A 72089-nucleotide genomic window follows, 5' to 3' on the forward strand; every position below is an offset into this window, starting at 1 on the left:
AAATATCTTCACATAAAAACTGAACAGAAGCATTCTCAGAAACTTCTTTGTGTTGAGTGCATTCAACTCACAGACTTGAACTTACCTATAGAAAGAGCAGTTTTGAAACACTCCTTTTGTAGAATCTGCAAGGGTTTATTTGGAGCACTTTGGGGCCTATGTTGGAAAAGGAAATATCTTCCTATAGAAACTAGACGGAAGCATTCTCAGAAACTTCTTTGTGATGAGTGCATTCAACTCACAGACTTGAAGCTTCCTTTTGAAAGAGCAGTTTGGAAACTCTCTTCTTATAGAATCTACAAGTGGATATTTGGAGCGCTTTGAGGCCTATGCTGGGAAATGAAATCTCTTCACCTAAAAACTAGACAGAAGCATTCTGAGAAACATCTGTGTGATGAGTACATTCAACTCACAGACTTGAACGTTCCCTTTGATAGAACAGTTTTGAAACATTAAGTTTGTAGAATCTGCAAGTGTTTATTCGGAGCGCTTTGAGGCCTACGCTGGAAAAGGAAATATCTTCACATAAAAACTAGAGAGAAGGATTCTCAGAAACTTCTTTGTGATGACTTCATTCAACTCACAGAGTTGAACCTACCAATTGATAGAGAAGTTTGGAAACACTCTTTTTGTAGAATCTGCAAGTGGATATTTGGAGCCGTTTGAGGCCTATGCTGGAAAAGGAAATATCTTCACAAAAAAACTGAACAGAAGCATTCTCAGAAACTTCTTTGTGTTGAGTGCATTCAACTCACAGACTTGAACTTCCCTATAGAAAGAGCAGTTTTGAAACACTCTTTTGGTAAAATCTGCAAGTGGTTATTTGGAGCACTTCGAGGCCTGTGCTGGGTTTTGGAATATCTTCACCTAAAAACTACAGAGAAGCATTCTCAGAAAGTTCTTCATGATGCATTCATTCAACTCACAGAGTTGAACCTTCCTTTTGATAGAACAGTTTTGAAACACTCTTTTTGTAGAATCTGCAAGAGGATATTTGGAGCGTTTGGAGGCCTATGCTGGAAAAGGAAACATCTTCAAATAAAAACTAGACAGAAGCATTCTCAGAAACTTCTGTGTGATGAGTGCATTCAACTCACAGACTTGAACGTTCCTCTTGAAAGAGCAGTTTCGAAACACTCCTTTTGTAGAATCTGCAAGTGTTTATTTGGAGCGCTTTGAGGCCTATGTTGGAAAAGGAAATATCTTCACATAAAAACTAGACAGAAGCATTCTCAGAAACTTCTTTGTGATGAGTGCATTCTACTCACAGTGTTGAAGCTTGCTTTTGATAGAGCAGTTTTGAAACACTCTTTTTGTAGAATCTGCAAGTGGATATTTGGAGTGCTTTGAGGCCTCTGCTGGAAAAGGAAATGTCTTCACATAAAAACTAGACACAAGCATTCCAGGAAACTTGGGTATGATAAGTGCATTCAACTCACAGACTTGAACGTTCCTTTTGATAGAACTCTTTTGAAACACTCCTTTTGTAGAATTTGCAAGTGTTTATTTGGAGCGCTTTGAGGCCTATGCTGGAAAAATAAACATCTTCACGTAAGAACTAGACAGAAGCATTCTCAGAAACTTCTTTCGGATGAGTGCATTCAACACACAGACTTGAACTTTGCTTTTGAAAGAGCAGCTTTGAAACACTCTTTTCGTAGATTCTGCAAGTGGATATTTGGAGCGCTTTGAGGCCTATGATGGGAAATGAAATCTCTTCACCTAAAAACTAGACAGAAGCATTCTGAGAAACATCTGTGTGATGAGTACATTCAACTCACAGACTTGAACGTTCCCTTTGATAGAACAGTTTTGAAACATTAAGTTTGTAGAATCTGCAAGTGTTTATTCGGAGCGCTTTGAGGCCTACGCTGGAAAAGGAAATATCTTCACATAAAAACTAGAGAGAAGGATTCTCAGAAACTTCTTTGTGATGACTTCATTCAACTCACAGAGTTGAACCTACCAATTGATAGAGAAGTTTGGAAACACTCTTTTTGTAGAATCTGCAAGTGGATATTTGGAGCCGTTTGAGGCCTATGCTGGAAAAGGAAATATCTTCCTATAGAAACTAGACGGAAGCATTCTCAGAAACTTCTTTGTGTTGAGTGCATTCAACTCACAGACTTGAACTTCCCTATAGAAAGAGCAGTTTTGAAACACTCTTTTGGTAAAATCTGCAAGTGGTTATTTGGAGCACTTCGAGGCCTGTGCTGGGTTTTGGAATATCTTCACCTAAAAACTACAGAGAAGCATTCTCAGAAAGTTCTTCATGATGCATTCATTCAACTCACAGAGTTGAACCTTCCTTTTGATAGAACAGTTTTGAAACACTCTTTTTGTAGAATCTGCAAGAGGATATTTGGAGCGTTTGGAGGCCTATGCTGGAAAAGGAAACATCTTCACATAAAAACTAGACAGAAGCATTCTCAGAAACTTCTGTGTGATGAGTGCATTCAACTCACAGACTTGAACGTTCCTCTTGAAAGAGCAGTTTCGAAACACTCCTTTTGTAGAATCTGCAAGTGTTTATTTGGAGCGCTTTGAGGCCTATGTTGGAAAAGGAAATATCTTCACATAAAAACTAGACAGAAGCATTCTCAGAAACTTCTTTGTGATGAGTGCATTCTACTCACAGTGTTGAAGCTTGCTTTTGATAGAGCAGTTTTGAAACACTCTTTTTGTAGAATCTGCAAGTGGATATTTGGAGTGCTTTGAGGCCTCTGCTGGAAAAGGAAATGTCTTCACATAAAAACTAGACACAAGCATTCCAGGAAACTTCGGTATGATAAGTGCATTCAACTCACAGACTTGAACGTTCCTTTTGATAGAACTCTTTTGAAACACTCCTTTTGTAGAATTTGCAAGTGTTTATTTGGAGCGCTTTGAGGCCTAAGCTGGAAAAATAAATATCTTCACGTAAGAACTAGACAGAAGCATTCTCAGAAACTTCTTTCGGATGAGTGCATTCAACACACAGACTTGAACTTTGCTTTTGAAAGAGCAGCTTTGAAACACTCTTTTCGTAGATTCTGCAAGTGGATATTTGGAGCGCTTTGAGGCCTATGATGGGAAATGAAATCTCTTCACCTAAAAACTAGACAGAAGCATTCTGAGAAACATCTGTGTGATGAGTACATTCAACTCACAGACTTGAACGTTCCCTTTGATAGAACAGTTTTGAAACATTAAGTTTGTAGAATCTGCAAGTGTTTATTCGGAGCGCTTTGAGGCCTACGCTGGAAAAGGAAATATCTTCACATAAAAACTAGAGAGAAGGATTCTCAGAAACTTCTTTGTGATGACTTCATTCAACTCACAGAGTTGAACCTACCAATTGATAGAGAAGTTTGGAAACACTCTTTTTGTAGAATCTGCAAGTGGATATTTGGAGCCGTTTGAGGCCTATGCTGGAAAAGGAAATATCTTCCTATAGAAACTAGACGGAAGCATTCTCAGAAACTTCTTTGTGTTGAGTGCATTCAACTCACAGACTTGAACTTCCCTATAGAAAGAGCAGTTTTGAAACACTCTTTTGGTAAAATCTGCAAGTGGTTATTTGGAGCACTTCGAGGCCTGTGCTGGGTTTTGGAATATCTTCACCTAAAAACTACAGAGAAGCATTCTCAGAAAGTTCTTCATGATGCATTCATTCAACTCACAGAGTTGAACCTTCCTTTTGATAGAACAGTTTTGAAACACTCTTTTTGTAGAATCTGCAAGAGGATATTTGGAGCGTTTTGAGGCCTATTCTGGAAAAGGAAACATCTTCACATAAAAAGTAGACAGAAGCATTCTCAGAAACTTCTGTGTGATGAGTGCATTCAACTCACAGACTTGAACGTTCCTCTTGAAAGAGCAGTTTCGAAACACTCCTTTTGTAGAATCTGCAAGTGTTTATTTGGAGCGCTTTGAGGCCTATGTTGGAAAAGGAAATATCTTCACATAAAAACTAGACAGAAGCATTCTCAGAAACTTCTTTGTGATGAGTGCATTCTACTCACAGTGTTGAAGCTTGCTTTTGATAGAGCAGTTTTGAAACACTCTTTTTGTAGAATCTGCAAGTGGATATTTGGAGTGTTTTGAGGCCTCTGCTGGAAAAGGAAATGTCTTCACATAAAAACTAGACACAAGCATTCCAGGAAACTTCGGTATGATAAGTGCATTCAACTCACAGACTTGAACGTGCCTTTTGATAGAACTCTTTTGAAACACTCCTTTTGTAGAATTTGCAAGTGTTTATTTGGAGCGCTTTGAGGCCTAAGCTGGAAAAGGAAATAGCTTCACGTAAGAACTAGACAGAAGCATTCTCAGAAACTTCTTTCGGATGAGTGCATTCAACACACAGACTTGAACCTTGCTTTTGAAAGAGCAGCTTTGAAACACTCTTTTCGTAGATTCTGCAAGTGGATATTTGGAGCGCTTTGAGGCCTATGCTGGGAAATGAAATCTCTTCAACTAAAAACTAGACAGAAGCATTCTGAGAAACATCTGTGTGATGAGTACATTCAACTCACAGACTTGAACGTTCCCTTTGATAGAACAGTTTTGAAACACTCCTTTTGTAGAATCTGCATGTGTTTATTTGGAGCGCTTTGAGGCCTACGTTGGAAAAGGAAATATCTTCACATAAAAACTAGAGAGAAGGATTCTCAGAAACTTCTTTGTGATGAGTTCATTCAACTCACAGAGTTGAACCTACCAATTGATAGAGAAGTTTGGAAACACTCTTTTTGTAGAATCTGCAAGTGGATATTTGGAGCCGTTTGAGGCCTATGCTGGAAAAGGAAATATCTTCACATAAAAACTGAACAGAAGCATTCTCAGAAACTTCTTTGTGTTGAGTGCATTCAACTCACAGACTTGAACTTACCTATAGAAAGAGCAGTTTTGAAACACTCCTTTTGTAGAATCTGCAAGGGTTTATTTGGAGCACTTTGGGGCCTATGTTGGAAAAGGAAATATCTTCATATAGAAACTAGACGGAAGCATTCTCAGAAACTTCTTTGTGATGAGTGCATTCAACTCACAGACTTGAAGCTTCCTTTTGAAAGAGCAGTTTGGAAACACTCTTCTTGTAGAATCTGCAAGTGGATATTTGGAGCGCTTTGAGGCCTATGCTGGGAAATGAAATCTCTTCACCTAAAAACTAGACAGAAGCATTCTGAGAAACATCTGTGTGATGAGTACATTCAACTCACAGACTTGAACGTTCCCTTTGATAGAACAGTTTTGAAACATTAAGTTTGTAGAATCTGCAAGTGTTTATTCGGAGCGCTTTGAGGCCTACGCTGGAAAAGGAAATATCTTCACATAAAAACTAGAGAGAAGGATTCTCAGAAACTTCTTTGTGATGACTTCATTCAACTCACAGAGTTGAACCTACCAATTGATAGAGAAGTTTGGAAACACTCTTTTTGTAGAATCTGCAAGTGGATATTTGGAGCCGTTTGAGGCCTATGCTGGAAAAGGAAATATCTTCACAAAAAAACTGAACAGAAGCATTCTCAGAAACTTCTTTGTGTTGAGTGCATTCAACTCACAGACTTGAACTTCCCTATAGAAAGAGCAGTTTTGAAACACTCTTTTGGTAAAATCTGCAAGTGGTTATTTGGAGCACTTCGAGGCCTGTGCTGGGTTTTGGAATATCTTCACCTAAAAACTACAGAGAAGCATTCTCAGAAAGTTCTTCATGATGCATTCATTCAACTCACAGAGTTGAACCTTCCTTTTGATAGAACAGTTTTGAAACACTCTTTTTGTAGAATCTGCAAGAGGATATTTGGAGCGTTTGGAGGCCTATGCTGGAAAAGGAAACATCTTCACATAAAAACTAGACAGAAGCATTCTCAGAAACTTCTGTGTGATGAGTGCATTCAACTCACAGACTTGAACGTTCCTCTTGAAAGAGCAGTTTCGAAACACTCCTTTTGTAGAATCTGCAAGTGTTTATTTGGAGCGCTTTGAGGCCTATGTTGGAAAAGGAAATATCTTCACATAAAAACTAGACAGAAGCATTCTCAGAAACTTCTTTGTGATGAGTGCATTCTACTCACAGTGTTGAAGCTTGCTTTTGATAGAGCAGTTTTGAAACACTCTTTTTGTAGAATCTGCAAGTGGATATTTGGAGTGTTTTGAGGCCTCTGCTGGGAAAGGAAATGTCTTCACATAAAAACTAGACACAAGGATTCCAGGAAACTTCGGTATGATAAGTGCATTCAACTCACAGACTTGAACGTTCCTTTTGATAGAACTCTTTTGAAACACTCCTTTTGTAGAATTTGCAAGTGTTTATTTGGAGCGCTTTGAGGCCTAAGCTGGAAAAATAAATATCTTCACGTAAGAACTAGACAGAAGCATTCTCAGAAACTTCTTTCGGATGAGTGCATTCAACACACAGACTTGAACTTTGCTTTTGAAAGAGCAGCTTTGAAACACTCTTTTCGTAGATTCTGCAAGTGGATATTTGGAGCGCTTTGAGGCCTATGCTGGGAAATGAAATCTCTTCACCTAAAAACTAGACAGAAGCATTCTGAGAAACATCTGTGTGATGAGTACATTCAACTCACAGACTTGAACGTTCCCTTTGATAGAACAGTTTTGAAACACTCCTTTTGTAGAATCTGCATGTGTTTATTTGGAGTGCTTTGAGGCCTACGCTGGAAAAGGAAATATCTTCACATAAAAACTAGAGAGAAGGATTCTCAGAAACTTCTTTGTGATGAGTTCATTCAACTCACAGAGTTGAACCTACCAATTGATAGAGAAGTTTGGAAACACTCTTTTTGTAGAATCTGCAAGTGGATATTTGGAGCCGTTTGAGGCCTATGCTGGAAAAGGAAATATCTTCACATAAAAACTGAACAGAAGCATTCTCAGAAACTTCTTTGTGTTGAGTGCATTCAACTCACAGACTTGAACTTACCTATAGAAAGAGCAGTTTTGAAACACTCCTTTTGTAGAATCTGCAAGGGTTTATTTGGAGCACTTTGGGGCCTATGTTGGAAAAGGAAATATCTTCCTATAGAAACTAGACGGAAGCATTCTCAGAAACTTCTTTGTGATGAGTGCATTCAACTCACAGACTTGAAGCTTCCTTTTGAAAGAGCAGTTTGGAAACTCTCTTCTTATAGAATCTACAAGTGGATATTTGGAGCGCTTTGAGGCCTATGCTGGGAAATGAAATCTCTTCACCTAAAAACTAGACAGAAGCATTCTGAGAAACATCTGTGTGATGAGTACATTCAACTCACAGACTTGAACGTTCCCTTTGATAGAACAGTTTTGAAACATTAAGTTTGTAGAATCTGCAAGTGTTTATTCGGAGCGCTTTGAGGCCTACGCTGGAAAAGGAAATATCTTCACATAAAAACTAGAGAGAAGGATTCTCAGAAACTTCTTTGTGATGACTTCATTCAACTCACAGAGTTGAACCTACCAATTGATAGAGAAGTTTGGAAACACTCTTTTTGTAGAATCTGCAAGTGGATATTTGGAGCCGTTTGAGGCCTATGCTGGAAAAGGAAACATCTTCACATAAAAAGTAGACAGAAGCATTCTCAGAAACTTCTGTGTGATGAGTGCATTCAACTCACAGACTTGAACGTTCCTCTTGAAAGAGCAGTTTCGAAACACTCCTTTTGTAGAATCTGCAAGTGTTTATTTGGAGCGCTTTGAGGCCTATGTTGGAAAAGGAAATATCTTCACATAAAAACTAGACAGAAGCATTCTCAGAAACTTCTTTGTGATGAGTGCATTCTACTCACAGTGTTGAAGCTTGCTTTTGATAGAGCAGTTTTGAAACACTCTTTTTGTAGAATCTGCAAGTGGATATTTGGAGTGCTTTGAGGCCTCTGCTGGAAAAGGAAATGTCTTCACATAAAAACTAGACACAAGCATTCCAGGAAACTTCGGTATGATAAGTGCATTCAACTCACAGACTTGAACGTTCCTTTTGATAGAACTCTTTTGAAACACTCCTTTTGTAGAATTTGCAAGTGTTTATTTGGAGCGCTTTGAGGCCTAAGCTGGAAAAATAAATATCTTCACGTAAGAACTAGACAGAAGCATTCTCAGAAACTTCTTTCGGATGAGTGCATTCAACACACAGACTTGAACTTTGCTTTTGAAAGAGCAGCTTTGAAACACTCTTTTCGTAGATTCTGCAAGTGGATATTTGGAGCGCTTTGAGGCCTATGATGGGAAATGAAATCTCTTCACCTAAAAACTAGACAGAAGCATTCTGAGAAACATCTGTGTGATGAGTACATTCAACTCACAGACTTGAACGTTCCCTTTGATAGAACAGTTTTGAAACATTAAGTTTGTAGAATCTGCAAGTGTTTATTCGGAGCGCTTTGAGGCCTACGCTGGAAAAGGAAATATCTTCACATAAAAACTAGAGAGAAGGATTCTCAGAAACTTCTTTGTGATGACTTCATTCAACTCACAGAGTTGAACCTACCAATTGATAGAGAAGTTTGGAAACACTCTTTTTGTAGAATCTGCAAGTGGATATTTGGAGCCGTTTGAGGCCTATGCTGGAAAAGGAAATATCTTCACAAAAAAACTGAACAGAAGCATTCTCAGAAACTTCTTTGTGTTGAGTGCATTCAACTCACAGACTTGAACTTCCCTATAGAAAGAGCAGTTTTGAAACACTCTTTTGGTAAAATCTGCAAGTGGTTATTTGGAGCACTTCGAGGCCTGTGCTGGGTTTTGGAATATCTTCACCTAAAAACTACAGAGAAGCATTCTCAGAAAGTTCTTCATGATGCATTCATTCAACTCACAGAGTTGAACCTTCCTTTTGATAGAACAGTTTTGAAACACTCTTTTTGTAGAATCTGCAAGAGGATATTTGGAGCGTTTGGAGGCCTATGCTGGAAAAGGAAACATCTTCACATAAAAACTAGACAGAAGCATTCTCAGAAACTTCTGTGTGATGAGTGCATTCAACTCACAGACTTGAACGTTCCTCTTGAAAGAGCAGTTTCGAAACACTCCTTTTGTAGAATCTGCAAGTGTTTATTTGGAGCGCTTTGAGGCCTATGTTGGAAAAGGAAATATCTTCACATAAAAACTAGACAGAAGCATTCTCAGAAACTTCTTTGTGATGAGTGCATTCTACTCACAGTGTTGAAGCTTGCTTTTGATAGAGCAGTTTTGAAACACTCTTTTTGTAGAATCTGCAAGTGGATATTTGGAGTGTTTTGAGGCCTCTGCTGGGAAAGGAAATGTCTTCACATAAAAACTAGACACAAGGATTCCAGGAAACTTCGGTATGATAAGTGCATTCAACTCACAGACTTGAACGTTCCTTTTGATAGAACTCTTTTGAAACACTCCTTTTGTAGAATTTGCAAGTGTTTATTTGGAGCGCTTTGAGGCCTAAGCTGGAAAAATAAATATCTTCACGTAAGAACTAGACAGAAGCATTCTCAGAAACTTCTTTCGGATGAGTGCATTCAACACACAGACTTGAACTTTGCTTTTGAAAGAGCAGCTTTGAAACACTCTTTTCGTAGATTCTGCAAGTGGATATTTGGAGCGCTTTGAGGCCTATGCTGGGAAATGAAATCTCTTCACCTAAAAACTAGACAGAAGCATTCTGAGAAACATCTGTGTGATGAGTACATTCAACTCACAGACTTGAACGTTCCCTTTGATAGAACAGTTTTGAAACACTCCTTTTGTAGAATCTGCATGTGTTTATTTGGAGTGCTTTGAGGCCTACGCTGGAAAAGGAAATATCTTCACATAAAAACTAGAGAGAAGGATTCTCAGAAACTTCTTTGTGATGAGTTCATTCAACTCACAGAGTTGAACCTACCAATTGATAGAGAAGTTTGGAAACACTCTTTTTGTAGAATCTGCAAGTGGATATTTGGAGCCGTTTGAGGCCTATGCTGGAAAAGGAAATATCTTCACATAAAAACTGAACAGAAGCATTCTCAGAAACTTCTTTGTGTTGAGTGCATTCAACTCACAGACTTGAACTTACCTATAGAAAGAGCAGTTTTGAAACACTCCTTTTGTAGAATCTGCAAGGGTTTATTTGGAGCACTTTGGGGCCTATGTTGGAAAAGGAAATATCTTCCTATAGAAACTAGACGGAAGCATTCTCAGAAACTTCTTTGTGATGAGTGCATTCAACTCACAGACTTGAAGCCTCCTTTTGAAAGAGCAGTTTGGAAACTCTCTTCTTATAGAATCTACAAGTGGATATTTGGAGCGCTTTGAGGCCTATGCTGGGAAATGAAATCTCTTCACCTAAAAACTAGACAGAAGCATTCTGAGAAACATCTGTGTGATGAGTACATTCAACTCACAGACTTGAACGTTCCCTTTGATAGAACAGTTTTGAAACATTAAGTTTGTAGAATCTGCAAGTGTTTATTCGGAGCGCTTTGAGGCCTACGCTGGAAAAGGAAATATCTTCACATAAAAACTAGAGAGAAGGATTCTCAGAAACTTCTTTGTGATGACTTCATTCAACTCACAGAGTTGAACCTACCAATTGATAGAGAAGTTTGGAAACACTCTTTTTGTAGAATCTGCAAGTGGATATTTGGAGCCGTTTGAGGCCTATGCTGGAAAAGGAAACATCTTCACATAAAAAGTAGACAGAAGCATTCTCAGAAACTTCTGTGTGATGAGTGCATTCAACTCACAGACTTGAACGTTCCTCTTGAAAGAGCAGTTTCGAAACACTCCTTTTGTAGAATCTGCAAGTGTTTATTTGGAGCGCTTTGAGGCCTATGTTGGAAAAGGAAATATCTTCACATAAAAACTAGACAGAAGCATTCTCAGAAACTTCTTTGTGATGAGTGCATTCTACTCACAGTGTTGAAGCTTGCTTTTGATAGAGCAGTTTTGAAACACTCTTTTTGTAGAATCTGCAAGTGGATATTTGGAGTGCTTTGAGGCCTCTGCTGGAAAAGGAAATGTCTTCACATAAAAACTAGACACAAGCATTCCAGGAAACTTCGGTATGATAAGTGCATTCAACTCACAGACTTGAACGTTCCTTTTGATAGAACTCTTTTGAAACACTCCTTTTGTAGAATTTGCAAGTGTTTATTTGGAGCGCTTTGAGGCCTAAGCTGGAAAAATAAATATCTTCACGTAAGAACTAGACAGAAGCATTCTCAGAAACTTCTTTCGGATGAGTGCATTCAACACACAGACTTGAACTTTGCTTTTGAAAGAGCAGCTTTGAAACACTCTTTTCGTAGATTCTGCAAGTGGATATTTGGAGCGCTTTGAGGCCTATGATGGGAAATGAAATCTCTTCACCTAAAAACTAGACAGAAGCATTCTGAGAAACATCTGTGTGATGAGTACATTCAACTCACAGACTTGAACGTTCCCTTTGATAGAACAGTTTTGAAACATTAAGTTTGTAGAATCTGCAAGTGTTTATTCGGAGCGCTTTGAGGCCTACGCTGGAAAAGGAAATATCTTCACATAAAAACTAGAGAGAAGGATTCTCAGAAACTTCTTTGTGATGACTTCATTCAACTCACAGAGTTGAACCTACCAATTGATAGAGAAGTTTGGAAACACTCTTTTTGTAGAATCTGCAAGTGGATATTTGGAGCCGTTTGAGGCCTATGCTGGAAAAGGAAATATCTTCCTATAGAAACTAGACGGAAGCATTCTCAGAAACTTCTTTGTGTTGAGTGCATTCAACTCACAGACTTGAACTTCCCTATAGAAAGAGCAGTTTTGAAACACTCTTTTGGTAAAATCTGCAAGTGGTTATTTGGAGCACTTCGAGGCCTGTGCTGGGTTTTGGAATATCTTCACCTAAAAACTACAGAGAAGCATTCTCAGAAAGTTCTTCATGATGCATTCATTCAACTCACAGAGTTGAACCTTCCTTTTGATAGAACAGTTTTGAAACACTCTTTTTGTAGAATCTGCAAGAGGATATTTGGAGCGTTTTGAGGCCTATTCTGGAAAAGGAAACATCTTCACATAAAAAGTAGACAGAAGCATTCTCAGAAACTTCTGTGTGATGAGTGCATTCAACTCACAGACTTGAACGTTCCTCTTGAAAGAGCAGTTTCGAAACACTCCTTTTGTAGAATCTGCAAGTGTTTATTTGGAGCGCTTTGAGGCCTATGTTGGAAAAGGAAATATCTTCACATAAAAACTAGACAGAAGCATTCTCAGAAACTTCTTTGTGATGAGTGCATTCTACTCACAGTGTTGAAGCTTGCTTTTGATAGAGCAGTTTTGAAACACTCTTTTTGTAGAATCTGCAAGTGGATATTTGGAGTGTTTTGAGGCCTCTGCTGGAAAAGGAAATGTCTTCACATAAAAACTAGACACAAGCATTCCAGGAAACTTCGGTATGATAAGTGCATTCAACTCACAGACTTGAACGTGCCTTTTGATAGAACTCTTTTGAAACACTCCTTTTGTAGAATTTGCAAGTGTTTATTTGGAGCGCTTTGAGGCCTAAGCTGGAAAAGGAAATAGCTTCACGTAAGAACTAGACAGAAGCATTCTCAGAAACTTCTTTCGGATGAGTGCATTCAACACACAGACTTGAACCTTGCTTTTGAAAGAGCAGCTTTGAAACACTCTTTTCGTAGATTCTGCAAGTGGATATTTGGAGCGCTTTGAGGCCTATGCTGGGAAATGAAATCTCTTCAACTAAAAACTAGACAGAAGCATTCTGAGAAACATCTGTGTGATGAGTACATTCAACTCACAGACTTGAACGTTCCCTTTGATAGAACAGTTTTGAAACACTCCTTTTGTAGAATCTGCATGTGTTTATTTGGAGCGCTTTGAGGCCTACGTTGGAAAAGGAAATATCTTCACATAAAAACTAGAGAGAAGGATTCTCAGAAACTTCTTTGTGATGAGTTCATTCAACTCACAGAGTTGAACCTACCAATTGATAGAGAAGTTTGGAAACACTCTTTTTGTAGAATCTGCAAGTGGATATTTGGAGCCGTTTGAGGCCTATGCTGGAAAAGGAAATATCTTCACATAAAAACTGAACAGAAGCATTCTCAGAAACTTCTTTGTGTTGAGTGCATTCAACTCACAGACTTGAACTTACCTATAGAAAGAGCAGTTTTGAAACACTCCTTTTGTAGAATCTGCAAGGGTTTATTTGGAGCACTTTGGGGCCTATGTTGGAAAAGGAAATATCTTCATATAGAAACTAGACGGAAGCATTCTCAGAAACTTCTTTGTGATGAGTGCATTCAACTCACAGACTTGAAGCTTCCTTTTGAAAGAGCAGTTTGGAAACACTCTTCTTGTAGAATCTGCAAGTGGATATTTGGAGCGCTTTGAGGCCTATGCTGGGAAATGAAATCTCTTCACCTAAAAACTAGACAGAAGCATTCTGAGAAACATCTGTGTGATGAGTACATTCAACTCACAGACTTGAACGTTCCCTTTGATAGAACAGTTTTGAAACATTAAGTTTGTAGAATCTGCAAGTGTTTATTCGGAGCGCTTTGAGGCCTACGCTGGAAAAGGAAATATCTTCACATAAAAACTAGAGAGAAGGATTCTCAGAAACTTCTTTGTGATGACTTCATTCAACTCACAGAGTTGAACCTACCAATTGATAGAGAAGTTTGGAAACACTCTTTTTGTAGAATCTGCAAGTGGATATTTGGAGCCGTTTGAGGCCTATGCTGGAAAAGGAAATATCTTCACATAAAAACTGAACAGAAGCATTCTCAGAAACTTCTTTGTGTTGAGTGCATTCAACTCACAGACTTGAACTTCCCTATAGAAAGAGCAGTTTTGAAACACTCTTTTGGTAAAATCTGCAAGTGGTTATTTGGAGCACTTCGAGGCCTGTGCTGGGTTTTGGAATATCTTCACCTAAAAACTACAGAGAAGCATTCTCAGAAAGTTCTTCATGATGCATTCATTCAACTCACAGAGTTGAACCTTCCTTTTGATAGAACAGTTTTGAAACACTCTTTTTGTAGAATCTGCAAGAGGATATTTGGAGCGTTTGGAGGCCTATGCTGGAAAAGGAAACATCTTCACATAAAAACTAGACAGAAGCATTCTCAGAAACTTCTGTGTGATGAGTGCATTCAACTCACAGACTTGAACGTTCCTCTTGAAAGAGCAGTTTCGAAACACTCCTTTTGTAGAATCTGCAAGTGTTTATTTGGAGCGCTTTGAGGCCTATGTTGGAAAAGGAAATATCTTCACATAAAAACTAGACAGAAGCATTCTCAGAAACTTCTTTGTGATGAGTGCATTCTACTCACAGTGTTGAAGCTTGCTTTTGATAGAGCAGTTTTGAAACACTCTTTTTGTAGAATCTGCAAGTGGATATTTGGAGTGTTTTGAGGCCTCTGCTGGGAAAGGAAATGTCTTCACATAAAAACTAGACACAAGGATTCCAGGAAACTTCGGTATGATAAGTGCATTCAACTCACAGACTTGAACGTTCCTTTTGATAGAACTCTTTTGAAACACTCCTTTTGTAGAATTTGCAAGTGTTTATTTGGAGCGCTTTGAGGCCTAAGCTGGAAAAATAAATATCTTCACGTAAGAACTAGACAGAAGCATTCTCAGAAACTTCTTTCGGATGAGTGCATTCAACACACAGACTTGAACTTTGCTTTTGAAAGAGCAGCTTTGAAACACTCTTTTCGTAGATTCTGCAAGTGGATATTTGGAGCGCTTTGAGGCCTATGCTGGGAAATGAAATCTCTTCACCTAAAAACTAGACAGAAGCATTCTGAGAAACATCTGTGTGATGAGTACATTCAACTCACAGACTTGAACGTTCCCTTTGATAGAACAGTTTTGAAACACTCCTTTTGTAGAATCTGCATGTGTTTATTTGGAGTGCTTTGAGGCCTACGCTGGAAAAGGAAATATCTTCACATAAAAACTAGAGAGAAGGATTCTCAGAAACTTCTTTGTGATGAGTTCATTCAACTCACAGAGTTGAACCTACCAATTGATAGAGAAGTTTGGAAACACTCTTTTTGTAGAATCTGCAAGTGGATATTTGGAGCCGTTTGAGGCCTATGCTGGAAAAGGAAATATCTTCACATAAAACTGAACAGAAGCATTCTCAGAAACTTCTTTGTGTTGAGTGCATTCAACTCACAGACTTGAACTTACCTATAGAAAGAGCAGTTTTGAAACACTCCTTTTGTAGAATCTGCAAGGGTTTATTTGGAGCACTTTGGGGCCTATGTTGGAAAAGGAAATATCTTCCTATAGAAACTAGACGGAAGCATTCTCAGAAACTTCTTTGTGATGAGTGCATTCAACTCACAGACTTGAAGCTTCCTTTTGAAAGAGCAGTTTGGAAACTCTCTTCTTATAGAATCTACAAGTGGATATTTGGAGCGCTTTGAGGCCTATGCTGGGAAATGAAATCTCTTCACCTAAAAACTAGACAGAAGCATTCTGAGAAACATCTGTGTGATGAGTACATTCAACTCACAGACTTGAACGTTCCCTTTGATAGAACAGTTTTGAAACATTAAGTTTGTAGAATCTGCAAGTGTTTATTCGGAGCGCTTTGAGGCCTACGCTGGAAAAGGAAATATCTTCACATAAAAACTAGAGAGAAGGATTCTCAGAAACTTCTTTGTGATGACTTCATTCAACTCACAGAGTTGAACCTACCAATTGATAGAGAAGTTTGGAAACACTCTTTTTGTAGAATCTGCAAGTGGATATTTGGAGCCGTTTGAGGCCTATGCTGGAAAAGGAAATATCTTCACATAAAAACTGAACAGAAGCATTCTCAGAAACTTCTTTGTGTTGAGTGCATTCAACTCACAGACTTGAACTTCCCTATAGAAAGAGCAGTTTTGAAACACTCTTTTGGTAAAATCTGCAAGTGGTTATTTGGAGCACTTCGAGGCCTGTGCTGGGTTTTGGAATATCTTCACCTAAAAACTACAGAGAAGCATTCTCAGAAAGTTCTTCATGATGCATTCATTCAACTCACAGAGTTGAACCTTCCTTTTGATAGAACAGTTTTGAAACACTCTTTTTGTAGAATCTGCAAGAGGATATTTGGAGCGTTTGGAGGCCTATGCTGGAAAAGGAAACATCTTCAAATAAAAACTAGACAGAAGCATTCTCAGAAACTTCTGTGTGATGAGTGCATTCAACTCACAGACTTGAACGTTCCTCTTGAAAGAGCAGTTTCGAAACACTCCTTTTGTAGAATCTGCAAGTGTTTATTTGGAGCGCTTTGAGGCCTATGTTGGAAAAGGAAATATCTTCACATAAAAACTAGACAGAAGCATTCTCAGAAACTTCTTTGTGATGAGTGCATTCTACTCACAGTGTTGAAGCTTGCTTTTGATAGAGCAGTTTTGAAACACTCTTTTTGTAGAATCTGCAAGTGGATATTTGGAGTGCTTTGAGGCCTCTGCTGGAAAAGGAAATGTCTTCACATAAAAACTAGACACAAGCATTCCAGGAAACTTCGGTATGATAAGTGCATTCAACTCACAGACTTGAACGTTCCTTTTGATAGAACTCTTTTGAAACACTCCTTTTGTAGAATTTGCAAGTGTTTATTTGGAGCGCTTTGAGGCCTAAGCTGGAAAAATAAACATCTTCACGTAAGAACTAGACAGAAGCATTCTCAGAAACTTCTTTCGGATGAGTGCATTCAACACACAGACTTGAACTTTGCTTTTGAAAGAGCAGCTTTGAAACACTCTTTTCGTAGATTCTGCAAGTGGATATTTGGAGCGCTTTGAGGCCTATGATGGGAAATGAAATCTCTTCACCTAAAAACTAGACAGAAGCATTCTGAGAAACATCTGTGTGATGAGTACATTCAACTCACAGACTTGAACGTTCCCTTTGATAGAACAGTTTTGAAACATTAAGTTTGTAGAATCTGCAAGTGTTTATTCGGAGCGCTTTGAGGCCTACGCTGGAAAAGGAAATATCTTCACATAAAAACTAGAGAGAAGGATTCTCAGAAACTTCTTTGTGATGACTTCATTCAACTCACAGAGTTGAACCTACCAATTGATAGAGAAGTTTGGAAACACTCTTTTTGTAGAATCTGCAAGTGGATATTTGGAGCCGTTTGAGGCCTATGCTGGAAAAGGAAATATCTTCCTATAGAAACTAGACGGAAGCATTCTCAGAAACTTCTTTGTGTTGAGTGCATTCAACTCACAGACTTGAACTTCCCTATAGAAAGAGCAGTTTTGAAACACTCTTTTGGTAAAATCTGCAAGTGGTTATTTGGAGCACTTCGAGGCCTGTGCTGGGTTTTGGAATATCTTCACCTAAAAACTACAGAGAAGCATTCTCAGAAAGTTCTTCATGATGCATTCATTCAACTCACAGAGTTGAACCTTCCTTTTGATAGAACAGTTTTGAAACACTCTTTTTGTAGAATCTGCAAGAGGATATTTGGAGCGTTTGGAGGCCTATGCTGGAAAAGGAAACATCTTCACATAAAAACTAGACAGAAGCATTCTCAGAAACTTCTGTGTGATGAGTGCATTCAACTCACAGACTTGAACGTTCCTCTTGAAAGAGCAGTTTCGAAACACTCCTTTTGTAGAATCTGCAAGTGTTTATTTGGAGCGCTTTGAGGCCTATGTTGGAAAAGGAAATATCTTCACATAAAAACTAGACAGAAGCATTCTCAGAAACTTCTTTGTGATGAGTGCATTCTACTCACAGTGTTGAAGCTTGCTTTTGATAGAGCAGTTTTGAAACACTCTTTTTGTAGAATCTGCAAGTGGATATTTGGAGTGTTTTGAGGCCTCTGCTGGAAAAGGAAATGTCTTCACATAAAAACTAGACACAAGCATTCCAGGAAACTTCGGTATGATAAGTGCATTCAACTCACAGACTTGAACGTGCCTTTTGATAGAACTCTTTTGAAACACTCCTTTTGTAGAATTTGCAAGTGTTTATTTGGAGCGCTTTGAGGCCTAAGCTGGAAAAGGAAATAGCTTCACGTAAGAACTAGACAGAAGCATTCTCAGAAACTTCTTTCGGATGAGTGCATTCAACACACAGACTTGAACCTTGCTTTTGAAAGAGCAGCTTTGAAACACTCTTTTCGTAGATTCTGCAAGTGGATATTTGGAGCGCTTTGAGGCCTATGCTGGGAAATGAAATCTCTTCAACTAAAAACTAGACAGAAGCATTCTGAGAAACATCTGTGTGATGAGTACATTCAACTCACAGACTTGAACGTTCCCTTTGATAGAACAGTTTTGAAACACTCCTTTTGTAGAATCTGCATGTGTTTATTTGGAGCGCTTTGAGGCCTACGTTGGAAAAGGAAATATCTTCACATAAAAACTAGAGAGAAGGATTCTCAGAAACTTCTTTGTGATGAGTTCATTCAACTCACAGAGTTGAACCTACCAATTGATAGAGAAGTTTGGAAACACTCTTTTTGTAGAATCTGCAAGTGGATATTTGGAGCCGTTTGAGGCCTATGCTGGAAAAGGAAATATCTTCACATAAAAACTGAACAGAAGCATTCTCAGAAACTTCTTTGTGTTGAGTGCATTCAACTCACAGACTTGAACTTACCTATAGAAAGAGCAGTTTTGAAACACTCCTTTTGTAGAATCTGCAAGGGTTTATTTGGAGCACTTTGGGGCCTATGTTGGAAAAGGAAATATCTTCATATAGAAACTAGACGGAAGCATTCTCAGAAACTTCTTTGTGATGAGTGCATTCAACTCACAGACTTGAAGCTTCCTTTTGAAAGAGCAGTTTGGAAACACTCTTCTTGTAGAATCTGCAAGTGGATATTTGGAGCGCTTTGAGGCCTATGCTGGGAAATGAAATCTCTTCACCTAAAAACTAGACAGAAGCATTCTGAGAAACATCTGTGTGATGAGTACATTCAACTCACAGACTTGAACGTTCCCTTTGATAGAACAGTTTTGAAACATTAAGTTTGTAGAATCTGCAAGTGTTTATTCGGAGCGCTTTGAGGCCTACGCTGGAAAAGGAAATATCTTCACATAAAAACTAGAGAGAAGGATTCTCAGAAACTTCTTTGTGATGACTTCATTCAACTCACAGAGTTGAACCTACCAATTGATAGAGAAGTTTGGAAACACTCTTTTTGTAGAATCTGCAAGTGGATATTTGGAGCCGTTTGAGGCCTATGCTGGAAAAGGAAATATCTTCACATAAAAACTGAACAGAAGCATTCTCAGAAACTTCTTTGTGTTGAGTGCATTCAACTCACAGACTTGAACTTCCCTATAGAAAGAGCAGTTTTGAAACACTCTTTTGGTAAAATCTGCAAGTGGTTATTTGGAGCACTTCGAGGCCTGTGCTGGGTTTTGGAATATCTTCACCTAAAAACTACAGAGAAGCATTCTCAGAAAGTTCTTCATGATGCATTCATTCAACTCACAGAGTTGAACCTTCCTTTTGATAGAACAGTTTTGAAACACTCTTTTTGTAGAATCTGCAAGAGGATATTTGGAGCGTTTGGAGGCCTATGCTGGAAAAGGAAACATCTTCACATAAAAACTAGACAGAAGCATTCTCAGAAACTTCTGTGTGATGAGTGCATTCAACTCACAGACTTGAACGTTCCTCTTGAAAGAGCAGTTTCGAAACACTCCTTTTGTAGAATCTGCAAGTGTTTATTTGGAGCGCTTTGAGGCCTATGTTGGAAAAGGAAATATCTTCACATAAAAACTAGACAGAAGCATTCTCAGAAACTTCTTTGTGATGAGTGCATTCTACTCACAGTGTTGAAGCTTGCTTTTGATAGAGCAGTTTTGAAACACTCTTTTTGTAGAATCTGCAAGTGGATATTTGGAGTGTTTTGAGGCCTCTGCTGGGAAAGGAAATGTCTTCACATAAAAACTAGACACAAGGATTCCAGGAAACTTCGGTATGATAAGTGCATTCAACTCACAGACTTGAACGTTCCTTTTGATAGAACTCTTTTGAAACACTCCTTTTGTAGAATTTGCAAGTGTTTATTTGGAGCGCTTTGAGGCCTAAGCTGGAAAAATAAATATCTTCACGTAAGAACTAGACAGAAGCATTCTCAGAAACTTCTTTCGGATGAGTGCATTCAACACACAGACTTGAACTTTGCTTTTGAAAGAGCAGCTTTGAAACACTCTTTTCGTAGATTCTGCAAGTGGATATTTGGAGCGCTTTGAGGCCTATGCTGGGAAATGAAATCTCTTCACCTAAAAACTAGACAGAAGCATTCTGAGAAACATCTGTGTGATGAGTACATTCAACTCACAGACTTGAACGTTCCCTTTGATAGAACAGTTTTGAAACACTCCTTTTGTAGAATCTGCATGTGTTTATTTGGAGTGCTTTGAGGCCTACGCTGGAAAAGGAAATATCTTCACATAAAAACTAGAGAGAAGGATTCTCAGAAACTTCTTTGTGATGAGTTCATTCAACTCACAGAGTTGAACCTACCAATTGATAGAGAAGTTTGGAAACACTCTTTTTGTAGAATCTGCAAGTGGATATTTGGAGCCGTTTGAGGCCTATGCTGGAAAAGGAAATATCTTCACATAAAACTGAACAGAAGCATTCTCAGAAACTTCTTTGTGTTGAGTGCATTCAACTCACAGACTTGAACTTACCTATAGAAAGAGCAGTTTTGAAACACTCCTTTTGTAGAATCTGCAAGGGTTTATTTGGAGCACTTTGGGGCCTATGTTGGAAAAGGAAATATCTTCCTATAGAAACTAGACGGAAGCATTCTCAGAAACTTCTTTGTGATGAGTGCATTCAACTCACAGACTTGAAGCTTCCTTTTGAAAGAGCAGTTTGGAAACTCTCTTCTTATAGAATCTACAAGTGGATATTTGGAGCGCTTTGAGGCCTATGCTGGGAAATGAAATCTCTTCACCTAAAAACTAGACAGAAGCATTCTGAGAAACATCTGTGTGATGAGTACATTCAACTCACAGACTTGAACGTTCCCTTTGATAGAACAGTTTTGAAACATTAAGTTTGTAGAATCTGCAAGTGTTTATTCGGAGCGCTTTGAGGCCTACGCTGGAAAAGGAAATATCTTCACATAAAAACTAGAGAGAAGGATTCTCAGAAACTTCTTTGTGATGACTTCATTCAACTCACAGAGTTGAACCTACCAATTGATAGAGAAGTTTGGAAACACTCTTTTTGTAGAATCTGCAAGTGGATATTTGGAGCCGTTTGAGGCCTATGCTGGAAAAGGAAATATCTTCACATAAAAACTGAACAGAAGCATTCTCAGAAACTTCTTTGTGTTGAGTGCATTCAACTCACAGACTTGAACTTCCCTATAGAAAGAGCAGTTTTGAAACACTCTTTTGGTAAAATCTGCAAGTGGTTATTTGGAGCACTTCGAGGCCTGTGCTGGGTTTTGGAATATCTTCACCTAAAAACTACAGAGAAGCATTCTCAGAAAGTTCTTCATGATGCATTCATTCAACTCACAGAGTTGAACCTTCCTTTTGATAGAACAGTTTTGAAACACTCTTTTTGTAGAATCTGCAAGAGGATATTTGGAGCGTTTGGAGGCCTATGCTGGAAAAGGAAACATCTTCAAATAAAAACTAGACAGAAGCATTCTCAGAAACTTCTGTGTGATGAGTGCATTCAACTCACAGACTTGAACGTTCCTCTTGAAAGAGCAGTTTCGAAACACTCCTTTTGTAGAATCTGCAAGTGTTTATTTGGAGCGCTTTGAGGCCTATGTTGGAAAAGGAAATATCTTCACATAAAAACTAGACAGAAGCATTCTCAGAAACTTCTTTGTGATGAGTGCATTCTACTCACAGTGTTGAAGCTTGCTTTTGATAGAGCAGTTTTGAAACACTCTTTTTGTAGAATCTGCAAGTGGATATTTGGAGTGCTTTGAGGCCTCTGCTGGAAAAGGAAATGTCTTCACATAAAAACTAGACACAAGCATTCCAGGAAACTTCGGTATGATAAGTGCATTCAACTCACAGACTTGAACGTTCCTTTTGATAGAACTCTTTTGAAACACTCCTTTTGTAGAATTTGCAAGTGTTTATTTGGAGCGCTTTGAGGCCTAAGCTGGAAAAATAAACATCTTCACGTAAGAACTAGACAGAAGCATTCTCAGAAACTTCTTTCGGATGAGTGCATTCAACACACAGACTTGAACTTTGCTTTTGAAAGAGCAGCTTTGAAACACTCTTTTCGTAGATTCTGCAAGTGGATATTTGGAGCGCTTTGAGGCCTATGATGGGAAATGAAATCTCTTCACCTAAAAACTAGACAGAAGCATTCTGAGAAACATCTGTGTGATGAGTACATTCAACTCACAGACTTGAACGTTCCCTTTGATAGAACAGTTTTGAAACATTAAGTTTGTAGAATCTGCAAGTGTTTATTCGGAGCGCTTTGAGGCCTACGCTGGAAAAGGAAATATCTTCACATAAAAACTAGAGAGAAGGATTCTCAGAAACTTCTTTGTGATGACTTCATTCAACTCACAGAGTTGAACCTACCAATTGATAGAGAAGTTTGGAAACACTCTTTTTGTAGAATCTGCAAGTGGATATTTGGAGCCGTTTGAGGCCTATGCTGGAAAAGGAAATATCTTCCTATAGAAACTAGACGGAAGCATTCTCAGAAACTTCTTTGTGTTGAGTGCATTCAACTCACAGACTTGAACTTCCCTATAGAAAGAGCAGTTTTGAAACACTCTTTTGGTAAAATCTGCAAGTGGTTATTTGGAGCACTTCGAGGCCTGTGCTGGGTTTTGGAATATCTTCACCTAAAAACTACAGAGAAGCATTCTCAGAAAGTTCTTCATGATGCATTCATTCAACTCACAGAGTTGAACCTTCCTTTTGATAGAACAGTTTTGAAACACTCTTTTTGTAGAATCTGCAAGAGGATATTTGGAGCGTTTGGAGGCCTATGCTGGAAAAGGAAACATCTTCACATAAAAACTAGACAGAAGCATTCTCAGAAACTTCTGTGTGATGAGTGCATTCAACTCACAGACTTGAACGTTCCTCTTGAAAGAGCAGTTTCGAAACACTCCTTTTGTAGAATCTGCAAGTGTTTATTTGGAGCGCTTTGAGGCCTATGTTGGAAAAGGAAATATCTTCACATAAAAACTAGACAGAAGCATTCTCAGAAACTTCTTTGTGATGAGTGCATTCTACTCACAGTGTTGAAGCTTGCTTTTGATAGAGCAGTTTTGAAACACTCTTTTTGTAGAATCTGCAAGTGGATATTTGGAGTGCTTTGAGGCCTCTGCTGGAAAAGGAAATGTCTTCACATAAAAACTAGACACAAGCATTCCAGGAAACTTCGGTATGATAAGTGCATTCAACTCACAGACTTGAACGTTCCTTTTGATAGAACTCTTTTGAAACACTCCTTTTGTAGAATTTGCAAGTGTTTATTTGGAGCGCTTTGAGGCCTAAGCTGGAAAAATAAATATCTTCACGTAAGAACTAGACAGAAGCATTCTCAGAAACTTCTTTCGGATGAGTGCATTCAACACACAGACTTGAACTTTGCTTTTGAAAGAGCAGCTTTGAAACACTCTTTTCGTAGATTCTGCAAGTGGATATTTGGAGCGCTTTGAGGCCTATGATGGGAAATGAAATCTCTTCACCTAAAAACTAGACAGAAGCATTCTGAGAAACATCTGTGTGATGAGTACATTCAACTCACAGACTTGAACGTTCCCTTTGATAGAACAGTTTTGAAACATTAAGTTTGTAGAATCTGCAAGTGTTTATTCGGAGCGCTTTGAGGCCTACGCTGGAAAAGGAAATATCTTCACATAAAAACTAGAGAGAAGGATTCTCAGAAACTTCTTTGTGATGACTTCATTCAACTCACAGAGTTGAACCTACCAATTGATAGAGAAGTTTGGAAACACTCTTTTTGTAGAATCTGCAAGTGGATATTTGGAGCCGTTTGAGGCCTATGCTGGAAAAGGAAATATCTTCCTATAGAAACTAGACGGAAGCATTCTCAGAAACTTCTTTGTGTTGAGTGCATTCAACTCACAGACTTGAACTTCCCTATAGAAAGAGCAGTTTTGAAACACTCTTTTGGTAAAATCTGCAAGTGGTTATTTGGAGCACTTCGAGGCCTGTGCTGGGTTTTGGAATATCTTCACCTAAAAACTACAGAGAAGCATTCTCAGAAAGTTCTTCATGATGCATTCATTCAACTCACAGAGTTGAACCTTCCTTTTGATAGAACAGTTTTGAAACACTCTTTTTGTAGAATCTGCAAGAGGATATTTGGAGCGTTTTGAGGCCTATTCTGGAAAAGGAAACATCTTCACATAAAAAGTAGACAGAAGCATTCTCAGAAACTTCTGTGTGATGAGTGCATTCAACTCACAGACTTGAACGTTCCTCTTGAAAGAGCAGTTTCGAAACACTCCTTTTGTAGAATCTGCAAGTGTTTATTTGGAGCGCTTTGAGGCCTATGTTGGAAAAGGAAATATCTTCACATAAAAACTAGACAGAAGCATTCTCAGAAACTTCTTTGTGATGAGTGCATTCTACTCACAGTGTTGAAGCTTGCTTTTGATAGAGCAGTTTTGAAACACTCTTTTTGTAGAATCTGCAAGTGGATATTTGGAGTGTTTTGAGGCCTCTGCTGGAAAAGGAAATGTCTTCACATAAAAACTAGACACAAGCATTCCAGGAAACTTCGGTATGATAAGTGCATTCAACTCACAGACTTGAACGTGCCTTTTGATAGAACTCTTTTGAAACACTCCTTTTGTAGAATTTGCAAGTGTTTATTTGGAGCGCTTTGAGGCCTAAGCTGGAAAAGGAAATAGCTTCACGTAAGAACTAGACAGAAGCATTCTCAGAAACTTCTTTCGTATGAGTGCATTCAACACACAGACTTGAACCTTGCTTTTGAAAGAGCAGCTTTGAAACACTCTTTTCGTAGATTCTGCAAGTGGATATTTGGAGCGCTTTGAGGCCTATGCTGGGAAATGAAATCTCTTCAACTAAAAACTAGACAGAAGCATTCTGAGAAACATCTGTGTGATGAGTACATTCAACTCACAGACTTGAACGTTCCCTTTGATAGAACAGTTTTGAAACACTCCTTTTGTAGAATCTGCATGTGTTTATTTGGAGCGCTTTGAGGCCTACGTTGGAAAAGGAAATATCTTCACATAAAAACTAGAGAGAAGGATTCTCAGAAACTTCTTTGTGATGAGTTCATTCAACTCACAGAGTTGAACCTACCAATTGATAGAGAAGTTTGGAAACACTCTTTTTGTAGAATCTGCAAGTGGATATTTGGAGCCGTTTGAGGCCTATGCTGGAAAAGGAAATATCTTCACATAAAAACTGAACAGAAGCATTCTCAGAAACTTCTTTGTGTTGAGTGCATTCAACTCACAGACTTGAACTTACCTATAGAAAGAGCAGTTTTGAAACACTCCTTTTGTAGAATCTGCAAGGGTTTATTTGGAGCACTTTGGGGCCTATGTTGGAAAAGGAAATATCTTCATATAGAAACTAGACGGAAGCATTCTCAGAAACTTCTTTGTGATGAGTGCATTCAACTCACAGACTTGAAGCTTCCTTTTGAAAGAGCAGTTTGGAAACACTCTTCTTGTAGAATCTGCAAGTGGATATTTGGAGCGCTTTGAGGCCTATGCTGGGAAATGAAATCTCTTCACCTAAAAACTAGACAGAAGCATTCTGAGAAACATCTGTGTGATGAGTACATTCAACTCACAGACTTGAACGTTCCCTTTGATAGAACAGTTTTGAAACATTAAGTTTGTAGAATCTGCAAGTGTTTATTCGGAGCGCTTTGAGGCCTACGCTGGAAAAGGAAATATCTTCACATAAAAACTAGAGAGAAGGATTCTCAGAAACTTCTTTGTGATGACTTCATTCAACTCACAGAGTTGAACCTACCAATTGATAGAGAAGTTTGGAAACACTCTTTTTGTAGAATCTGCAAGTGGATATTTGGAGCCGTTTGAGGCCTATGCTGGAAAAGGAAATATCTTCACATAAAAACTGAACAGAAGCATTCTCAGAAACTTCTTTGTGTTGAGTGCATTCAACTCACAGACTTGAACTTCCCTATAGAAAGAGCAGTTTTGAAACACTCTTTTGGTAAAATCTGCAAGTGGTTATTTGGAGCACTTCGAGGCCTGTGCTGGGTTTTGGAATATCTTCACCTAAAAACTACAGAGAAGCATTCTCAGAAAGTTCTTCATGATGCATTCATTCAACTCACAGAGTTGAACCTTCCTTTTGATAGAACAGTTTTGAAACACTCTTTTTGTAGAATCTGCAAGAGGATATTTGGAGCGTTTGGAGGCCTATGCTGGAAAAGGAAACATCTTCACATAAAAACTAGACAGAAGCATTCTCAGAAACTTCTTTGTGTTGAGTGCATTCAACTCACAGACTTGAACTTACCTATAGAAAGAGCAGTTTTGAAACACTCCTTTTGTAGAATCTGCAAGGGTTTATTTGGAGCACTTTGGGGCCTATGTTGGAAAAGGAAATATCTTCCTATAGAAACTAGACGGAAGTATTCTCAGAAACTTCTTTGTGATGAGTGCATTCAACTCACAGACTTGAATCTTCCTTTTGAAAGAGCAGTTTGGAAACTCTCTTCTTATAGAATCTGCAATTGGATATTTGGAGCGCTTTGAGGCCTATTCTGGGAAATGAAATCTCTTCACCTAAAAACTAGACAGAAGCATTCTGAGAAACATCTGTGTGATGAGTACATTCAACTCACAGACTTGAACGTTCCCTTTGATAGAACAGTTTTGAAACACTCCTTTTGTAGAATCTGCATGTGTTTATTTGGAGCGCTTTGAGGCCTACGCTGGAAAAGGAAATATCTTCACGTAAAAACTAGAGAGAAGGATTCTCAGAAACTTCTTTGTGATGACTTCATTCAACTCACAGAGTTGAACCTACCAATTGATAGAGAAGTTTGGAAACACTCTTTTTGTAGAATCTGCAAGTGGATATTTGGAGCCGTTTGAGGCCTATGCTGGAAAAGGAAATATCTTCACATAAAAACTGAACAGAAGCATTCTCAGAAACTTCTTTGTGTTGAGTGCATTCAACTCACAGACTTGAACTTACCTATAGAAAGAGCAGTTTTGAAACACTCCTTTTGTAGAATCTGCAAGGGTTTATTTGGAGCACTTTGGGGCCTATGTTGGAAAAGGAAATATCTTCATATAGAAACTAGACGGAAGCATTCTCAGATACTTGTTTGTGATGAGTGCATTCAACTCACAGACTTGAAGCTTCCTTTTGAAAGAGCAGTTTGGAAACACTCTTCTTGTAGAATCTGCAAGTGGATATTTGGAGCGCTTTGAGGCCTGTGCTGGGAAATGAAATCTCTTCACCTAAAAACTAGACGGAAGCATTCTGAGAAACTTCTTTGTGATGAGTGCATTCAACTCACAGACTTCAACGTTCCTTTTGATAGAACAGTTTTGAAACATTAAGTTTGTAGAATCTGCAAGTGTTTATTCGGAGCACCTTGAGGCCTATGTTGGAAAAGGAAATATCTTCACATAAAAACTAGAGAGAAGGATTCTCAGAAACTTCTTTGTGATGACTTCATTCAACTCACAGAGTTGAACCTACCAATTGATAGAGAAGTTTGGAAACACTCTTTTTGTAGAATCTGCAAGTGGATATTTGGAGCCGTTTGAGGCCTATGCTGGAAAAGGAAATATCTTCACATAAAAACTGAACAGAAGCATTCTCAGAAACTTCTTTGTGTTGAGTGCATTCAACTCACAGACTTGAACTTCCCTATAGAAAGAGCAGTTTTGAAACACTCTTTTGGTAAAATCTGCAAGTGGTTATTTGGAGCACTTCGAGGCCTGTGCTGGGTTTTGGAATATCTTCACCTAAAAACTACAGAGAAGCATTCTCAGAAAGTTCTTCATGATGCATTCATTCAACTCACAGAGTTGAACCTTCCTTTTGATAGAACAGTTTTGAAACACTCTTTTTGTAGAATCTGCAAGAGGATATTTGGAGCGTTTGGAGGCCTATGCTGGAAAAGGAAACATCTTCACATAAAAACTAGACAGAAGCATTCTCAGAAACTTCTGTGTGATGAGTGCATTCAACTAACAGACTTGAACGTTCCTCTTGAAAGAGCAGTTTCGAAACACTCCTTTTGTAGAATCTGCAAGTGTTTATTTGGAGCGCTTTGAGGCCTATGTTGGAAAAGGAAATATCTTCACATAAAAACTAGACAGAAGCATTCTCAGAAACTTCTTTGTGATGAGTGCATTCTACTCACAGTGTTGAAGCTTGCTTTTGATAGAGCAGTTTTGAAACACTCTTTTTATAGAATCTGCAAGTGGATATTTGGAGTGCTTTGAGGCCTCTGCTGGGAAAGGAAATGTCTTCACATAAAAACTAGACACAAGGATTCCAGGAAACTTCGGTATGATAAGTGCATTCAACTCACAGACTTGAACGTTCCCTTTGATAGAACTCTTTTGAAACACTCCTTTTGTAGAATTTGCAAGTGTTTATTTGGAGCGCTTTGAGGCCTAAGCTGGAAAAATAAATATCTTCACGTAAGAACTAGACAGAAGCATTCTCAGAAACTTCTTTCGGATGAGTGCATTCAACACACAGACTTGAACTTTGCTTTTGAAAGAGCAGCTTTGAAACACTCTTTTCGTAGATTCTGCAAGTGGATATTTGGAGCGCTTTGAGGCCTATGCTGGGAAATGAAATCTCTTCACCTAAAAACTAGACAGAAGCATTCTGAGAAACATCTGTGTGATGAGTACATTCAACTCACAGACTTGAACGTTCCCTTTGATAGAACAGTTTTGAAACACTCCTTTTGTAGAATCTGCATGTGTTTATTTGGAGTGCTTTGAGGCCTACGCTGGAAAAGGAAATATCTTCACATAAAAACTAGAGAGAAGGATTCTCAGAAACTTCTTTGTGATGAGTTCATTCAACTCACAGAGTTGAACCTACCAATTGATAGAGAAGTTTGGAAACACTCTTTTTGTAGAATCTGCAAGTGGATATTTGGAGCCGTTTGAGGCCTATGCTGGAAAAGGAAATATCTTCACATAAAAACTGAACAGAAGCATTCTCAGAAACTTCTTTGTGTTGAGTGCATTCAACTCACAGACTTGAACTTACCTATAGAAAGAGCAGTTTTGAAACACTCCTTTTGTAGAATCTGCAAGGGTTTATTTGGAGCACTTTGGGGCCTATGTTGGAAAAGGAAATATCTTCCTATAGAAACTAGACGGAAGCATTCTCAGAAACTTCTTTGTGATGAGTGCATTCAACTCACAGACTTGAAGCTTCCTTTTGAAAGAGCAGTTTGGAAACTCTCTTCTTATAGAATCTGCAAGTGGATATTTGGAGCGCTTTGAGGCCTATGCTGGGAAATGAAATCTCTTCACCTAAAAACTAGACAGAAGCATTCTGAGAAACATCTGTGTGATGAGTACATTCAACTCACAGACTTGAACGTTCCCTTTGATAGAACAGTTTTGAGACACTCCTTTTGTAGAATCTGCATGTGTTTATTTGGAGCGCTTTGAGGCCTACGCTGGAAAAGGAAATATCTTCACATAAAAACTAGAGAGAAGGATTCTCAGAAACTTCTTTGTGATGACTTCATTCAGCTCACAGAGTTGAACCTAGCAATTGATAGAGAAGTTTGGAAACACTCTTTTTGTAGAATCTGCAAGTGGATATTTGGAGCCGTTTGAGGCCTATGCTGGAAAAGGAAATATCTTCACATAAAAACTGAACAGAAGCATTCTCAGAAACTTCTGTGTGATGAGTGCATTCAACTCACAGACTTGAACGTTCCTCTTGAAAGAGCAGTTTCGAAACACTCCTTTTGTAGAATCTGCAAGTGTTTATTTGGAGCGCTTTGAGGCCTATGTTGGAAAAGGAAATATCTTCACATAAAAACTAGACAGAAGCATTCTCAGAAACTTCTTTGTGATGAGTGCATTCTACTCACAGTGTTGAAGCTTGCTTTTGATAGAGCAGTTTTGAAACACTCTTTTTGTAGAATCTGCAAGTGGATATTTGGAGTGCTTTGAGGCCTCTGCTGGAAAAGGAAATGTCTTCACATAAAAACTAGACACAAGCATTCCAGGAAACTTCGGTATGATAAGTGCATTCAACTCACAGACTTGAACGTTCCTTTTGATAGAACTCTTTTGAAACACTCCTTTTGTAGAATTTGCAAGTGTTTATTTGGAGCGCTTTGAGGCCTAAGCTGGAAAAATAAATATCTTCACGTAAGAACTAGACAGAAGCATTCTCAGAAACTTCTTTCGGATGAGTGCATTCAACACACAGACTTGAACTTTGCTTTTGAAAGAGCAGCTTTGAAACACTCTTTTCGTAGATTCTGCAAGTGGATATTTGGAGCGCTTTGAGGCCTATGCTGGGAAATGAAATCTCTTCACCTAAAAACTAGACAGAAGCATTCTGAGAAACATCTGTGTGATGAGTACATTCAACTCACAGACTTGAACGTTCCCTTTGATAGAACAGTTTTGAAACATTAAGTTTGTAGAATCTGCAAGTGTTTATTCGGAGCGCTTTGAGGCCTACGCTGGAAAAGGAAATATCTTCACATAAAAACTAGAGAGAAGGATTCTCAGAAACTTCTTTGTGATGACTTCATTCAACTCACAGAGTTGAACCTACCAATTGATAGAGAAGTTTGGAAACACTCTTTTTGTAGAATCTGCAAGTGGATATTTGGAGCCGTTTGAGGCCTATGCTGGAAAAGGAAATATCTTCACATAAAAACTGAACAGAAGCATTCTCAGAAACTTCTTTGTGTTGAGTGCATTCAACTCACAGACTTGAACTTCCCTATAGAAAGAGCAGTTTTGAAACACTCTTTTGGTAAAATCTGCAAGTGGTTATTTGGAGCACTTCGAGGCCTGTGCTGGGTTTTGGAATATCTTCACCTAAAAACTACAGAGAAGCATTCTCAGAAAGTTCTTCATGATGCATTCATTCAACTCACAGAGTTGAACCTTCCTTTTGATAGAACAGTTTTGAAACACTCTTTTTGTAGAATCTGCAAGAGGATATTTGGAGCGTTTGGAGGCCTATGCTGGAAAAGGAAACATCTTCAAATAAAAACTAGACAGAAGCATTCTCAGAAACTTCTGTGTGATGAGTGCATTCAACTCACAGACTTGAACGTTCCTCTTGAAAGAGCAGTTTCGAAACACTCCTTTTGTAGAATCTGCAAGTGTTTATTTGGAGCGCTTTGAGGCCTATGTTGGAAAAGGAAATATCTTCACATAAAAACTAGACAGAAGCATTCTCAGAAACTTCTTTGTGATGAGTGCATTCTACTCACAGTGTTGAAGCTTGCTTTTGATAGAGCAGTTTTGAAACACTCTTTTTGTAGAATCTGCAAGTGGATATTTGGAGTGCTTTGAGGCCTCTGCTGGAAAAGGAAATGTCTTCACATAAAAACTAGACACAAGCATTCCAGGAAACTTCGGTATGATAAGTGCATTCAACTCACAGACTTGAACGTTCCTTTTGATAGAACTCTTTTGAAACACTCCTTTTGTAGAATTTGCAAGTGTTTATTTGGAGCGCTTTGAGGCCTAAGCTGGAAAAATAAATATCTTCACGTAAGAACTAGACAGAAGCATTCTCAGAAACTTCTTTCGGATGAGTGCATTCAACACACAGACTTGAACTTTGCTTTTGAAAGAGCAGCTTTGAAACACTCTTTTCGTAGATTCTGCAAGTGGATATTTGGAGCGCTTTGAGGCCTATGCTGGGAAATGAAATCTCTTCACCTAAAAACTAGACAGAAGCATTCTGAGAAACATCTGTGTGATGAGTACATTCAACTCACAGACTTGAACGTTCCCTTTGATAGAACAGTTTTGAAACACTCCTTTTGTAGAATCTGCATGTGTTTATTTGGAGTGCTTTGAGGCCTACGCTGGAAAAGGAAATATCTTCACATAAAAACTAGAGAGAAGGATTCTCAGAAACTTCTTTGTGATGACTTCATTCAACTCACAGAGTTGAACCTACCAATTGATAGAGAAGTTTGGAAACACTCTTTTTGTAGAATCTGCAAGTGGATATTTGGAGCCGTTTGAGGCCTATGCTGGAAAAGGAAATATCTTCACATAAAAACTGAACAGAAGCATTCTCAGAAACTTCTTTGTGTTGAGTGCATTCAACTCACAGACTTGAACTTACCTATAGAAAGAGCAGTTTTGAAACACTCCTTTTGTAGAATCTGCAAGGGTTTATTTGGAGCACTTTGGGGCCTATGTTGGAAAAGGAAATATCTTCCTATAGAAACTAGACGGAAGCATTCTCAGAAACTTCTTTGTGATGAGTGCATTCAACTCACAGACTTGAAGCTTCCTTTTGAAAGAGCAGTTTGGAAACTCTCTTCTTATAGAATCTGCAAGTGGATATTTGGAGCGCTTTGAGGCCTATGCTGGGAAATGAAATCTCTTCACCTAAAAACTAGACAGAAGCATTCTGAGAAACATCTGTGTGATGAGTACATTCAACTCACAGACTTGAACGTTCCCTTTGATAGAACAGTTTTGAAACACTCCTTTTGTAGAATCTGCATGTGTTTATTTGGAGCGCTTTGAGGCCTACGCTGGAAAAGGAAATATCTTCACATAAAAACTAGAGAGAAGGATTCTCAGAAACTTCTTTGTGATGACTTCATTCAGCTCACAGAGTTGAACCTAGCAATTGATAGAGAAGTTTGGAAACACTCTTTTTGTAGAATCTGCAAGTGGATATTTGGAGCCGTTTGAGGCCTATGCTGGAAAAGGAAATATCTTCACATAAAAACTGAACAGAAGCATTCTCAGAAACTTCTGTGTGATGAGTGCATTCAACTCACAGACTTGAACGTTCCTCTTGAAAGAGCAGTTTCGAAACACTCCTTTTGTAGAATCTGCAAGTGTTTATTTGGAGCGCTTTGAGGCCTATGTTGGAAAAGGAAATATCTTCACATAAAAACTAGACAGAAGCATTCTCAGAAACTTCTTTGTGATGAGTGCATTCTACTCACAGTGTTGAAGCTTGCTTTTGATAGAGCAGTTTTGAAACACTCTTTTTGTAGAATCTGCAAGTGGATATTTGGAGTGCTTTGAGGCCTCTGCTGGAAAAGGAAATGTCTTCACATAAAAACTAGACACAAGCATTCCAGGAAACTTCGGTATGATAAGTGCATTCAACTCACAGACTTGAACGTTCCTTTTGATAGAACTCTTTTGAAACACTCCTTTTGTAGAATTTGCAAGTGTTTATTTGGAGCGCTTTGAGGCCTAAGCTGGAAAAATAAATATCTTCACGTAAGAACTAGACAGAAGCATTCTCAGAAACTTCTTTCGGATGAGTGCATTCAACACACAGACTTGAACTTTGCTTTTGAAAGAGCAGCTTTGAAACACTCTTTTCGTAGATTCTGCAAGTGGATATTTGGAGCGCTTTGAGGCCTATGCTGGGAAATGAAATCTCTTCACCTAAAAACTAGACAGAAGCATTCTGAGAAACATCTGTGTGATGAGTACATTCAACTCACAGACTTGAACGTTCCCTTTGATAGAACAGTTTTGAAACATTAAGTTTGTAGAATCTGCAAGTGTTTATTCGGAGCGCTTTGAGGCCTACGCTGGAAAAGGAAATATCTTCACATAAAAACTAGAGAGAAGGATTCTCAGAAACTTCTTTGTGATGACTTCATTCAACTCACAGAGTTGAACCTACCAATTGATAGAGAAGTTTGGAAACACTCTTTTTGTAGAATCTGCAAGTGGATATTTGGAGCCGTTTGAGGCCTATGCTGGAAAAGGAAATATCTTCACATAAAAACTGAACAGAAGCATTCTCAGAAACTTCTTTGTGTTGAGTGCATTCAACTCACAGACTTGAACTTCCCTATAGAAAGAGCAGTTTTGAAACACTCTTTTGGTAAAATCTGCAAGTGGTTATTTGGAGCACTTCGAGGCCTGTGCTGGGTTTTGGAATATCTTCACCTAAAAACTACAGAGAAGCATTCTCAGAAAGTTCTTCATGATGCATTCATTCAACTCACAGAGTTGAACCTTCCTTTTGATAGAACAGTTTTGAAACACTCTTTTTGTAGAATCTGCAAGAGGATATTTGGAGCGTTTGGAGGCCTATGCTGGAAAAGGAAACATCTTCAAATAAAAACTAGACAGAAGCATTCTCAGAAACTTCTGTGTGATGAGTGCATTCAACTCACAGACTTGAACGTTCCTCTTGAAAGAGCAGTTTCGAAACACTCCTTTTGTAGAATCTGCAAGTGTTTATTTGGAGCGCTTTGAGGCCTATGTTGGAAAAGGAAATATCTTCACATAAAAACTAGACAGAAGCATTCTCAGAAACTTCTTTGTGATGAGTGCATTCTACTCACAGTGTTGAAGCTTGCTTTTGATAGAGCAGTTTTGAAACACTCTTTTTGTAGAATCTGCAAGTGGATATTTGGAGTGCTTTGAGGCCTCTGCTGGAAAAGGAAATGTCTTCACATAAAAACTAGACACAAGCATTCCAGGAAACTTCGGTATGATAAGTGCATTCAACTCACAGACTTGAACGTTCCTTTTGATAGAACTCTTTTGAAACACTCCTTTTGTAGAATTTGCAAGTGTTTATTTGGAGCGCTTTGAGGCCTAAGCTGGAAAAATAAATATCTTCACGTAAGAACTAGACAGAAGCATTCTCAGAAACTTCTTTCGGATGAGTGCATTCAACACACAGACTTGAACTTTGCTTTTGAAAGAGCAGCTTTGAAACACTCTTTTCGTAGATTCTGCAAGTGGATATTTGGAGCGCTTTGAGGCCTATGCTGGGAAATGAAATCTCTTCACCTAAAAACTAGACAGAAGCATTCTGAGAAACATCTGTGTGATGAGTACATTCAACTCACAGACTTGAACGTTCCCTTTGATAGAACAGTTTTGAAACACTCCTTTTGTAGAATCTGCATGTGTTTATTTGGAGTGCTTTGAGGCCTACGCTGGAAAAGGAAATATCTTCACATAAAAACTAGAGAGAAGGATTCTCAGAAACTTCTTTGTGATGACTTCATTCAACTCACAGAGTTGAACCTACCAATTGATAGAGAAGTTTGGAAACACTCTTTTTGTAGAATCTGCAAGTGGATATTTGGAGCCGTTTGAGGCCTATGCTGGAAAAGGAAATATCTTCACATAAAAACTGAACAGAAGCATTCTCAGAAACTTCTTTGTGTTGAGTGCATTCAACTCACAGACTTGAACTTCCCTATAGAAAGAGCAGTTTTGAAACACTCTTTTGGTAAAATCTGCAAGTGGTTATTTGGAGCACTTCGAGGCCTGTGCTGGGTTTTGGAATATCTTCACCTAAAAACTACAGAGAAGCATTCTCAGAAAGTTCTTCATGATGCATTCATTCAACTCACAGAGTTGAACCTTCCTTTTGATAGAACAGTTTTGAAACACTCTTTTTGTAGAATCTGCAAGAGGATATTTGGAGCGTTTGGAGGCCTATGCTGGAAAAGGAAACATCTTCACATAAAAACTAGACAGAAGCATTCTCAGAAACTTCTGTGTGATGAGTGCATTCAACTCACAGACTTGAACGTTCCTCTTGAAAGAGCAGTTTCGAAACACTCCTTTTGTAGAATCTGCAAGTGTTTATTTGGAGCGCTTTGAGGCCTATGTTGGGAAAGGAAATATCTTCACATAAAAACTAGACAGAAGCATTCTCAGAAACTTCTTTGTGATGAGTGCATTCTACTCACAGTGTTGAAGCTTGCTTTTGATAGAGCAGTTTTGAAACACTCTTTTTGTAGAATCTGCAAGTGGATATTTGGAGTGCTTTGAGGCCTCTGCTGGAAAAGGAAATGTCTTCACATAAAAACTAGACACAAGCATTCCAGGAAACTTCGGTATGATAAGTGCATTCAACTCACAGACTTGAACGTTCCTTTTGATAGAACTCTTTTGAAACACTCCTTTTGTAGAATTTGCAAGTGTTTATTTGGAGCGCTTTGAGGCCTAAGCTGGAAAAATAAATATCTTCACGTAAGAACTAGACAGAAGCATTCTCAGAAACTTCTTTCGGATGAGTGCATTCAACACACAGACTTGAACTTTGCTTTTGAAAGAGCAGCTTTGAAACACTCTTTTCGTAGATTCTGCAAGTGGATATTTGGAGCGCTTTGAGGCCTATGCTGGGAAATGAAATCTCTTCACCTAAAAACTAGACAGAAGCATTCTGAGAAACATCTGTGTGATGAGTACATTCAACTCACAGACTTGAACGTTCCCTTTGATAGAACAGTTTTGAAACACTCCTTTTGTAGAATCTGCATGTGTTTATTTGGAGTGCTTTGAGGCCTACGCTGGAAAAGGAAATATCTTCACATAAAAACTAGAGAGAAGGATTCTGAGAAACTTCTTTGTGATGAGTTCATTCAACTCACAGAGTTCAACCTACCAATTGAGAGAGAAGTTTGGAAACACTCTTTTTGCAGAATCTGCAAGTGGATATTTGGAGCCGTTTGAGGCCTATGCTGGAAAAGGAAATATCTTCACATAAAAACTGAACAGAAGCATTCTCAGAAACTTCTTTGTGTTGAGTGCATTCAACTCACAGACTTGAACTTACCGATAGAAAGGGCAGTTTTGAAACTCTCCTTTTGTAGAATCTGCAAGGGTTTATTTGGAGCACTTTGGGGCCTTTGTTGGAAAAGGAAATATCTTCCTATAGAAGCTAGACGGAAGCATTCTCAGAAACTTCTTTGTGATGAGTGCATTCAACTCACAGACTTGAAGCTTCCTTTTGAAAGAGCAGTTTGGAAACTCTCTTCTTATAGAATCTGCAAGTGGATATTTGGAGCGCTTTGAGGCCTATGCTGGGAAATGAAATCTCTTCACCTAAAAACTAGACAGAAGCATTCTGAGAAACATCTGTGTGATGAGTACATTCAACTCCCAGACTTGAACGTTCCCTTTGATAGAACTGTTTTGAAACACTCCTTTTGTAGAATCTGCATGTGTTTATTTGGAGCGCTTTGAGGCCTACGCTGGAAAAGGAAATATCTTCACGTAAAAACTAGAGAGAAGGATTCTCAGAAACTTCTTTGTGATGACTTCATTCAACTCACAGAGTTGAACCTACCAATTGATAGAGAAGTTTGGAAACACTCTTTTTGTAGAATCTGCAAGTGGATATTTGGAGCCGTTTGAGGCCTATGCTGGAAAAGGAAATATCTTCACATAAAAACTGAACAGAAGCATTCTCAGAAACTTCTTTGTGTTGAGTGCATTCAACTCACAGACTTGAACTTACCTATAGAAAGAGCAGTTTTGAAACACTCATTTGTAGAATCTGCAAGGGTTTATTTGGAGCACTTTGGGGCCTATGTTGGAAAAGGAAATATCTTCATATAGAAACTAGACGGAAGCATTCTCAGAAACTTCTTTGTGATGAGTGCATTCAACTCACAGACATGAAGCTTCCTTTTGAAAGAGCAGTTTGGAAACACTCTTCTTGTAGAATCTGCAAGTGGATATTTGGAGCGCTTTGAGGCCTATGCTGGGAAATGAAATCTCTTCACCTAAAAACTAGACGGAAGCATTCTGAGAAACTTCTTTGTGATGAGTGCATTCAACTCACAGACTTCAACGTTCCTTTTGATAGAACAGTTTTGAAACATTAAGTTTGTAGAATCTGCAAGTGTTTATTCGGAGCACCTTGAGGCCTATGTTGGAAAAGGAAATATCTTCACATAAAAACTAGAGAGAAGGATTCTCAGAAACTTCTTTGTGATGACTTCATTCAACTCACAGAGTTGAACCTACCAATTGATAGAGAAGTTTGGAAACACTCTTTTTGTAGAATCTGCAAGTGGATATTTGGAGCCGTTTGAGGCCTATGCTGGAAAAGGAAATATCTTCACATAAAAACTGAACAGAAGCATTCTCAGAAACTTCTTTGCGTTGAGTGCATTCAACTCACAGACTTGAACTTACCTATAGAAAGAGCAGTTTTGAAACACTCTTTTGGTAAAATCTGCAAGTGGTTATTTGGAGCACTTCGAGGCCTGTGCTGGGTTTTGGAATATCTTCACCTAAAAACTACAGAGAAGCATTCTCAGAAAGTTCTTCATGATGCATCCATTCAACTCACAGAGTTGAACCTTCCTTTTGATAGAACAGTTTTGAAACACTCTTTTTGTAGAATCTGCAAGAGGATATTTGGAGCGTTTTGAGGCCTATTCTAGAAAAGGAAACATCTTCACATAAAAAGTAGACAGAAGCATTCTCAGAAACTTCTGTGTGATGAGTGCATTCAACTCACAGACTTGAACGTTCCTCTTGAAAGAGCAGTTTCGAAACACTCCTTTTGTAGAATCTGCAAGTGTTTATTTGGAGCGCTTTGGGGTCTATGTTGGAAAAGGAAATATCTTCACATAAAAACAAGACAGAAGCATTCTCAGAAAGTTCTTTGTGATGAGTGCATTCTACTCACAGTGTTGAAGCTTGCTTTTGATAGAGCAGTTTTGAAACACTCTTTTTGTAGAATCTGCAAGTGGATATTTGGAGTGTTTTGAGGCCTCTGCTGGAAAAGGAAATGTCTTCACATAAAAACTAGACACAAGCATTCCAGGAAACTTCCGTATGATAAGTGCATTCAACTCACAGACTTGAACGTTCCTTTTGATAGAACTCTTTTGAAACACTCCTTTTGTAGAATTTGCAAGTGTTTATTTGGAGCGCTTTGAGGCCTAAGCTGGAAAAGGAAATATCTTCAGGTAAGAACTAGACAGAAGCATTCTCAGAAACTTCTTTCGGATGAGTGCATTCAACACACAGACTTGAACCTTGCTTTTGAAAGAGCAGCTTTGAAACACTCTTTTCGTAGATTCTGCAAGTGGATATTTGGAGCGCTTTGAGGCCTATGCTGGGAAATGAAATCTCTTCAACTAAAAACTAGACAGAAGCATTCTGAGAAACATCTGTGTGATGAGTACATTCAACTCACAGACTTGAACGTTCCCTTTGATAGAACAGTTTTGAAACACTCCTTTTGTAGAATCTGCATGTGTTTATTTGGAGTGCTTTGAGGCCTACGTTGGAAAAGGAAATATCTTCACATAAAAACTAGAGAGAAGGATTCTCAGAAACTTCTTTGTGATGAGTTCATTCAACTCACAGAGTTGAACCTACCAATTGATAGAGAAGTTTGGAAACACTCTTTTTGTAGAATCTGCAAGTGGATATTTGGAGCCGTTTGAGGCCTATGCTGGAAAAGGAAATATCTTCACATAAAAACTGAACAGAAGCATTCTCAGAAACTTCTTTGTGTTGAGTGCATTCAACTCACAGACTTGAACTTACCTATAGAAAGAGCAGTTTTGAAACACTCCTTTTGTAGAATCTGCAAGGGTTTATTTGGAGCACTTTGGGGCGTATGTTGGAAAAGGAAATATCTTCATATAGAAACTAGACGGAAGCATTCTCAGAAACTTCTTTGTGCTGAGTGCATTCAACTCACAGACTTGAAGCTTCCTTTTGAAAGAGCAGTTTGGAAACACTCTTCTTGTAGAATCTGCAAGTGGATATTTGGAGCGCTTTGAGGCCTATGCTGGGAAATGAAATCTCTTCACCTAAAAACTAGACAGAAGCATTCTGAGAAACATCTGTGTGATGAGTACATTCAACTCACAGACTTGAACGTTCCCTTTGATAGAACAGTTTTGAAACATTAAGTTTGTAGAATCTGCAAGTGTTTATTCGGAGCGCTTTGAGGCCTACGCTGGAAAAGGAAATATCTTCACATAAAAACTAGAGAGAAGGATTCTCAGAAACTTCTTTGTGATGACTTCATTCAACTCACAGAGTTGAACCTACCAATTGATAGAGAAGTTTGGAAACACTCTTTTTGTAGAATCTGCAAGTGGATATTTGGAGCCGTTTGAGGCCTATGCTGGAAAAGGAAATATCTTCACATAAAAACTGAACAGAAGCATTCTCAGAAACTTCTTTGTGTTGAGTGCATTCAACTCACAGACTTGAACTTCCCTATAGAAAGAGCAGTTTTGAAACACTCTTTTGGTAAAATCTGCAAGTGGTTATTTGGAGCACTTCGAGGCCTGTGCTGGGTTTTGGAATATCTTCACCTAAAAACTACAGAGAAGCATTCTCAGAAAGTTCTTCATGATGCATTCATTCAACTCACAGAGTTGAACCTTCCTTTTGATAGAACAGTTTTGAAACACTCTTTTTGTAGAATCTGCAAGAGGATATTTGGAGCGTTTGGAGGCCTATGCTGGAAAAGGAAACATCTTCACATAAAAACTAGACAGAAGCATTCTCAGAAACTTCTGTGTGATGAGTGCATTCAACTCACAGACTTGAACGTTCCTCTTGAAAGAGCAGTTTCGAAACACTCCTTTTGTAGAATCTGCAAGTGTTTATTTGGAGCGCTTTGAGGCCTATGTTGGAAAAGGAAATATCTTCACATAAAAACTAGACAGAAGCATTCTCAGAAACTTCTTTGTGATGAGTGCATTCTACTCACAGTGTTGAAGCTTGCTTTTGATAGAGCAGTTTTGAAACACTCTTTTTGTAGAATCTGCAAGTGGATATTTGGAGTGCTTTGAGGCCTCTGCTGGAAAAGGAAATGTCTTCACATAAAAACTAGACACAAGCATTCCAGGAAACTTCGGTATGATAAGTGCATTCAACTCACAGACTTGAACGTTCCTTTTGATAGAACTCTTTTGAAACACTCCTTTTGTAGAATTTGCAAGTGTTTATTTGGAGCGCTTTGAGGCCTAAGCTGGAAAAATAAATATCTTCACGTAAGAACTAGACAGAAGCATTCTCAGAAACTTCTTTCGGATGAGTGCATTCAACACACAGACTTGAACTTTGCTTTTGAAAGAGCAGCTTTGAAACACTCTTTTCGTAGATTCTGCAAGTGGATATTTGGAGCGCTTTGAGGCCTATGCTGGGAAATGAAATCTCTTCACCTAAAAACTAGACAGAAGCATTCTGAGAAACATCTGTGTGATGAGTACATTCAACTCACAGACTTGAACGTTCCCTTTGATAGAACAGTTTTGAAACACTCCTTTTGTAGAATCTGCATGTGTTTATTTGGAGTGCTTTGAGGCCTACGCTGGAAAAGGAAATATCTTCACATAAAAACTAGAGAGAAGGATTCTCAGAAACTTCTTTGTGATGAGTTCATTCAACTCACAGAGTTGAACCTACCAATTGATAGAGAAGTTTGGAAACACTCTTTTTGTAGAATCTGCAAGTGGATATTTGGAGCCGTTTGAGGCCTATGCTGGAAAAGGAAATATCTTCACATAAAAACTGAACAGAAGCATTCTCAGAAACTTCTTTGTGTTGAGTGCATTCAACTCACAGACTTGAACTTACCTATAGAAAGAGCAGTTTTGAAACACTCCTTTTGTAGAATCTGCAAGGGTTTATTTGGAGCACTTTGGGGCGTATGTTGGAAAAGGAAATATCTTCATATAGAAACTAGACGGAAGCATTCTCAGAAACTTCTTTGTGATGAGTGCTTTCAACTCACAGACTTGAAGCTTCCTTTTGAAAGAGCAGTTTGGAAACACTCTTCTTGTAGAATCTGCAAGTGGATATTTGGAGCGCTTTGAGGCCTATGCTGGGAAATGAAATCTCTTCACCTAAAAACTAGACAGAAGCATTCTGAGAAACATCTGTGTGATGAGTACATTCAACTCACAGACTTGAACGTTCCCTTTGATAGAACAGTTTTGAAACATTAAGTTTGTAGAATCTGCAAGTGTTTATTCGGAGCGCTTTGAGGCCTACGCTGGAAAAGGAAATATCTTCACATAAAAACTAGAGAGAAGGATTCTCAGAAACTTCTTTGTGATGACTTCATTCAACTCACAGAGTTGAACCTACCAATTGATAGAGAAGTTTGGAAACACTCTTTTTGTAGAATCTGCAAGTGGATATTTGGAGCCGTTTGAGGCCTATGCTGGAAAAGGAAATATCTTCACATAAAAACTGAACAGAAGCATTCTCAGAAACTTCTTTGTGTTGAGTGCATTCAACTCACAGACTTGAACTTCCCTATAGAAAGAGCAGTTTTGAAACACTCTTTTGGTAAAATCTGCAAGTGGTTATTTGGAGCACTTCGAGGCCTGTGCTGGGTTTTGGAATATCTTCACCTAAAAACTACAGAGAAGCATTCTCAGAAAGTTCTTCATGATGCATTCATTCAACTCACAGAGTTGAACCTTCCTTTTGATAGAACAGTTTTGAAACACTCTTTTTGTAGAATCTGCAAGAGGATATTTGGAGCGTTTGGAGGCCTATGCTGGAAAAGGAAACATCTTCACATAAAAACTAGACAGAAGCATTCTCAGAAACTTCTGTGTGATGAGTGCATTCAACTCACAGACTTGAACGTTCCTCTTGAAAGAGCAGTTTCGAAACACTCCTTTTGTAGAATCTGCAAGTGTTTATTTGGAGCGCTTTGAGGCCTATGTTGGAAAAGGAAATATCTTCACATAAAAACTAGACAGAAGCATTCTCAGAAACTTCTTTGTGATGAGTGCATTCTACTCACAGTGTTGAAGCTTGCTTTTGATAGAGCAGTTTTGAAACACTCTTTTTGTAGAATCTGCAAGTGGATATTTGGAGTGCTTTGAGGCCTCTGCTGGAAAAGGAAATGTCTTCACATAAAAACTAGACACAAGCATTCCAGGAAACTTCGGTATGATAAGTGCATTCAACTCACAGACTTGAACGTTCCTTTTGATAGAACTCTTTTGAAACACTCCTTTTGTAGAATTTGCAAGTGTTTATTTGGAGCGCTTTGAGGCCTAAGCTGGAAAAATAAATATCTTCACGTAAGAACTAGACAGAAGCATTCTCAGAAACTTCTTTCGGATGAGTGCATTCAACACACAGACTTGAACTTTGCTTTTGAAAGAGCAGCTTTGAAACACTCTTTTCGTAGATTCTGCAAGTGGATATTTGGAGCGCTTTGAGGCCTATGCTGGGAAATGAAATCTCTTCACCTAAAAACTAGACAGAAGCATTCTGAGAAACATCTGTGTGATGAGTACATTCAACTCACAGACTTGAACGTTCCCTTTGATAGAACAGTTTTGAAACATTAAGTTTGTAGAATCTGCAAATGTTTATTCGGAGCGCTTTGAGGCCTACGCTGGAAAAGGAAATATCTTCACATAAAAACTAGAGAGAAGGATTCTCAGAAACTTCTTTGTGATGAGTTCATTCAACTCACAGAGTTGAACCTACCAATTGATAGAGAAGTTTGGAAACACTCTTTTTGTAGAATCTGCAAGTGGATATTTGGAGCCGTTTGAGGCCTATGCTGGAAAAGGAAATATCTTCACATAAAAACTGAACAGAAGCATTCTCAGAAACTTCTTTGTGTTGAGTGCATTCAACTCACAGACTTGAACTTACCTATAGAAAGAGCAGTTTTGAAACACTCTTTTGGTAAAATCTGCAAGTGGTTATTTGGAGCACTTCGAGGCCTGTGCTGGGTTTTGGAATATCTTCACCTAAAAACTACAGAGAAGCATTCTCAGAAAGTTCTTCATGATGCATTCATTCAACTCACAGAGTTGAACCTTCCTTTTGATAGAACAGTTTTGAAACACTCTTTTTGTAGAATCTGCAAGAGGATATTTGGAGCGTTTGGAGGCCTATGCTGGAAAAGGAAACATCTTCACATAAAAACTAGACAGAAGCATTCTCAGAAACTTCTGTGTGATGAGTGCATTCAACTCACAGACTTGAACGTTCCTCTTGAAAGAGCAGTTTCGAAACACTCCTTTTGTAGAATCTGCAAGTGTTTATTTGGAGCGCTTTGAGGCCTATGTTGGAAAAGGAAATATCTTCACATAAAAACTAGACAGAAGCATTCTCAGAAACTTCTTTGTGATGAGTGCATTCTACTCACAGTGTTGAAGCTTGCTTTTGATAGAGCAGTTTTGAAACACTCTTTTTGTAGAATCTGCAAGTGGATATTTGGAGTGCTTTGAGGCCTCTGCTGGAAAAGGAAATGTCTTCACATAAAAACTAGACACAAGCATTCCAGGAAACTTCGGTATGATAAGTGCATTCAACTCACAGACTTGAACGTTCCTTTTGATAGAACTCTTTTGAAACACTCCTTTTGTAGAATTTGCAAGTGTTTATTTGGAGCGCTTTGAGGCCTAAGCTGGAAAAATAAATATCTTCACGTAAGAACTAGACAGAAGCATTCTCAGAAACTTTTTTTCGGATGAGTGCATTCAACACACAGACTTGAACTTTGCTTTTGAAAGAGCAGCTTTGAAACACTCTTTTCGTAGATTCTGCAAGTGGATATTTGGAGCGCTTTGAGGCCTATGCTGGGAAATGAAATCTCTTCACCTAAAAACTAGACAGAAGCATTCTGAGAAACATCTGTGTGATGAGTACATTCAACTCACAGACTTGAACGTTCCCTTTGATAGAACAGTTTTGAAACATTAAGTTTGTAGAATCTGCAAGTGTTTATTCGGAGCGCTTTGAGGCCTACGCTGGAAAAGGAAATATCTTCACATAAAAACTAGAGAGAAGGATTCTCAGAAACTTCTTTGTGATGACTTCATTCAACTCACAGAGTTGAACCTACCAATTGATAGAGAAGTTTGGAAACACTCTTTTTGTAGAATCTGCAAGTGGATATTTGGAGCCGTTTGAGACCTATGCTGGAAAAGGAAATATCTTCACATAAAAACTGAACAGAAGCATTCTCAGAAACTTCTTTGTGTTGAGTGCATTCAACTCACAGACTTGAACTTCCCTATAGAAAGAGCAGTTTTGAAACACTCTTTTGGTAAAATCTGCAAGTGGTTATTTGGAGCACTTCGAGGCCTGTGCTGGGTTTTGGAATATCTTCACCTAAAAACTACAGAGAAGCATTCTCAGAAAGTTCTTCATGATGCATTCATTCAACTCACAGAGTTGAACCTTCCTTTTGATAGAACAGTTTTGAAACACTCTTTTTGTAGAATCTGCAAGAGGATATTTGGAGCGTTTGGAGGCCTATGCTGGAAAAGGAAACATCTTCACATAAAAACTAGACAGAAGCATTCTCAGAAACTTCTGTGTGATGAGTGCATTCAACTCACAGACTTGAACGTTCCTCTTGAAAGAGCAGTTTCGAAACACTCCTTTTGTAGAATCTGCAAGTGTTTATTTGGAGCGCTTTGAGGCCTATGTTGGAAAAGGAAATATCTTCACATAAAAACTAGACAGAAGCATTCTCAGAAACTTCTTTGTGATGAGTGCATTCTACTCACAGTGTTGAAGCTTGCTTTTGATAGAGCAGTTTTGAAACACTCTTTTTGTAGAATCTGCAAGTGGATATTTGGAGTGCTTTGAGGCCTCTGCTGGAAAAGGAAATGTCTTCACATAAGAACTAGACACAAGCATTCCAGGAAACTTCGGTATGATAAGTGCATTCAACTCACAGACTTGAACGTTCCTTTTGATAGAACTCTTTTGAAACACTCCTTTTGTAGAATTTGCAAGTGTTTATTTGGAGCGCTTTGAGGCCTAAGCTGGAAAAATAAATATCTTCACGTAAGAACTAGACAGAAGCATTCTCAGAAACTTTTTTTCGGATGAGTGCATTCAACACACAGACTTGAACTTTGCTTTTGAAAGAGCAGCTTTGAAACACTCTTTTCGTAGACTCTGCAAGTGGATATTTGGAGCGCTTTGAGGCCTATGCTGGGAAATGAAATCTCTTCACCTAAAAACTAGACAGAAGCATTCTGAGAAACATCTGTGTGATGAGTACATTCAACTCACAGACTTGAACGTTCCCTTTGATAGAACAGTTTTGAAACATTAAGTTTGTAGAATCTGCAAGTGTTTATTCGGAGCGCTTTGAGGCCTACGCTGGAAAAGGAAATATCTTCACATAAAAACTAGAGAGAAGGATTCTCAGAAACTTCTTTGTGATGACTTCATTCAACTCACAGAGTTGAACCTACCAATTGATAGAGAAGTTTGGAAACACTCTTTTTGTAGAATCTGCAAGTGGATATTTGGAGCCGTTTGAGGCCTATGCTGGAAAAGGAAATATCTTCACATAAAAACTGAACAGAAGCATTCTCAGAAACTTCTTTGTGTTGAGTGCATTCAACTCACAGACTTGAACTTCCCTATAGAAAGAGCAGTTTTGAAACACTCTTTTGGTAAAATCTGCAAGTGGTTATTTGGAGCACTTCGAGGCCTGTGCTGGGTTTTGGAATATCTTCACCTAAAAACTACAGAGAAGCATTCTCAGAAAGTTCTTCATGATGCATTCATTCAACTCACAGAGTTGAACCTTCCTTTTGATAGAACAGTTTTGAAACACTCTTTTTGTAGAATCTGCAAGAGGATATTTGGAGCGTTTGGAGGCCTATGCTGGAAAAGGAAACATCTTCACATAAAAACTAGACAGAAGCATTCTCAGAAACTTCTGTGTGATGAGTGCATTCAACTCACAGACTTGAACGTTCCTCTTGAAAGAGCAGTTTCGAAACACTCCTTTTGTAGAATCTGCAAGTGTTTATTTGGAGCGCTTTGAGGCCTATGTTGGAAAAGGAAATATCTTCACATAAAAACTAGACAGAAGCATTCTCAGAAACTTCTTTGTGATGAGTGCATTCTACTCACAGTGTTGAAGCTTGCTTTTGATAGAGCAGTTTTGAAACACTCTTTTTGTAGAATCTGCAAGTGGATATTTGGAGTGCTTTGAGGCCTCTGCTGGAAAAGGAAATGTCTTCACATAAAAACTAGACACAAGCATTCCAGGAAACTTCGGTATGATAAGTGCATTCAACTCACAGACTTGAACGTTCCTTTTGATAGAACTCTTTTGAAACACTCCTTTTGTAGAATTTGCAAGTGTTTATTTGGAGCACTTTGAGGCCTAAGCTGGAAAAATAAATATCTTCACGTAAGAACTAGACAGAAGCATTCTCAGAAACTTCTTTCGGATGAGTGCATTCAACACACAGACTTGAACTTTGCTTTTGAAAGAGCAGCTTTGAAACACTCTTTTCGTAGATTCTGCAAGTGGATATTTGGAGCGCTTTGAGGCCTATGCTGGGAAATGAAATCTCTTCACCTAAAAACTAGACAGAAGCATTCTGAGAAACATCTGTGTGATGAGTACATTCAACTCACAGACTTGAACGTTCCCTTTGATAGAACAGTTTTGAAACACTCCTTTTGTAGAATCTGCAAGTGTTTATTCGGAGCGCTTTGAGGCCTACGCTGGAAAAGGAAATATCTTCACATAAAAACTAGAGAGAAGGATTCTCAGAAACTTCTTTGTGATGACTTCATTCAACTCACAGAGTTGAACCTACCAATTGATAGAGAAGTTTGGAAACACTCTTTTTGTAGAATCTGCAAGTGGATATTTGGAGCCGTTTGAGGCCTATGCTGGAAAAGGAAATATCTTCACATAAAAACTGAACAGAAGCATTCTCAGAAACTTCTTTGTGTTGAGTGCATTCAACTCACAGACTTGAACTTCCCTATAGAAAGAGCAGTTTTGAAACACTCTTTTGGTAAAATCTGCAAGTGGTTATTTGGAGCACTTCGAGGCCTGTGCTGGGTTTTGGAATATCTTCACCTAAAAACTACAGAGAAGCATTCTCAGAAAGTTCTTCATGATGCATTCATTCAACTCACAGAGTTGAACCTTCCTTTTGATAGAACAGTTTTGAAACACTCTTTTTGTAGAATCTGCAAGAGGATATTTGGAGCGTTTTGAGGCCTATGCTGGAAAAGGAAGTATCTTCACATAAAAACTAGACAGAATCATTCTCAGAAACTTCTGTGTGATGAGTGCATTCAACTCACAGACTTGAACGTTCCTCTTGAAAGAGCAGTTTCGAAACACTCCTTTTGTAGAATCTGCAAGTGTTTATTTGGAGCGCTTTGAGGCCTATGTTGGAAAAGGAAATATCTTCACATAAAAACTAGACAGAAGCATTCTCAGAAACTTCTTTGTGATGAGTGCATTCTACTCACAGTGTTGAAGCTTGCTTTTGATAGAGCAGTTTTGAAACACTCTTTTTGTAGAATCTGCAAGTGGATATTTGGAGTGCTTTGAGGCCTCTGCTGGAAAAGGAAATGTCTTCACATAAAAACTAGACACAAGCATTCCAGGAAACTTCGGTATGATAAGTGCATTCAACTCACAGACTTGAACGTTCCTTTTGATAGAACTCTTTTGAAACACTCCTTTTGTAGAATTTGCAAGTGTTTATTTGGAGCGCTTTGAGGCCTAAGCTGGAAAAATAAATATCTTCACGTAAGAACTAGACAGAAGCATTCTCAGAAACTTCTTTCGGATGAGTGCATTCAACACACAGACTTGAACTTTGCTTTTGAAAGAGCAGCTTTGAAACACTCTTTTCGTAGATTCTGCAAGTGGATATTTGGAGCGCTTTGAGGCCTATGCTGGGAAATGAAATCTCTTCACCTAAAAACTAGACAGAAGCATTCTGAGAAACATCTGTGTGATGAGTACATTCAACTCACAGACTTGAACGTTCCCTTTGATAGAACAGTTTTGAAACATTAAGTTTGTAGAATCTGCAAGTGTTTATTCGGAGCGCTTTGAGGCCTACGCTGGAAAAGGAAATATCTTCACATAAAAACTAGAGAGAAGGATTCTCAGAAACTTCTTTGTGATGACTTCATTCAACTCACAGAGTTGAACCTACCAATTGATAGAGAAGTTTGGAAACACTCTTTTTGTAGAATCTGCAAGTGGATATTTGGAGCCGTTTGAGGCCTATGCTGGAAAAGGAAATATCTTCACATAAAAACTGAACAGAAGCATTCTCAGAAACTTCTTTGTGTTGAGTGCATTCAACTCACAGACTTGAACTTCCCTATAGAAAGAGCAGTTTTGAAACACTCTTTTGGTAAAATCTGCAAGTGGTTATTTGGAGCACTTCGAGGCCTGTGCTGGGTTTTGGAATATCTTCACCTAAAAACTACAGAGAAGCATTCTCAGAAAGTTCTTCATGATGCATTCATTCAACTCACAGAGTTGAACCTTCCTTTTGATAGAACAGTTTTGAAACACTCTTTTTGTAGAATCTGCAAGAGGATATTTGGAGCGTTTGGAGGTCTATGCTGGAAAAGGAAACATCTTCACATAAAAACTAGACAGAAGCATTCTCAGAAACTTCTGTGTGATGAGTGCATTCAACTCACAGACTTGAACGTTCCTCTTGAAAGAGCAGTTTCGAAACACTCCTTTTGTAGAATCTGCAAGTGTTTATTTGGAGCGCTTTGAGGCCTATGTTGGAAAAGGAAATATCTTCACATAAAAACTAGACAGAAGCATTCTCAGAAACTTCTTTGTGATGAGTGCATTCTACTCACAGTGTTGAAGCTTGCTTTTGATAGAGCAGTTTTGAAACACTCTTTTTGTAGAATCTGCAAGTGGATATTTGGAGTGCTTTGAGGCCTCTGCTGGAAAAGGAAATGTCTTCACATAAAAACTAGACACAAGCATTCCAGGAAACTTCGGTATGATAAGTGCATTCAACTCACAGACTTGAACGTTCCTTTTGATAGAACTCTTTTGAAACACTCCTTTTGTAGAATTTGCAAGTGTTTATTTGGAGCGCTTTGAGGCCTAAGCTGGAAAAATAAATATTTTCACGTAAGAACTAGACAGAAGCATTCTCAGAAACTTTTTTTCGGATGAGTGCATTCAACACACAGACTTGAACTTTGCTTTTGAAAGAGCAGCTTTGAAACACTCTTTTCGTAGACTCTGCAAGTGGATATTTGGAGCGCTTTGAGGCCTATGCTGGGAAATGAAATCTCTTCACCTAAAAACTAGACAGAAGCATTCTGAGAAACATCTGTGTGATGAGTACATTCAACTCACAGACTTGAACGTTCCCTTTGATAGAACAGTTTTGAAACATTAAGTTTGTAGAATCTGCAAGTGTTTATTCGGAGCGCTTTGAGGCCTACGCTGGAAAAGGAAATATCTTCACATAAAAACTAGAGAGAAGGATTCTCAGAAACTTCTTTGTGATGACTTCATTCAACTCACAGAGTTGAACCTACCAATTGATAGAGAAGTTTGGAAACACTCTTTTTGTAGAATCTGCAAGTGGATATTTGGAGCCGTTTGAGGCCTATGCTGGAAAAGGAAATATCTTCACATAAAAACTGAACAGAAGCATTCTCAGAAACTTCTTTGTGTTGAGTGCATTCAACTCACAGACTTGAACTTCCCTATAGAAAGAGCAGTTTTGAAACACTCTTTTGGTAAAATCTGCAAGTGGTTATTTGGAGCACTTCGAGGCCTGTGCTGGGTTTTGGAATATCTTCACCTAAAAACTACAGAGAAGCATTCTCAGAAAGTTCTTCATGATGCATTCATTCAACTCACAGAGTTGAACCTTCCTTTTGATAGAACAGTTTTGAAACACTCTTTTTGTAGAATCTGCAAGAGGATATTTGGAGCGTTTGGAGGTCTATGCTGGAAAAGGAAACATCTTCACATAAAAACTAGACAGAAGCATTCTCAGAAACTTCTGTGTGATGAGTGCATTCAACTCACAGACTTGAACGTTCCTCTTGAAAGAGCAGTTTCGAAACACTCCTTTTGTAGAATCTGCAAGTGTTTATTTGGAGCGCTTTGAGGCCTATGTTGGAAAAGGAAATATCTTCACATAAAAACTAGACAGAAGCATTCTCAGAAACTTCTTTGTGATGAGTGCATTCTACTCACAGTGTTGAAGCTTGCTTTTGATAGAGCAGTTTTGAAACACTCTTTTTGTAGAATCTGCAAGTGGATATTTGGAGTGCTTTGAGGCCTCTGCTGGAAAAGGAAATGTCTTCACATAAAAACTAGACACAAGCATTCCAGGAAACTTCGGTATGATAAGTGCATTCAACTCACAGACTTGAACGTTCCTTTTGATAGAACTCTTTTGAAACACTCCTTTTGTAGAATTTGCAAGTGTTTATTTGGAGCGCTTTGAGGCCTAAGGTGGAAAAATAAATATCTTCACGTAAGAACTAGACAGAAGCATTCTCAGAAACTTCTTTCGGATGAGTGCATTCAACACACAGACTTGAACTTTGCTTTTGAAAGAGCAGCTTTGAAACACTCTTTTCGTAGATTCTGCAAGTGGATATTTGGAGCGCTTTGAGGCCTATGCTGGGAAATGAAATCTCTTCACCTAAAAACTAGACAGAAGCATTCTGAGAAACATCTGTGTGATGAGTACATTCAACTCACAGACTTGAACGTTCCCTTTGATAGAACAGTTTTGAAACACTCCTTTTGTAGAATCTGCAAGTGTTTATTCGGAGCGCTTTGAGGCCTACGCTGGAAAAGGAAATATCTTCACATAAAAACTAGAGAGAAGGATTCTCAGAAACTTCTTTGTGATGACTTCATTCAACTCACAGAGTTGAACCTACCAATTGATAGAGAAGTTTGGAAACACTCTTTTTGTAGAATCTGCAAGTGGATATTTGGAGCCGTTTGAGGCCTATGCTGGAAAAGGAAATATCTTCACATAAAAACTGAACAGAAGCATTCTCAGAAACTTCTTTGTGTTGAGTGCATTCAACTCACAGACTTGAACTTCCCTATAGAAAGAGCAGTTTTGAAACACTCTTTTGGTAAAATCTGCAAGTGGTTATTTGGAGCACTTCGAGGCCTGTGCTGGGTTTTGGAATATCTTCACCTAAAAACTACAGAGAAGCATTCTCAGAAAGTTCTTCATGATGCATTCATTCAACTCACAGAGTTGAACCTTCCTTTTGATAGAACAGTTTTGAAACACTCTTTTTGTAGAATCTGTAAGAGCATATTTGGAGCGTTTGGAGGCCTATGCTGGAAAAGGAAACATCTTCACATAAAAACTAGACAGAAGCATTCTCAGAAACTTCTGTGTGATGAGTGCATTCAACTCACAGACTTGAACGTTCCTCTTGAAAGAGCAGTTTCGAAACACTCCTTTTGTAGAATCTGCAAGTGTTTATTTGGAGCGCTTTGAGGCCTATGTTGGAAAAGGAAATATCTTCACATAAAAACTAGACAGAAGCATTCTCAGAAACTTCTTTGTGATGAGTGCATTCTACTCACAGTGTTGAAGCTTGCTTTTGATAGAGCAGTTTTGAAACACTCTTTTTGTAGAATCTGCAAGTGGATATTTGGAGTGCTTTGAGGCCTCTGCTGGAAAAGGAAATGTCTTCACATAAAAACTAGACACAAGCATTCCAGGAAACTTCGGTATGATAAGTGCATTCAACTCACAGACTTGAACGTTCCTTTTGATAGAACTCTTTTGAAACACTCCTTTTGTAGAATTTGCAAGTGTTTATTTGGAGCGCTTTGAGGCCTAAGCTGGAAAAATAAATATCTTCACGTAAGAACTAGACAGAAGCATTCTCAGAAACTTCTTTCGGATGAGTGCATTCAACACACAGACTTGAACTTTGCTTTTGAAAGAGCAGCTTTGAAACACTCTTTTCGTAGATTCTGCAAGTGGATATTTGGAGCGCTTTGAGGCCTATGCTGGGAAATGAAATCTCTTCACCTAAAAACTAGACAGAAGCATTCTGAGAAACATCTGTGTGATGAGTACATTCAACTCACAGACTTGAACGTTCCCTTTGATAGAACAGTTTTGAAACATTAAGTTTGTAGAATCTGCAAGTGTTTATTCGGAGCGCTTTGAGGCCTACGCTGGAAAAGGAAATATCTTCACATAAAAACTAGAGAGAAGGATTCTCAGAAACTTCTTTGTGATGACTTCATTCAACTCACAGAGTTGAACCTGCCAATTGATAGAGAAGTTTGGAAACACTCTTTTTGTAGAATCTGCAAGTGGATATTTGGAGCCGTTTGAGGCCTATGCTGGAAAAGGAAATATCTTCACATAAAAACTGAACAGAAGCATTCTCAGAAACTTCTTTGTGTTGAGTGCATTCAACTCACAGACTTGAACTTCCCTATAGAAAGAGCAGTTTTGAAACACTCTTTTGGTAAAATCTGCAAGTGGTTATTTGGAGCACTTCGAGGCCTGTGCTGGGTTTTGGAATATCTTCACCTAAAAACTACAGAGAAGCATTCTCAGAAAGTTCTTCATGATGCATTCATTCAACTCACAGAGTTGAACCTTCCTTTTGATAGAACAGTTTTGAAACACTCTTTTTGTAGAATCTGCAAGAGGATATTTGGAGCGTTTTGAGGCCTATTCTGGAAAAGGAAACATCTTCACATAAAAAGTAGACAGAAGCATTCTCAGAAACTTCTGTGTGATGAGTGCATTCAACTCACAGACTTGAACGTTCCTCTTGAAAGAGCAGTTTCGAAACACTCCTTTTGTAGAATCTGCAAGTGTTTATTTGGAGCGCTTTGAGGCCTATGTTGGAAAAGGAAATATCTTCACATAAAAACTAGACAGAAGCATTCTCAGAAACTTCTTTGTGATGAGTGCATTCTACTCACAGTGTTGAAGCTTGCTTTTGATAGAGCAGTTTTGAAACACTCTTTTTGTAGAATCTGCAAGTGGATATTTGGAGTGCTTTGAGGCCTCTGCTGGAAAAGGAAATGTCTTCACATAAAAACTAGACACAAGCATTCCAGGAAACTTCGGTATGATAAGTGCATTCAACTCACAGACTTGAACGTGCCTTTTGATAGAACTCTTTTGAAACACTCCTTTTGTAGAATTTGCAAGTGTTTATTTGGAGCGCTTTGAGGCCTAAGCTGGAGAAGGAAATATCTTCACGTAAGAACTAGACAGAAGCATTCTCAGAAACTTCTTTCGGATGAGTGCATTCAACACACAGACTTGAACCTTGCTTTTGAAAGAGCAGCTTTGAAACACTCTTTTCGTAGATTCTGCAAGTGGATATTTGGAGCGCTTTGAGGCCTATGCTGGGAAATGAAATCTCTTCACCTAAAAACTAGACAGAAGCATTCTGAGAAACATCTGTGTGATGAGTACATTCAACTCACAGACTTGAACGTTCCCTTTGATAGAACAGTTTTGAAACACTCCTTTTGTAGAATCTGCATGTGTTTATTTGGAGCGCTTTGAGGCCTACGTTGGAAAAGGAAATATCTTCACATAAAAACTAGAGAGAAGGATTCTCAGAAACTTCTTTGTGATGAGTTCATTCAACTCACAGAGTTGAACCTACCAATTGATAGAGAAGTTTGGAAACACTCTTTTTGTAGAATCTGCAAGTGGATATTTGGAGCCGTTTGAGGCCTATGCTGGAAAAGGAAATATCTTCACATAAAAACTGAACAGAAGCATTCTCAGAAACTTCTTTGTGTTGAGTGCATTCAACTCACAGACTTGAACTTACCTATAGAAAGAGCAGTTTTGAAACACTCCTTTTGTAGAATCTGCAAGGGTTTATTTGGAGCACTTTGGGGCCTATGTTGGAAAAGGAAATATCTTCATATAGAAACTAGACGGAAGCATTCTCAGAAACTTCTTTGTGATGAGTGCATTCAACTCACAGACTTGAAGCTTCCTTTTGAAAGAGCAGTTTGGAAACACTCTTCTTGTAGAATCTGCAAGTGGATATTTGGAGCGCTTTGAGGCCTATGCTGGGAAATGAAATCTCTTCACCTAAAAACTAGACAGAAGCATTCTGAGAAACATCTGTGTGATGAGTACATTCAACTCACAGACTTGAACGTTCCCTTTGATAGAACAGTTTTGAAACATTAAGTTTGTAGAATCTGCAAGTGTTTATTCGGAGCGCTTTGAGGCCTACGCTGGAAAAGGAAATATCTTCACATAAAAACTAGAGAGAAGGATTCTCAGAAACTTCTTTGTGATGACTTCATTCAACTCACAGAGTTGAACCTACCAATTGATAGAGAAGTTTGGAAACACTCTTTTTGTAGAATCTGCAAGTGGATATTTGGAGCCGTTTGAGGCCTATGCTGGAAAAGGAAATATCTTCACATAAAAACTGAACAGAAGCATTCTCAGAAACTTCTTTGTGTTGAGTGCATTCAACTCACAGACTTGAACTTCCCTATAGAAAGAGCAGTTTTGAAACACTCTTTTGGTAAAATCTGCAAGTGGTTATTTGGAGCACTTCGAGGCCTGTGCTGGGTTTTGGAATATCTTCACCTAAAAACTACAGAGAAGCATTCTCAGAAAGTTCTTCATGATGCATTCATTCAACTCACAGAGTTGAACCTTCCTTTTGATAGAACAGTTTTGAAACACTCTTTTTGTAGAATCTGCAAGAGGATATTTGGAGCGTTTGGAGGCCTATGCTGGAAAAGGAAACATCTTCACATAAAAACTAGACAGAAGCATTCTCAGAAACTTCTGTGTGATGAGTGCATTCAACTCACAGACTTGAACGTTCCTCTTGAAAGAGCAGTTTCGAAACACTCCTTTTGTAGAATCTGCAAGTGTTTATTTGGAGCGCTTTGAGGCCTATGTTGGAAAAGGAAATATCTTCACATAAAAACTAGACAGAAGCATTCTCAGAAACTTCTTTGTGATGAGTGCATTCTACTCACAGTGTTGAAGCTTGCTTTTGATAGAGCAGTTTTGAAACACTCTTTTTGTAGAATCTGCAAGTGGATATTTGGAGTGCTTTGAGGCCTCTGCTGGAAAAGGAAATGTCTTCACATAAAAACTAGACACAAGCATTCCAGGAAACTTCGGTATGATAAGTGCATTCAACTCACAGACTTGAACGTTCCTTTTGATAGAACTCTTTTGAAACACTCCTTTTGTAGAATTTGCAAGTGTTTATTTGGAGCGCTTTGAGGCCTAAGGTGGAAAAATAAATATCTTCACGTAAGAACTAGACAGAAGCATTCTCAGAAACTTCTTTCGGATGAGTGCATTCAACACACAGACTTGAACTTTGCTTTTGAAAGAGCAGCTTTGAAACACTCTTTTCGTAGATTCTGCAAGTGGATATTTGGAGCGCTTTGAGGCCTATGCTGGGAAATGAAATCTCTTCACCTAAAAACTAGACAGAAGCATTCTGAGAAACATCTGTGTGATGAGTACATTCAACTCACAGACTTGAACGTTCCCTTTGATAGAACAGTTTTGAAACACTCCTTTTGTAGAATCTGCAAGTGTTTATTCGGAGCGCTTTGAGGCCTACGCTGGAAAAGGAAATATCTTCACATAAAAACTAGAGAGAAGGATTCTCAGAAACTTCTTTGTGATGACTTCATTCAACTCACAGAGTTGAACCTACCAATTGATAGAGAAGTTTGGAAACACTCTTTTTGTAGAATCTGCAAGTGGATATTTGGAGCCGTTTGAGGCCTATGCTGGAAAAGGAAATATCTTCACATAAAAACTGAACAGAAGCATTCTCAGAAACTTCTTTGTGTTGAGTGCATTCAACTCACAGACTTGAACTTCCCTATAGAAAGAGCAGTTTTGAAACACTCTTTTGGTAAAATCTGCAAGTGGTTATTTGGAGCACTTCGAGGCCTGTGCTGGGTTTTGGAATATCTTCACCTAAAAACTACAGAGAAGCATTCTCAGAAAGTTCTTCATGATGCATTCATTCAACTCACAGAGTTGAACCTTCCTTTTGATAGAACAGTTTTGAAACACTCTTTTTGTAGAATCTGCAAGAGGATATTTGGAGCGTTTTGAGGCCTATGCTGGAAAAGGAAGTATCTTCACATAAAAACTAGACAGAATCATTCTCAGAAACTTCTGTGTGATGAGTGCATTCAACTCACAGACTTGAACGTTCCTCTTGAAAGAGCAGTTTCGAAACACTCCTTTTGTAGAATCTGCAAGTGTTTATTTGGAGCGCTTTGAGGCCTATGTTGGAAAAGGAAATATCTTCACATAAAAACTAGACAGAAGCATTCTCAGAAACTTCTTTGTGATGAGTGCATTCTACTCACAGTGTTGAAGCTTGCTTTTGATAGAGCAGTTTTGAAACACTCTTTTTGTAGAATCTGCAAGTGGATATTTGGAGTGCTTTGAGGCCTCTGCTGGAAAAGGAAATGTCTTCACATAAAAACTAGACACAAGCATTCCAGGAAACTTCGGTATGATAAGTGCATTCAACTCACAGACTTGAACGTTCCTTTTGATAGAACTCTTTTGAAACACTCCTTTTGTAGAATTTGCAAGTGTTTATTTGGAGCGCTTTGAGGCCTAAGCTGGAAAAATAAATATCTTCACGTAAGAACTAGACAGAAGCATTCTCAGAAACTTCTTTCGGATGAGTGCATTCAACACACAGACTTGAACTTTGCTTTTGAAAGAGCAGCTTTGAAACACTCTTTTCGTAGATTCTGCAAGTGGATATTTGGAGCGCTTTGAGGCCTATGCTGGGAAATGAAATCTCTTCACCTAAAAACTAGACAGAAGCATTCTGAGAAACATCTGTGTGATGAGTACATTCAACTCACAGACTTGAACGTTCCCTTTGATAGAACAGTTTTGAAACATTAAGTTTGTAGAATCTGCAAGTGTTTATTCGGAGCGCTTTGAGGCCTACGCTGGAAAAGGAAATATCTTCACATAAAAACTAGAGAGAAGGATTCTCAGAAACTTCTTTGTGATGACTTCATTCAACTCACAGAGTTGAACCTACCAATTGATAGAGAAGTTTGGAAACACTCTTTTTGTAGAATCTGCAAGTGGATATTTGGAGCCGTTTGAGGCCTATGCTGGAAAAGGAAATATCTTCACATAAAAACTGAACAGAAGCATTCTCAGAAACTTCTTTGTGTTGAGTGCATTCAACTCACAGACTTGAACTTCCCTATAGAAAGAGCAGTTTTGAAACACTCTTTTGGTAAAATCTGCAAGTGGTTATTTGGAGCACTTCGAGGCCTGTGCTGGGTTTTGGAATATCTTCACCTAAAAACTACAGAGAAGCATTCTCAGAAAGTTCTTCATGATGCATTCATTCAACTCACAGAGTTGAACCTTCCTTTTGATAGAACAGTTTTGAAACACTCTTTTTGTAGAATCTGCAAGAGCATATTTGGAGCGTTTGGAGGCCTATGCTGGAAAAGGAAACATCTTCACATAAAAACTAGACAGAAGCATTCTCAGAAACTTCTGTGTGATGAGTGCATTCAACTCACAGACTTGAACGTTCCTCTTGAAAGAGCAGTTTCGAAACACTCCTTTTGTAGAATCTGCAAGTGTTTATTTGGAGCGCTTTGAGGCCTATGTTGGAAAAGGAAATATCTTCACATAAAAACTAGACAGAAGCATTCTCAGAAACTTCTTTGTGATGAGTGCATTCTACTCACAGTGTTGAAGCTTGCTTTTGATAGAGCAGTTTTGAAACACTCTTTTTGTAAAATCTGCAAGTGGATATTTGGAGTGCTTTGAGGCCTCTGCTGGAAAAGGAAATGTCTTCACATAAAAACTAGACACAAGCATTCCAGGAAACTTCGGTATGATAAGTGCATTCAACTCACAGACTTGAACGTTCCTTTTGATAGAACTCTTTTGAAACACTCCTTTTGTAGAATTTGCAAGTGTTTATTTGGAGCGCTTTGAGGCCTAAGCTGGAAAAATAAATATCTTCACGTAAGAACTAGACAGAAGCATTCTCAGAAACTTCTTTCGGATGAGTGCATTCAACACACAGACTTGAACTTTGCTTTTGAAAGAGCAGCTTTGAAACACTCTTTTCGTAGATTCTGCAAGTGGATATTTGGAGCGCTTTGAGGCCTATGCTGGGAAATGAAATCTCTTCACCTAAAAACTAGACAGAAGCATTCTGAGAAACATCTGTGTGATGAGTACATTCAACTCACAGACTTGAACGTTCCCTTTGATAGAACAGTTTTGAAACATTAAGTTTGTAGAATCTGCAAGTGTTTATTCGGAGCGCTTTGAGGCCTACGCTGGAAAAGGAAATATCTTCACATAAAAACTAGAGAGAAGGATTCTCAGAAACTTCTTTGTGATGACTTCATTCAACTCACAGAGTTGAACCTACCAATTGATAGAGAAGTTTGGAAACACTCTTTTTGTAGAATCTGCAAGTGGATATTTGGAGCCGTTTGAGGCCTATGCTGGAAAAGGAAATATCTTCACATAAAAACTGAACAGAAGCATTCTCAGAAACTTCTTTGTGTTGAGTGCATTCAACTCACAGACTTGAACTTCCCTATAGAAAGAGCAGTTTTGAAACACTCTTTTGGTAAAATCTGCAAGTGGTTATTTGGAGCACTTCGAGGCCTGTGCTGGGTTTTGGAATATCTTCACCTAAAAACTACAGAGAAGCATTCTCAGAAAGTTCTTCATGATGCATTCATTCAACTCACAGAGTTGAACCTTCCTTTTGATAGAACAGTTTTGAAACACTCTTTTTGTAGAATCTGCAAGAGGATATTTGGAGCGTTTGGAGGCCTATTCTGGAAAAGGAAACATCTTCACATAAAAAGTAGACAGAAGCATTCTCAGAAACTTCTGTGTGATGAGTGCATTCAACTCACAGACTTGAACGTTCCTCTTGAAAGAGCAGTTTCGAAACACTCCTTTTGTAGAATCTGCAAGTGTTTATTTGGAGCGCTTTGAGGCCTATGTTGGAAAAGGAAATATCTTCACATAAAAACTAGACAGAAGCATTCTCAGAAACTTCTTTGTGATGAGTGCATTCTACTCACAGTGTTGAAGCTTGCTTTTGATAGAGCAGTTTTGAAACACTCTTTTTGTAGAATCTGCAAGTGGATATTTGGAGTGCTTTGAGGCCTCTGCTGGAAAAGGAAATGTCTTCACATAAAAACTAGACACAAGCATTCCAGGAAACTTCGGTATGATAAGTGCATTCAACTCACAGACTTGAACGTGCCTTTTGATAGAACTCTTTTGAAACACTCCTTTTGTAGAATTTGCAAGTGTTTATTTGGAGCGCTTTGAGGCCTAAGCTGGAGAAGGAAATATCTTCACGTAAGAACTAGACAGAAGCATTCTCAGAAACTTCTTTCGGATGAGTGCATTCAACACACAGACTTGAACCTTGCTTTTGAAAGAGCAGCTTTGAAACACTCTTTTCGTAGATTCTGCAAGTGGATATTTGGAGCGCTTTGAGGCCTATGCTGGGAAATGAAATCTCTTCACCTAAAAACTAGACAGAAGCATTCTGAGAAACATCTGTGTGATGAGTACATTCAACTCACAGACTTGAACGTTCCCTTTGATAGAACAGTTTTGAAACACTCCTTTTGTAGAATCTGCATGTGTTTATTTGGAGCGCTTTGAGGCCTACGTTGGAAAAGGAAATATCTTCACATAAAAACTAGAGAGAAGGATTCTCAGAAACTTCTTTGTGATGAGTTCATTCAACTCACAGAGTTGAACCTACCAATTGATAGAGAAGTTTGGAAACACTCTTTTTGTAGAATCTGCAAGTGGATATTTGGAGCCGTTTGAGGCCTATGCTGGAAAAGGAAATATCTTCACATAAAAACTGAACAGAAGCATTCTCAGAAACTTCTTTGTGTTGAGTGCATTCAACTCACAGACTTGAACTTACCTATAGAAAGAGCAGTTTTGAAACACTCCTTTTGTAGAATCTGCAAGGGTTTATTTGGAGCACTTTGGGGCCTATGTTGGAAAAGGAAATATCTTCATATAGAAACTAGACGGAAGCATTCTCAGAAACTTCTTTGTGATGAGTGCATTCAACTCACAGACTTGAAGCTTCCTTTTGAAAGAGCAGTTTGGAAACACTCTTCTTGTAGAATCTGCAAGTGGATATTTGGAGCGCTTTGAGGCCTATGCTGGGAAATGAAATCTCTTCACCTAAAAACTAGACAGAAGCATTCTGAGAAACATCTGTGTGATGAGTACATTCAACTCACAGACTTGAACGTTCCCTTTGATAGAACAGTTTTGAAACATTAAGTTTGTAGAATCTGCAAGTGTTTATTCGGAGCGCTTTGAGGCCTACGCTGGAAAAGGAAATATCTTCACATAAAAACTAGAGAGAAGGATTCTCAGAAACTTCTTTGTGATGACTTCATTCAACTCACAGAGTTGAACCTACCAATTGATAGAGAAGTTTGGAAACACTCTTTTTGTAGAATCTGCAAGTGGATATTTGGAGCCGTTTGAGGCCTATGCTGGAAAAGGAAATATCTTCACATAAAAACTGAACAGAAGCATTCTCAGAAACTTCTTTGTGTTGAGTGCATTCAACTCACAGACTTGAACTTCCCTATAGAAAGAGCAGTTTTGAAACACTCTTTTGGTAAAATCTGCAAGTGGTTATTTGGAGCACTTCGAGGCCTGTGCTGGGTTTTGGAATATCTTCACCTAAAAACTACAGAGAAGCATTCTCAGAAAGTTCTTCATGATGCATTCATTCAACTCACAGAGTTGAACCTTCCTTTTGATAGAACAGTTTTGAAACACTCTTTTTGTAGAATCTGCAAGAGGATATTTGGAGCGTTTGGAGGCCTATGCTGGAAAAGGAAACATCTTCACATAAAAACTAGACAGAAGCATTCTCAGAAACTTCTGTGTGATGAGTGCATTCAACTCACAGACTTGAACGTTCCTCTTGAAAGAGCAGTTTCGAAACACTCCTTTTGTAGAATCTGCAAGTGTTTATTTGGAGCGCTTTGAGGCCTATGTTGGAAAAGGAAATATCTTCACATAAAAACTAGACAGAAGCATTCTCAGAAACTTCTTTGTGATGAGTGCATTCTACTCACAGTGTTGAAGCTTGCTTTTGATAGAGCAGTTTTGAAACACTCTTTTTGTAGAATCTGCAAGTGGATATTTGGAGTGCTTTGAGGCCTCTGCTGGAAAAGGAAATGTCTTCACATAAAAACTAGACACAAGCATTCCAGGAAACTTCGGTATGATAAGTGCATTCAACTCACAGACTTGAACGTTCCTTTTGATAGAACTCTTTTGAAACACTCCTTTTGTAGAATTTGCAAGTGTTTATTTGGAGCGCTTTGAGGCCTAAGCTGGAAAAATAAATATCTTCACGTAAGAACTAGACAGAAGCATTCTCAGAAACTTCTTTCGGATGAGTGCATTCAACACACAGACTTGAACTTTGCTTTTGAAAGAGCAGCTTTGAAACACTCTTTTCGTAGATTCTGCAAGTGGATATTTGGAGCGCTTTGAGGCCTATGCTGGGAAATGAAATCTCTTCACCTAAAAACTAGACAGAAGCATTCTGAGAAACATCTGTGTGATGAGTACATTCAACTCACAGACTTGAACGTTCCCTTTGATAGAACAGTTTTGAAACATTAAGTTTGTAGAATCTGCAAGTGTTTATTCGGAGCGCTTTGAGGCCTACGCTGGAAAAGGAAATATCTTCACATAAAAACTAGAGAGAAGGATTCTCAGAAACTTCTTTGTGATGACTTCATTCAACTCACAGAGTTGAACCTACCAATTGATAGAGAAGTTTGGAAACACTCTTTTTGTAGAATCTGCAAGTGGATATTTGGAGCCGTTTGAGGCCTATGCTGGAAAAGGAAATATCTTCACATAAAAACTGAACAGAAGCATTCTCAGAAACTTCTTTGTGTTGAGTGCATTCAACTCACAGACTTGAACTTCCCTATAGAAAGAGCAGTTTTGAAACACTCTTTTGGTAAAATCTGCAAGTGGTTATTTGGAGCACTTCGAGGCCTGTGCTGGGTTTTGGAATATCTTCACCTAAAAACTACAGAGAAGCATTCTCAGAAAGTTCTTCATGATGCATTCATTCAACTCACAGAGTTGAACCTTCCTTTTGATAGAACAGTTTTGAAACACTCTTTTTGTAGAATCTGCAAGAGCATATTTGGAGCGTTTGGAGGCCTATGCTGGAAAAGGAAACATCTTCACATAAAAACTAGACAGAAGCATTCTCAGAAACTTCTGTGTGATGAGTGCATTCAACTCACAGACTTGAACGTTCCTCTTGAAAGAGCAGTTTCGAAACACTCCTTTTGTAGAATCTGCAAGTGTTTATTTGGAGCGCTTTGAGGCCTATGTTGGAAAAGGAAATATCTTCACATAAAAACTAGACAGAAGCATTCTCAGAAACTTCTTTGTGATGAGTGCATTCTACTCACAGTGTTGAAGCTTGCTTTTGATAGAGCAGTTTTGAAACACTCTTTTTGTAAAATCTGCAAGTGGATATTTGGAGTGCTTTGAGGCCTCTGCTGGAAAAGGAAATGTCTTCACATAAAAACTAGACACAAGCATTCCAGGAAACTTCGGTATGATAAGTGCATTCAACTCACAGACTTGAACGTTCCTTTTGATAGAACTCTTTTGAAACACTCCTTTTGTAGAATTTGCAAGTGTTTATTTGGAGCGCTTTGAGGCCTAAGCTGGAAAAATAAATATCTTCACGTAAGAACTAGACAGAAGCATTCTCAGAAACTTCTTTCGGATGAGTGCATTCAACACACAGACTTGAACTTTGCTTTTGAAAGAGCAGCTTTGAAACACTCTTTTCGTAGATTCTGCAAGTGGATATTTGGAGCGCTTTGAGGCCTATGCTGGGAAATGAAATCTCTTCACCTAAAAACTAGACAGAAGCATTCTGAGAAACATCTGTGTGATGAGTACATTCAACTCACAGACTTGAACGTTCCCTTTGATAGAACAGTTTTGAAACATTAAGTTTGTAGAATCTGCAAGTGTTTATTCGGAGCGCTTTGAGGCCTACGCTGGAAAAGGAAATATCTTCACATAAAAACTAGAGAGAAGGATTCTCAGAAACTTCTTTGTGATGACTTCATTCAACTCACAGAGTTGAACCTACCAATTGATAGAGAAGTTTGGAAACACTCTTTTTGTAGAATCTGCAAGTGGATATTTGGAGCCGTTTGAGGCCTATGCTGGAAAAGGAAATATCTTCACATAAAAACTGAACAGAAGCATTCTCAGAAACTTCTTTGTGTTGAGTGCATTCAACTCACAGACTTGAACTTCCCTATAGAAAGAGCAGTTTTGAAACACTCTTTTGGTAAAATCTGCAAGTGGTTATTTGGAGCACTTCGAGGCCTGTGCTGGGTTTTGGAATATCTTCACCTAAAAACTACAGAGAAGCATTCTCAGAAAGTTCTTCATGATGCATTCATTCAACTCACAGAGTTGAACCTTCCTTTTGATAGAACAGTTTTGAAACACTCTTTTTGTAGAATCTGCAAGAGGATATTTGGAGCGTTTGGAGGCCTATTCTGGAAAAGGAAACATCTTCACATAAAAAGTAGACAGAAGCATTCTCAGAAACTTCTGTGTGATGAGTGCATTCAACTCACAGACTTGAACGTTCCTCTTGAAAGAGCAGTTTCGAAACACTCCTTTTGTAGAATCTGCAAGTGTTTATTTGGAGCGCTTTGAGGCCTATGTTGGAAAAGGAAATATCTTCACATAAAAACTAGACAGAAGCATTCTCAGAAACTTCTTTGTGATGAGTGCATTCTACTCACAGTGTTGAAGCTTGCTTTTGATAGAGCAGTTTTGAAACACTCTTTTTGTAGAATCTGCAAGTGGATATTTGGAGTGCTTTGAGGCCTCTGCTGGAAAAGGAAATGTCTTCACATAAAAACTAGACACAAGCATTCCAGGAAACTTCGGTATGATAAGTGCATTCAACTCACAGACTTGAACGTTCCTTTTGATAGAACTCTTTTGAAACACTCCTTTTGTAGAATTTGCAAGTGTTTATTTGGAGCGCTTTGAGGCCTAAGCTGGAAAAATAAATATCTTCACGTAAGAACTAGACAGAAGCATTCTCAGAAACTTCTTTCGGATGAGTGCATTCAACACACAGACTTGAACTTTGCTTTTGAAAGAGCAGCTTTGAAACACTCTTTTCGTAGATTCTGCAAGTGGATATTTGGAGCGCTTTGAGGCCTATGCTGGGAAATGAAATCTCTTCACCTAAAAACTAGACAGAAGCATTCTGAGAAACATCTGTGTGATGAGTACATTCAACTCACAGACTTGAACGTTCCCTTTGATAGAACAGTTTTGAAACATTAAGTTTGTAGAATCTGCAAGTGTTTATTCGGAGCGCTTTGAGGCCTACGCTGGAAAAGGAAATATCTTCACATAAAAACTAGAGAGAAGGATTCTCAGAAACTTCTTTGTGATGACTTCATTCAACTCACAGAGTTGAACCTGCCAATTGATAGAGAAGTTTGGAAACACTCTTTTTGTAGAATCTGCAAGTGGATATTTGGAGCCGTTTGAGGCCTATGCTGGAAAAGGAAATATCTTCACATAAAAACTGAACAGAAGCATTCTCAGAAACTTCTTTGTGTTGAGTGCATTCAACTCACAGACTTGAACTTCCCTATAGAAAGAGCAGTTTTGAAACACTCTTTTGGTAAAATCTGCAAGTGGTTATTTGGAGCACTTCGAGGCCTGTGCTGGGTTTTGGAATATCTTCACCTAAAAACTACAGAGAAGCATTCTCAGAAAGTTCTTCATGATGCATTCATTCAACTCACAGAGTTGAACCTTCCTTTTGATAGAACAGTTTTGAAACACTCTTTTTGTAGAATCTGCAAGAGGATATTTGGAGCGTTTTGAGGCCTATTCTGGAAAAGGAAACATCTTCACATAAAAAGTAGACAGAAGCATTCTCAGAAACTTCTGTGTGATGAGTGCATTCAACTCACAGACTTGAACGTTCCTCTTGAAAGAGCAGTTTCGAAACACTCCTTTTGTAGAATCTGCAAGTGTTTATTTGGAGCGCTTTGAGGCCTATGTTGGAAAAGGAAATATCTTCACATAAAAACTAGACAGAAGCATTCTCAGAAACTTCTTTGTGATGAGTGCATTCTACTCACAGTGTTGAAGCTTGCTTTTGATAGAGCAGTTTTGAAACACTCTTTTTGTAGAATCTGCAAGTGGATATTTGGAGTGCTTTGAGGCCTCTGCTGGAAAAGGAAATGTCTTCACATAAAAACTAGACACAAGCATTCCAGGAAACTTCGGTATGATAAGTGCATTCAACTCACAGACTTGAACGTGCCTTTTGATAGAACTCTTTTGAAACACTCCTTTTGTAGAATTTGCAAGTGTTTATTTGGAGCGCTTTGAGGCCTAAGCTGGAGAAGGAAATATCTTCACGTAAGAACTAGACAGAAGCATTCTCAGAAACTTCTTTCGGATGAGTGCATTCAACACACAGACTTGAACCTTGCTTTTGAAAGAGCAGCTTTGAAACACTCTTTTCGTAGATTCTGCAAGTGGATATTTGGAGCGCTTTGAGGCCTATGCTGGGAAATGAAATCTCTTCACCTAAAAACTAGACAGAAGCATTCTGAGAAACATCTGTGTGATGAGTACATTCAACTCACAGACTTGAACGTTCCCTTTGATAGAACAGTTTTGAAACACTCCTTTTGTAGAATCTGCATGTGTTTATTTGGAGCGCTTTGAGGCCTACGTTGGAAAAGGAAATATCTTCACATAAAAACTAGAGAGAAGGATTCTCAGAAACTTCTTTGTGATGAGTTCATTCAACTCACAGAGTTGAACCTACCAGTTGATAGAGAAGTTTGGAAACACTCTTTTTGTAGAATCTGCAAGTGGATATTTGGAGCCGTTTGAGGCCTATGCTGGAAAAGGAAATATCTTCACATAAAAACTGAACAGAAGCATTCTCAGAAACTTCTTTGTGTTGAGTGCATTCAACTCACAGACTTGAACTTACCTATAGAAAGAGCAGTTTTGAAACACTCCTTTTGTAGAATCTGCAAGGGTTTATTTGGAGCACTTTGGGGCCTATGTTGGAAAAGGAAATATCTTCATATAGAAACTAGACGGAAGCATTCTCAGAAACTTCTTTGTGATGAGTGCATTCAACTCACAGACTTGAAGCTTCCTTTTGAAAGAGCAGTTTGGAAACACTCTTCTTGTAGAATCTGCAAGTGGATATTTGGAGCGCTTTGAGGCCTATGCTGGGAAATGAAATCTCTTCACCTAAAAACTAGACAGAAGCATTCTGAGAAACATCTGTGTGATGAGTACATTCAACTCACAGACTTGAACGTTCCCTTTGATAGAACAGTTTTGAAACATTAAGTTTGTAGAATCTGCAAGTGTTTATTCGGAGCGCTTTGAGGCCTACGCTGGAAAAGGAAATATCTTCACATAAAAACTAGAGAGAAGGATTCTCAGAAACTTCTTTGTGATGACTTCATTCAACTCACAGAGTTGAACCTACCAATTGATAGAGAAGTTTGGAAACACTCTTTTTGTAGAATCTGCAAGTGGATATTTGGAGCCGTTTGAGGCCTATGCTGGAAAAGGAAATATCTTCACATAAAAACTGAACAGAAGCATTCTCAGAAACTTCTTTGTGTTGAGTGCATTCAACTCACAGACTTGAACTTCCCTATAGAAAGAGCAGTTTTGAAACACTCTTTTGGTAAAATCTGCAAGTGGTTATTTGGAGCACTTCGAGGCCTGTGCTGGGTTTTGGAATATCTTCACCTAAAAACTACAGAGAAGCATTCTCAGAAAGTTCTTCATGATGCATTCATTCAACTCACAGAGTTGAACCTTCCTTTTGATAGAACAGTTTTGAAACACTCTTTTTGTAGAATCTGCAAGAGGATATTTGGAGCGTTTGGAGGCCTATGCTGGAAAAGGAAACATCTTCACATAAAAACTAGACAGAAGCATTCTCAGAAACTTCTTTGTGATGAGTGCATTCTACTCACAGTGTTGAAGCTTGCTTTTGATAGAGCAGTTTTGAAACACTCTTTTTGTAGAATCTGCAAGTGGATATTTGGAGTGCTTTGAGGCCTCTGCTGGAAAAGGAAATGTCTTCACATAAAAACTAGACACAAGCATTCCAGGAAACTTCGGTATGATAAGTGCATTCAACTCACAGACTTGAACGTTCCTTTTGATAGAACTCTTTTGAAACACTCCTTTTGTAGAATTTGCAAGTGTTTATTTGGAGCGCTTTGAGGCCTAAGGTGGAAAAATAAATATCTTCACGTAAGAACTAGACAGAAGCATTCTCAGAAACTTCTTTCGGATGAGTGCATTCAACACACAGACTTGAACTTTGCTTTTGAAAGAGCAGCTTTGAAACACTCTTTTCGTAGATTCTGCAAGTGGATATTTGGAGCGCTTTGAGGCCTATGCTGGGAAATGAAATCTCTTCACCTAAAAACTAGACAGAAGCATTCTGAGAAACATCTGTGTGATGAGTACATTCAACTCACAGACTTGAACGTTCCCTTTGATAGAACAGTTTTGAAACACTCCTTTTGTAGAATCTGCAAGTGTTTATTCGGAGCGCTTTGAGGCCTACGCTGGAAAAGGAAATATCTTCACATAAAAACTAGAGAGAAGGATTCTCAGAAACTTCTTTGTGATGACTTCATTCAACTCACAGAGTTGAACCTACCAATTGATAGAGAAGTTTGGAAACACTCTTTTTGTAGAATCTGCAAGTGGATATTTGGAGCCGTTTGAGGCCTATGCTGGAAAAGGAAATATCTTCACATAAAAACTGAACAGAAGCATTCTCAGAAACTTCTTTGTGTTGAGTGCATTCAACTCACAGACTTGAACTTCCCTATAGAAAGAGCAGTTTTGAAACACTCTTTTGGTAAAATCTGCAAGTGGTTATTTGGAGCACTTCGAGGCCTGTGCTGGGTTTTGGAATATCTTCACCTAAAAACTACAGAGAAGCATTCTCAGAAAGTTCTTCATGATGCATTCATTCAACTCACAGAGTTGAACCTTCCTTTTGATAGAACAGTTTTGAAACACTCTTTTTGTAGAATCTGCAAGAGGATATTTGGAGCGTTTTGAGGCCTATGCTGGAAAAGGAATTATCTTCACATAAAAACTAGACAGAATCATTCTCAGAAACTTCTGTGTGATGAGTGCATTCAACTCACAGACTTGAACGTTCCTCTTGAAAGAGCAGTTTCGAAACACTCCTTTTGTAGAATCTGCAAGTGTTTATTTGGAGCGCTTTGAGGCCTATGTTGGAAAAGGAAATATCTTCACATAAAAACTAGACAGAAGCATTCTCAGAAACTTCTTTGTGATGAGTGCATTCTACTCACAGTGTTGAAGCTTGCTTTTGATAGAGCAGTTTTGAAACACTCTTTTTGTAGAATCTGCAAGTGGATATTTGGAGTGCTTTGAGGCCTCTGCTGGAAAAGGAAATGTCTTCACATAAAAACTAGACACAAGCATTCCAGGAAACTTCGGTATGATAAGTGCATTCAACTCACAGACTTGAACGTTCCTTTTGATAGAACTCTTTTGAAACACTCCTTTTGTAGAATTTGCAAGTGTTTATTTGGAGCGCTTTGAGGCCTAAGCTGGAAAAATAAATATCTTCACGTAAGAACTAGACAGAAGCATTCTCAGAAACTTCTTTCGGATGAGTGCATTCAACACACAGACTTGAACTTTGCTTTTGAAAGAGCAGCTTTGAAACACTCTTTTCGTAGATTCTGCAAGTGGATATTTGGAGCGCTTTGAGGCCTATGCTGGGAAATGAAATCTCTTCACCTAAAAACTAGACAGAAGCATTCTGAGAAACATCTGTGTGATGAGTACATTCAACTCACAGACTTGAACGTTCCCTTTGATAGAACAGTTTTGAAACATTAAGTTTGTAGAATCTGCAAGTGTTTATTCGGAGCGCTTTGAGGCCTACGCTGGAAAAGGAAATATCTTCACATAAAAACTAGAGAGAAGGATTCTCAGAAACTTCTTTGTGATGACTTCATTCAACTCACAGAGTTGAACCTACCAATTGATAGAGAAGTTTGGAAACACTCTTTTTGTAGAATCTGCAAGTGGATATTTGGAGCCGTTTGAGGCCTATGCTGGAAAAGGAAATATCTTCACATAAAAACTGAACAGAAGCATTCTCAGAAACTTCTTTGTGTTGAGTGCATTCAACTCACAGACTTGAACTTCCCTATAGAAAGAGCAGTTTTGAAACACTCTTTTGGTAAAATCTGCAAGTGGTTATTTGGAGCACTTCGAGGCCTGTGCTGGGTTTTGGAATATCTTCACCTAAAAACTACAGAGAAGCATTCTCAGAAAGTTCTTCATGATGCATTCATTCAACTCACAGAGTTGAACCTTCCTTTTGATAGAACAGTTTTGAAACACTCTTTTTGTAGAATCTGCAAGAGCATATTTGGAGCGTTTGGAGGCCTATGCTGGAAAAGGAAACATCTTCACATAAAAACTAGACAGAAGCATTCTCAGAAACTTCTGTGTGATGAGTGCATTCAACTCACAGACTTGAACGTTCCTCTTGAAAGAGCAGTTTCGAAACACTCCTTTTGTAGAATCTGCAAGTGTTTATTTGGAGCGCTTTGAGGCCTATGTTGGAAAAGGAAATATCTTCACATAAAAACTAGACAGAAGCATTCTCAGAAACTTCTTTGTGATGAGTGCATTCTACTCACAGTGTTGAAGCTTGCTTTTGATAGAGCAGTTTTGAAACACTCTTTTTGTAAAATCTGCAAGTGGATATTTGGAGTGCTTTGAGGCCTCTGCTGGAAAAGGAAATGTCTTCACATAAAAACTAGACACAAGCATTCCAGGAAACTTCGGTATGATAAGTGCATTCAACTCACAGACTTGAACGTTCCTTTTGATAGAACTCTTTTGAAACACTCCTTTTGTAGAATTTGCAAGTGTTTATTTGGAGCGCTTTGAGGCCTAAGCTGGAAAAATAAATATCTTCACGTAAGAACTAGACAGAAGCATTCTCAGAAACTTCTTTCGGATGAGTGCATTCAACACACAGACTTGAACTTTGCTTTTGAAAGAGCAGCTTTGAAACACTCTTTTCGTAGATTCTGCAAGTGGATATTTGGAGCGCTTTGAGGCCTATGCTGGGAAATGAAATCTCTTCACCTAAAAACTAGACAGAAGCATTCTGAGAAACATCTGTGTGATGAGTACATTCAACTCACAGACTTGAACGTTCCCTTTGATAGAACAGTTTTGAAACATTAAGTTTGTAGAATCTGCAAGTGTTTATTCGGAGCGCTTTGAGGCCTACGCTGGAAAAGGAAATATCTTCACATAAAAACTAGAGAGAAGGATTCTCAGAAACTTCTTTGTGATGACTTCATTCAACTCACAGAGTTGAACCTACCAATTGATAGAGAAGTTTGGAAACACTCTTTTTGTAGAATCTGCAAGTGGATATTTGGAGCCGTTTGAGGCCTATGCTGGAAAAGGAAATATCTTCACATAAAAACTGAACAGAAGCATTCTCAGAAACTTCTTTGTGTTGAGTGCATTCAACTCACAGACTTGAACTTCCCTATAGAAAGAGCAGTTTTGAAACACTCTTTTGGTAAAATCTGCAAGTGGTTATTTGGAGCACTTCGAGGCCTGTGCTGGGTTTTGGAATATCTTCACCTAAAAACTACAGAGAAGCATTCTCAGAAAGTTCTTCATGATGCATTCATTCAACTCACAGAGTTGAACCTTCCTTTTGATAGAACAGTTTTGAAACACTCTTTTTGTAGAATCTGCAAGAGGATATTTGGAGCGTTTTGAGGCCTATTCTGGAAAAGGAAACATCTTCACATAAAAAGTAGACAGAAGCATTCTCAGAAACTTCTGTGTGATGAGTGCATTCAACTCACAGACTTGAACGTTCCTCTTGAAAGAGCAGTTTCGAAACACTCCTTTTGTAGAATCTGCAAGTGTTTATTTGGAGCGCTTTGAGGCCTATGTTGGAAAAGGAAATATCTTCACATAAAAACTAGACAGAAGCATTCTCAGAAACTTCTTTGTGATGAGTGCATTCTACTCACAGTGTTGAAGCTTGCTTTTGATAGAGCAGTTTTGAAACACTCTTTTTGTAGAATCTGCAAGTGGATATTTGGAGTGCTTTGAGGCCTCTGCTGGAAAAGGAAATGTCTTCACATAAAAACTAGACACAAGCATTCCAGGAAACTTCGGTATGATAAGTGCATTCAACTCACAGACTTGAACGTGCCTTTTGATAGAAC

The sequence above is a fragment of the Pongo abelii genome, chromosome 12 (assembly GCF_028885655.2).
Source record: "Pongo abelii isolate AG06213 chromosome 12, NHGRI_mPonAbe1-v2.0_pri, whole genome shotgun sequence".
NCBI lineage: Eukaryota > Metazoa > Chordata > Mammalia > Primates > Hominidae > Pongo > Pongo abelii.